General features: G+C 43.0%; 2 protein-coding genes across 11 annotated transcripts; one reads left to right on the top strand and one right to left on the bottom strand.

The window, feature by feature from the left end:
* Positions 1-12,086: 12,086 nt before the first annotated feature.
* inhbab (inhibin subunit beta Ab) lies at positions 12,087-16,065 on the bottom strand. Its single transcript, XM_004572457.3, has 2 exons — positions 15,249-16,065; positions 12,087-13,482 (listed from the first exon to the last, which is right to left on the bottom strand). The coding sequence occupies exons 1-2, from the start codon at positions 15,646-15,648 to the stop codon at positions 12,707-12,709; spliced, it is 1,176 nt and encodes a 391-aa protein (XP_004572514.2). The 5' UTR covers positions 15,649-16,065; the 3' UTR covers positions 12,087-12,706.
* Positions 16,066-23,143: 7,078 nt separating this feature from the next.
* amph (amphiphysin) lies at positions 23,144-68,292 on the top strand. 10 transcript variants are annotated; one of them, XM_024806041.2, is made up of 22 exons: positions 23,144-23,274; positions 23,710-23,790; positions 24,817-24,871; positions 27,928-28,022; positions 28,113-28,208; positions 28,286-28,393; positions 28,519-28,604; positions 37,718-37,793; positions 37,886-37,968; positions 43,348-43,486; positions 51,380-51,490; positions 51,572-51,655; positions 52,073-52,099; positions 52,221-52,244; positions 57,213-59,081; positions 60,217-60,249; positions 63,077-63,367; positions 63,924-63,968; positions 64,489-64,539; positions 66,564-66,752; positions 66,872-66,973; positions 67,081-68,292. In XM_024806041.2, exons 1-22 carry the CDS (start codon positions 23,206-23,208, stop codon positions 67,183-67,185), a joined length of 3,819 nt encoding a protein of 1,272 aa, XP_024661809.2. In that variant the 5' UTR covers positions 23,144-23,205; the 3' UTR covers positions 67,186-68,292. The 10 variants fall into 10 exon arrangements, with proteins under 10 accessions (XP_024661809.2, XP_004572521.1, XP_024661808.2 ...); XM_004572464.2 differs by having other exon boundaries at positions 51,371-51,490; positions 57,213-57,455; XM_024806040.2 differs by having other exon boundaries at positions 51,371-51,490.
* Positions 68,293-72,089: the final 3,797 nt, after the last annotated feature.

The raw sequence follows: 72,089 nt of genomic DNA, 5'->3' as shown, positions 1-72,089 counted from the left end.
GATTAAAGCTGGCACCGTGTAATCTGAGACGCGCTGCAGCCCACCTGCACACTTCACACACTCTTCACCAGAACTGGGAAGTAACAAAGTACAAATACTTACTGTACTTAAGTAGAATTCTCAGGTATCTGTTCTTCAGTAATTTTTCCTGACTACTTGTTACTTTTTTAAACTAGTAGCTGTACTTTCTACTCCTTACCAGAGGTGGGTCGAGTATCCAAAAATTGTACTCAAGAGTAGCGTCACTTTAAAATATTACTACTCAAGTAAAAGTGACAGGTAGTTGGTGAAAAGACTACTCAAGCACTGAGTAACTGGTTGTAATGTCTGATTTATTTTTTTTAAATAAACAAAAATAAATAAAAATACAAATTGTAGTATTTTCAAAAAGAACATACGTAAAAACATCCAGATTAAGTTTTTCACAACCTAAAGCTTTTATAACCAATAGCTACAGTAAATGACATACAGTAGCTTGCAAAAGTATTCGGCCCCCTTGAACTTTTCCACATGTTGTCACATTACAGCCACAAACATGAATCAATGTTATTGGAATTCCACGTGAAAGACCAACACAAAGTGGTGCACACGTGAGAAGTGGAACGAAAATCAGACATGATTCCAAACATTTTTTTACAAATAAATAACTGCAAAGTGGGGTGTGCGTAATTATTCACCCCCTGAGTCAATACTTTGTAGAACCACCTTTTGCTGCAGTTCCAGCTGCCAGTCTTTTAGGGTCTGTCTCTACCAGCTTTGCACATCTACAGACTGAAATCTTTGCACATTCTTCTTTGAAACAGCTCCAGCTCAGTCAGATTAGATGGACAGCGTTTGTGAACAGCAGTTTTCAGATCTTGCCACAGATTCTCGATTGGCCCACCTCCACCTTTCCATGGAACACCAGCTTCCTGATGGACAGGCAACAGCAGGTGAGACTGAGGAGTATCACATCCCACACCAGACCATCAGCTCTTCTCCCTCTACACCAGAGGTGGGCAACTCCAGGCCTCAAGGGCCGGTGTCCCTGCAGGTTTTAGATGTGTCCTTGAACCAACACAGCTTATTTAAATGGCCAAATTAGCTCCTCAACATGTCCTGAAGTTCTCCAGAGGCCTGGTAAGGAACTAATCATGTGATTCAGGTGTGTTGACCCAAGGTGAGATCTAAAACCTGCAGGACACCGGACTGAGATTGCCCACCTCTGGTCTAGCCTCCTAACGCAGGCTGTTTAAACCTAATAAGCTGCTGTTTGACATAATAAACCCTGTCAACCGCAGTATTGCCTTCTGTTTTAACAGTTAGAGCAGTAGAGACGAGCTGTGCTTACATGTGTGTGGAACTTTAGCTTCATTAACCAGGCTAGGTGTTAGCTTGTAGCTCATGCTAGCTAACCAGTGAGAGGTTAAAAGGACGGCCAAAGCTGCGGACACAACACCCAGAAACGTATCTCACCACAACGTAGCGCCGAAAATATGATGTGATTCTAGCTCAATCAAACTGATTGCAGGAGGAAAACCGCCTCCATATCCTCACAGTCATGTGACAGACCTCTCCACATGAGAGAGGTGGACAGGGTCCAATCCTCAAGGCCCAGTGTCCTGAAACTATTAAATGTCCTCACCACAACACACCAGAATAAAATTATTAGGTCATTAGTGGGACTCTATAGTACTTGACTGCATGCTGAGGTGGCAATTCAGCCATTTAATTCATGTGTGTTGGACTACGGCAACATGAAAACACAACATTAGACTGACATCCACCTAACCACAGTTAAAAAGAAATTTAGAGTAAACTTACCGTGACGCGGTTAGACGAGTTTTTTCATGCTGAAATGTCGGTTTGTTTTGGCTCACACTGAAGACGCGTTATATAGCTGTTCTTTTGTTCTACATTTAAGTGAAACATGCTTTGTATTTGAGGCCAAGGGTGTTCATCCTCTTCAGTTCTAGTGGAGACGGTTGCCTCTGCCATGTTTTTATGTGTTTCTTCTTTCTTGGGTCGCTCTGCCCGCCATAGTGTATAACTGGTCGTGTAACTGCATGGCTACATCTGATTCGTGAAACTGCACTGGTGGCATGATCTATTATTAGTAGCATTATCTAATGTGTGAAATTAATTATTTTAACAAGTTGAATATTGCCAAATATAGTGGAGTAAAAGTAATGTTTCTTCTTCACAAATGTACTCAAGTAAACGTAAAAAGTATGGTGCAATAAAAGTACTTTTAGAAGTACTTAAAAAAAACTTTTTATAGGAATTCATTCATATGAATTTTACATTTGCTCAAATCTGGATGAATCCAGGTGTGTACATCCACAGAGAGCAGCAGGTCAGCTGATCACAGCCTGCACGCTAAGAAACTACTGGAGCTCTCAGTGGAAATGACTTTCAGTCTTTCCCCCACACTGAGACATGACAGCTGATTTAAAGGTTCCTCCACCTGCTGAATCCACGTTAACCTCTGACTGTACACATATTCCTGTTTGGAGACAAAGTCCCCCTCTACAATGTAGGCAACAGGAAATAGAGACTTGTTTTTATTTCTATGCTTTTTATTCTGATTCAAGCTGAGAATAATTAGAATAAACAAAGATAGACTAAAGTTTGTATTCCCATCTATCTATCATTTAATAATTATGTTAATGTAGCACAAGGTTCAGTTAGCTTTGCACAGTAAGATCCTCCAGAGAACTACTTTTTACTTTGTTACTCTGAGTACATTTCAGAGCCAGTTCCTTTTTATTTTTACTGGAGTAAAGAAGTTGAATCAGTACTTCAGCCTTTATTGGAGTATTTTTCAACAGTAGTATTTCTGCTTCAAGTTAATTAGAAAGGTACTCTTTGTCTCAGCTGGAGCCCCCCACACATGTATGTACGTACGTACGTCTGGTGTTGCTTTGCTGCTTACCCTAACCATAAAAATGAATGCTTAAGCCTGAGCCTAACCACAGTCATAACCCAGCTGTAGCCCTGAAATCACATTTCATTGTGAAAAAGCCTTCAGCTCTCATGGGGACCTGGGTTATGGTCCCCGTGAGTAGAGTACATTTCAGATTTTGGTTCACACCATGACAGGGAAAACCAGTTCACAGATACAAACACACACACAGTATTTTCATGGCTCTGCTGTTTATATGCGCTCAGGCCAATTAAAGGCTCCTTCTGCAGAATTTCAAACATCTCTGAAATGCTAAAGTCAGACGGCTTCTCTCCTCCTCCTGACGCTCGTGAGTCATCTGTCACTCTGTTCTGTGGGCGTCTGAACAAACTGACTCGCTGCTGAGGCCAATTTGAGGCGAGAAGAAAGATTCTCGCCATCTGAATGAAAACACGGATCTGAGCGGAGTCGGTAGACCAATCAGTGAGTCTATGAGCGGGAGAGCCCGCACACCACACCTCCGACCTCTACAGCCAAGTCAGGTCACGTTAGTGGACTCGTGTAGCACGACTTAGAGGGCCAGGCTCGAGACCGTCACACATGTTCGTTTAAATCCTGCAGATGCGATCGTCACCTCAAACCCAGCATCAGAGCAGTGGGGAAATAGTCCCCTGTGACAGCTGTTTGACTCCACCCTGTAAGGACTCATCTTCAGACCATGTGAGAACACGCAACATTAAAAAGTTAAGAGGTCACAAACATGATTTATGGATAAACCTCTTCCATTAATAAAGTTCTGACGCTCCATTTAAATGAGAGTCTCAGGTGAGCTCAGGTGTTCAGGAAGTTTACTCTGTACAGGAACATGCTCGTTGATTTGGTAAAATCCCAGTTGCAGGTTTTTGTATCAGGTCTAAACTGCTCAAAAGAAACACATGAACAAGTAATGTAATGTAGACAGACATCCTTTTATTGTTGATGTATTTTTAATAGATATTCAGTCAAATTCAGTGTTATTTATGTAGCACTCGCCTCAAGGTGCTTTATATTATAAAAGAAGTGATCCACAGTGGGTACTGGTACTGTACTGTTGAGGATGGTGAGCCGGGGTTCTCCTAAAGTCAGCCGCCATCTCCACAGTCTTGAGTGGGTTCAGCTCCAGGTGGTTCTGACTGCACCAGTGGACCAGCTGCTCCACCTCCTGTCTGTATGCAGATTGCATCGTTCTGGACCAGACCAGTAACAGTGGTCTCCCTAACCTTCCACGAACTTCAGGTATTCTCAGATGGTTCTTCTGAGGTGCAGTCGTCAGTGTAGAGCAGGGGTGGGCAATTCCAGGCCTCGAGGGCCGGTGTCCTGCAGGTTTTAGATCTCACCTTGGATCAACACACCTGAATCACATGATTAGTTCCATACCAGGCCTCTGGAGAACTTCAGGACATGTTGAGGAGCTAATTCAGCCATTTAAATCAGCTGTGTTGGTTCAAGGACACTTCTAAAACCTGCAGGGACACCGGCCCTTGAGGCCTGGAGTTGCCCACCCCTGGTGTAGAGGGAGAAGAGCTGATGGTCTGGTGTGGGATGTGATACTCCTCAGTCTCACCTGCTGTTGCCTGTCCAGCAGGAAGCTGGTGTTCCATGGAAAGGTGGAGGTGGGCACAGTGAGATGGGTGAGCTTTCGATGGAGGATATCTGGGATTACGGTGTTGAAGGCCGAGCTGAAGTCCAGGAACAGTATCCCAGGTTGGTTGGGGCGATGCAGTTGTGTGTGTTGGAGTCCCAAACTGACTGCATACTCGGCCAACCACTGTGCCCAGTTTCTCCTCGGGGTTGGCTTCCAGCTTCCTGGTTGGGTTGTTATTCCTGAATGTGGAAACAGTCTTGATCTGCACACACAAGTCCTCAAAAACATGGTTTCATGATGTCACAGTTCTATACCTCCACCCTGTACGCTGTCTCATCCCCATCAGAGATGAGCCCAAACATGGCGGTGTCATCGGCATACTTGACGATGAAGTTGGTTGGGTGGGTAGGTGTACAGGGTGTACATCAGGGGCTGAGAACGCAGCCCTGTGGGGATCCGGTGCTGACAGTGGGGGGAGGTGGGGGCCAAGTACTTACAAATAATTAGTAATGCATATTAATATCATCATTATCAACATGATGACTAGGATAATGAAAGACACCAGGTACAGCGATTGTCTGAATCCACTGTTATTTGTACAATCTCATCATCAAGTTTGCTGATGACACCACAGACTCATCTCCCTTTGAGATGAGGCAGCCTACAGAGAAGAAGTCCTGAAGTTGGCAGCCTGGTGTTCAGAGAACAACCTGGCACTGAACACCAAGAAAACCAAAGAGGTCATTGTCAACTTCAGGAGGTACAGCACTGACTTAACCCCCTTTACATCAACAGGGAGTGTGTGGAGAGGCTCCACAGCTTCCGGTTCCTTGGTGTCCTCATCTCCACTGACATCTCCTGGACAGACAACATCTCAGTGGTCGTTAAAAAGGCACAACAGTGGCTGCACTTCCTGAGGGTCCTCAGGAAGTAGAAGCTGGACTCAGACCTACCTTTTACCGCTCATTCGTGGAGAGCCTGCTTACACACTGCATCACAGTATGGTACAGCAACTGCACTAAGGCGGACAGAGTGAGGCTTCAGCTGCCCTCTCCCCTCCTTGATGTACATTTATTCCTCCCGCTGCCTCAGCAGAGCAGCAAACATTATCAAGAACAGCTCCCACCCTGGTTTCAACATGTTCAGCCTGCTTTCCTCAGGGCAGCACTACAGGTGCATCAACACAAAACCCCACAGACTCAAAAACTGTTTCTTTGCAAGAGCCATAACCACCCTGAACTCACACATGCACTGACAACACAGCTCCAGCCCCCAATCCAAGGACTACTATACACAGACAACACAGCTACCATCAGCACTGTGCAATACTGAGTTACGTGCAAAAACCCACACTGTAAATACATAACATTATGTATTTTTTCCCCCAATATTTGTATATTTGTACTTGTTATATGTTTGAATACTGTTCATATGTATGTAGTGCTGCAGAACTTTTGCCTCATGTCTGCACTGAGCAGGAGATGCTCTGAATCTCATTGTACATGTGTGTGTAGTGACAAAAAAGGCATTCTATTCTATTCTATTCTATTCTATTCTATTCTATTCTAATAAAAGATTTTTCCTCTCTGTCTGTTTCTGTAGTATACAGTGAGCATGTATACATGGGGATTAAACAGGCTTAGGTTTCTTCCAGCTCCTTTTTGATTATGTTATTTATTGTGATTGTTGTTTGTATAGTTTATGTTTTAACATGTTTGAAATAAGCCCTCACAGACAGAAAACACTGTCTGCTTCTTGGGGATAACAGGAAAACCTGAACTCTGGGTCTCACATACGATCATGTAGGTCATCCTGTCATCATCATGAATAAATAAAAAGTGAAATTTTCTGATTCTTTTCACCTGCTGACACAAAGCGACTCTTCCGCCAGAGGACTCATCTTTCTCACATCTAAATAAAAGAAGAGTCCCTGAGCTATGAGTTACAGATGACAAATGAAGTCAGGTTTAATTTAGCTGCAGCGGAGTGTGAGTGAGTGAATCTGTGGGGGTGAATGCCTTTGAATAGCAGCAGTGAGTCTGCGTTCAGTGATAGAGTAGCAGTTTGTAGTGGAGGTGGTGTCGAGGTTATTGGGGCTTCTAACAACACTGACGTGTCCTGCAGCCTGCCCACACAGAAAAAATAGATCTTTCAGTTTGACTCACACGATGATCCTCCACCTCTCATCACGTTTCTCTGGACGTCTTCCCTCCTCGCAGCCCGTCTGCACGTTCATGTCGTCATTGCCTCCGTCAGACTGTATGCACGTTTGATCAAAAACACCTCACCTGTAAAAATAAACTAACAGTCCTGATGGAAGGAGAAGGTCCTCACCAAGAGTTTAGCAGGGATAAATTTAGCCAGCGCGGACAGAACAAGCTTCATTAGATTACATCATGAATAAACCCATGAGGGCACCATCTGCGTCATTTTGGTCTAACTTCATCCGCACTACTGGCACTGCAAACTTATGCAGCACAGAAACTCTGAGGAGCTGCTCTTTCACCAAAAAGTGACCCTTGATGAGTTGCTCGTTACACCTGGTCAGGAGAGTTTTGTGTTGGAGGGCATCATAGAGGATCTAAGGTTTCATATTGTCCTCCTGCTCACTGCATCTAGGTTTCAAACCTGTGCAGCATTTCCTGTTGTGGACAACGGATACTCCACTGGCTTGACCTTTGGAGTCCACCTCCTGTGGACTTATCAAACACAGAATAGTCAACCTCATTGGGGGTGAGACTGGGGAGCTTTTCGTTTGAGTTTAATTATTTCAGCATTGTGCAGAATACTTTGAGGAGTTCCACAAAAGACAGCGTTTTCTTTGGATTAGTGGGTTTCATTACTTTTGTTTGGTTAGCTTTAGTGGATGTCCAAATCCATGTATTGAAGACATAAAAAGTCCTTTGGGTCAAGTTTGCATGACCTCTGCATCCCTTAGGTATGGCTGATCTGCCAGGTTTCCTCCTAAGTGCAGTGGAGAATGTGGGTGATGCCTCAGGAACATTTTCCTGATTTATAGGGTGTAACCGGTTTCTGCTTATCGTCTGGTGCAAGTCTAATCAAGTACCTACCACAAGTATCTGTCTAGACGAGCGGGCGATCGTGGCTCAAGAGTTGGGAGTTCGCCTTGTAATCGGAAGGTTGCCGGTTCGAGCCCCGGCTTGGACAGTCTCGGTCGTTGTGTCCTTGGGCAAGACACTTCACCCGTTGCCTACTGGTGGTGGTCAGAGGGCCCGATGGCGCCAGTGTCCGGCAGCCTCGCCTCTGTCAGTGCGCCCCAGGGTGGCTGTGGCTACAATGTAGCTTGCCATCACCAGTGTGTGAATGGGTGGATGACTGGATATGTAAAGCGCTTTGGGGTCCTTAGGGACTAGTAAAGCGCTATATAAATACAGGCCATTTACCATTTAGACTAGGATTGAGATTTATTCTGGATATACTGGCACAGACTCTGTGGCATTATCGTTACTGCTGCACTTGTTCTGGTGCAGATGTCTATGGATTTGTGGCCTAACAAAGTACCTGGTTGGAATAATGAAATGCTTGTTTGGTTAACATGGCTAACATGACAGGAGAGATTACAAGGAGGCACAAGAAGGTCCATAGACCGTGACAGGAAGTTTTATTCTGGCAGCTTCTCTGTAGGCACCTTAGCTGTGTTCGGAGTTTTTATGAGAGCTTTGTTGAAGCTTGGTTCCTTCTTTCTTGGCATCTTGGGGATGTTTTGCTGGACTAGAGAATCTGGAGGAACCTTTAGGTATGCCACTTTGGTTGGCGCTTATACATTAATTCTAGATTTGTTATTGGTTGCTGGGCTTTTGATAAAACATTGTGGTGATTTTTTATTTTTGTTGCTGCAGACCATGTGATGTTAGACATTTGTGATGACCTCTGGCAGTCACTCTGCGACCAACGTTTTGATTTGGTCGCAGGGCTTAACAACTTCTTACTGAAACTAGCTGCAAGGATAGATCTGCCAGATGGGGCAAGACACTCCTTGCACTCTTCTGCATCAGTTATACAGTTGGAAACATCTTGTAACATGCACCAGATGTGCCATAGCAAAAACCATATCTGCCAGTCGTGTACTTCCCTTTACCAGTGGGTCCCTCGTTCTCAATGTGATCCTTTTCTTTAAGGCTCCTGGGTGTGGGACCTGGACCTGCTGAGATCGGTGGGGCTGCTTGGTAGAACAGACTCTGCGTGGTATGAAGTTTCATGTAATGGGACATTTACCATGTATTATGTCATCATAACCCCTGCTTTGTGAATAAATCTGCCTTCTTTTACCTGACAAATAATGACAGAGCTCATTTTTTAGTGTCCTAAGCCAATACTGAAAGAGCAGGTGGGGATGACTGAAACATGTGAACCAGGCTCTGTGACCATCTGTCCTCCAGTCAACCCAGTGTAGTGATGCTTCAGTTTCTGACTGCAGTGACTGCCTGTCACCCACTTAAACCAGTAAACCCAGTTAAACCAGTGTGTGGGTCCAAACATTGCTCAGTTAACATTTCCGGCTGCAGAGATGCAGTGAATGAACTCTGACTATTTGCTCAGTCTCTTCCTCTCCAACTGATTTTATCTCTCCGAACAAACTGAGCTAGTTTGAGGTCAGCCCTGCAGTGAACTCCAGCTGATCTGTACTTGGTTCACGTCCGGTCACCCAGGGCCTCCCCTTGCTAATGCTCATCCTGATGTAACAGCTGATGGTGGAGATTGTGTGCTTTGCTGTGATACTGGGAGATGCTGCTCAGTGTGTACTTCACTGTGTGGTTTACTGTGCCAAGGGCTGAAGATGAATGTGGGAATAAAGAAACATCATTGACTAACTTTTTGTTTATATTGTGCCACCAACACATAATCCATCCACTTCACTGTGCTGTCATCAGCTTAAAGTCTGGACATGGAACCGAGGAGAGACTAACGGACATGCATTACTGAAAGAAAAAACACTGAAGACAAGAAAAGACTCATACATCAGGACATGTGCTAGACTCAAGTACTCCCTCAACTTAACCTATTTCCAATATAACATAAGAAATCAAAAATACAAAATAAACTCAAACTGCTGGTGCACAGAGCCAGCGCCTGACAACGGGAAACTGAAAAGATAACACAGGAAGTACGAGAGACACACTGAGGCTCAGACTGACCACATACAGAGGGCACGAGCACAGATAGACATCAATAACACAGGAAACTAGACCCAAGATGACAAGGAAACAGAGGAGGAATGATAACAAACTAAGAATACAAATATTAAACAGGGATCACAACTATTGCATCGAAATCAGGGAAAGAATCGGAATCGAAACACCCTGAGTCACAGACAGAGTTTCAGTAGTTTACAGTGTAATTAATCAGATCTGCCATTCAGATATTCCAGAGTACATGTGGCCTTTAGCCTTTAATACTTGTAAAATACATTTACAGTGTGTATTATCGTAGGGTCTTTACCTTACAATAAGGCTCATCAAACACAGTGAGGCAACTGTCGTCATGATATAAATTCAATTCCTTTTTTCAGTTCAATAAAAATGAATTGAACTGATGCCCGATGTAGACCTGTGGAAACCAAACATGAATTCTCACTAACGTTATATATAATGTCATTAATTATAAACAAAACCTTTAGGAATGATTTCTGTTTTACAGGCAATACATCTATCTGTTATCTGTCCCGTCAACTCTTTCATACAGCACAGCTTTAGTAACCAAAGGGTATCCCACTCATTTCTAATGGTAATAATGTATTGTTTTATACAGAGGAAACATGCTACACATTTCACAAGAACACACATTTTAACCAAGTGTTAATAGAAATATAAAGGCTCAGAGCAGCGTTGACTCCTGTTTTTTTTTTACAGTATATGTTCTGCCTGTTCATGATGGTTTGTGTTATTGGGGATCTAACCCGTCAGTTGTAAGGATCTCACTTTGTTTAGAACAAAGACAATGGACTGATGTTATTGGTGGTTTTCTCATGTAATTGCCATCTAAACCATATCTCTGTTTGTGTGAATTTAAACAATTTAAGCTAAAAGTTAAACTCTCACAAATTCCACAAGTTCAAACCTTCCAAATAGTACCTCTCTGAGCTGAAGCTGGTCATTGTCCAAAGAGTTTCATCAGTGCCCAGAGTGCTGATAAGCCTGATAACCTCAGTAACTGCTGGAGTCTCTCCCAGGATTCAATGGGTGAGGGTACTGGCCCTGTTTCCAGCCAATCACAGGCATCTTAGCTTAAATGTTTCTGCATTCTGTTTGGTTTTTTTCTGTACTTTTGTCTACAACCCTTTTTCTCAGCCTGCAGCTCTGTGGGCACGTTTGAAACTGACTCCTGATGTTGTGTTTCAGGCTCTTTTCATCAAGTGTTTCTGTGCTCCAGTACCCAGAATTCTTTGGGTTTGCCTCAACAGTCTTTGTGGTTCTTAAACCAACTTGTTAACTCAGCGATGAGTTTGTAGGTCAGTGAACAAACAGAGCGCCACCATGCCAGCTGGCTGCTCCGCTGCTTTCAGCCTGCGAAAGGTTTAACTTTACCACTGTCAACAGCCAATCAGGGGGCAGAACAGACAGAGGTGAACGTGAAGGAGCCTCTCAGTCTGCCAGCCATCGCTCCCATTTTTACCTGAAGACAAAGAGCTGGCTCTCAGATTTCTCCATCGCTCTGAATGGCTTTGTGAATGTGTGAAAACAGAGTTCAGCTCAGAGCTGAGGGGCTGGGTGTCTTTGAACACATGCGTCAGGAGTCCAGCCTGCATGTCCAGGCCAAGATACTGAACCCATCAGGGTGTCAGTGTGTTTGTGGATGTTTGAAAGGTGCTTGAGTATAGAAGAAAAGTATCTGTATGAATGAAGCTTAGAGGAAATGTGCTTAGAGGAGAAAAGAGCTATTTAAGAACAAGTCTGTTTACCATTTACAGCATGAATACCATCAGAGAGTAGCTGCCTGAAAGTTTCCCATAAGCACGTCTTCCTCTGAAAAGAGTTAGGGTTCGAGAATCAAATAAAGGCTGGTTGCAAAAAAAACCCCACTTTGAAACCTGAAAACCGAGCGGCTGGGTGCCAGCAATCACACCAAATCTGAAATAAAATGACTGATCTGCAGTAAATGAAATCACTTCCTGCTTTTCAGATCTTCATTTTGCTTTAGTTAGGATACACTTTAGTGATGTTTGAGCCAGCCCAAATCTGTGATATTAACTCATGATTGACCTTAATAAACCTTTTAAAACGGGTGGGGAACTCCAGGCCTCGAGGGCCGATGTCCTGCAGGTTCTAGATCTCACCCTGGGTCAACAGAGCTGAATTACATGATTAGTTCATTACCAGGCCTCTGGAGCACTTCAGGACATGTTGAGGAATCAGCTGACACATCTAAAATCTGCAGGACAGCGGCCCTCGAGGCCTGGAGTTCCCCACCCCTGTTTGAAAGAGTTCATAATGGCTGAGCTGTTCTCATATTTGCAGTGCAAGGTTTGTCCTGAGGGTGGCACGAACTCTCAGAGAGTCATTGAAATGCAAAGACTTGTGTTATTTAGAGTTTTCCAAAGACAGAGACAAAATGTGGATTGGTAGTCCGTTTAATGAGAAAACAATCAATGGAAATAAATTACAGAAACAACATATATTACAATTAAAGATTGATGTGAAGAGAAATGTCTTCAGTTTGTTTTTGTTTCAGCAGATTAAAGGTTTAATCTGACACAGGTGGATTTCAGCCGTTTGTCTCTCAGGAAAATAAACCAAACGTTTGTCTTTGGCTTTCATCTGAATCCAAACTGCGGCAATGCATCTAGAAATACCTATTACTGTGCAAATATCTACATTCAGTGTGTTTCATAACAATAACGAAAATAACGTTTGGCTTCAGCAACCAGATTAACTACTTTCAGCTGGAACATGCTAATAATGTGGAAATGTTCTCTGAGCAGCAGAAAACCAACACTGATGAAGCACACAGAGACATCCACGTTGCATAGTATCCTCAGCACATTCCAATGTGGAAAAGTCTCTCCCAGTATGAAACACAAAAATTCACTGAACACAGGAGACTGTCTTTCCTGGGAAAGAGCATATCAGATGTTTCTTCCTGCAGGTTGCAGGTTTCATAGAATATTTCTCAGAGGTTCTCTGACAGTTTCCAGAGTCTTTTCCACGTCTGGTAGAAGCAGCAGAGCAAAAGCCAGCTGTTCACGAGCAGCCGCACTCCTCCACGATCATATTCTGGATGTCCTTCTTGATAATCTTCTGCTCTTCGTTGTAGTAGAGCATTGACATTGCTCGCAGCCTCGTTGGCACGCAGCACGACTTGATGTTTTGAAATGGGCTGTAGCCTCTCATGCGATAATGGTTGATGACCGTTGAATGGAAAGACAGCGGTGAGCTTTCAATGCTTGCCATGTGGTTTGGACAGTCGCCTTCGCAGTAGTTGGCGTGGTAACCAGCCGGAGCGATGATCCAGTCACTCCAGCCGATGTCTTTAAAGTTCACGTAAAACTCTCGCTTGCAGCAGATGCGTATTTTCCCATCGCACTGCAGAGCTCGTTTAGCTCGCCGCTTAGCCACCTCCTCTTGAGCTCGAAGCGCCACCATGAGGAACGGCCGGTGTGACTGATCTCGTCCCGTGGCCGGTTCACCGTTTGCAGGCGTCAGGACGGGAGCGGCACCTGCTTCGAGACACAGAGGACAGGAAACCCGTAACCTAAGAGGACTGTTGCCGCCGTCCAGTAGATTCTGAACAGTGCGAGGAATGGCGAGGGTGTGCCAGCCACTACGACGGGTGTCCGCCATCTTCTCTGAAACACAGTCCTCGTCATCATCGTCACGATAAAGCCGCAGCATCACTTTGCTTCTCAGGCGGTTCATCTTTGACATTTTCAGGAAGATCCAAACGTTTGCCTGCTCCACCACAGACGAGCCACTGCCCTCCCTCGAAATGTCAAAGGTCACCGCGTTTGGCCCGTCGCCTGTGAAAGAGAATAGTTAGGACATTAGCGCTGTGTCCCATTTACTACACAGAGTCAGAAAATTTCAGTCTAAAACAGTGCGATCTCTGACCCTTGACAATGACAGAGGGGCGTTCAGAATTCAGTCTGATAGTCTTTGACCTTTGACCTCTCAGATTGTATTTTAAGTGGAAACTGGATGGGTTAATGTGGATTAGGGTTGGTGTGTCTGAGTTTGGGAAGATATCAAATGAAACGTGCTGAAGACGCCTTAGGAAAGACCAACTTCATCTGGCAGTTTGTTTTTCCCTGAAGGGAAGGGAACAAACGAGGAACTTGAAACCATGACCCCGCTGACGCCCCCAGATAGAAATTTTAATGAGTGAACAAAGTCGATGTTCTTAACAGTGAAAGCTTGAATGGAGCTTCAGCCTCTAAATATATTCAATATGAGGAAAGGCACTAAAAAAAGACCAGGCCTGATTTCAGGGAATGATGTTAATGATGTTAACAAGCCTGGTCATATAGGACACTAACCCCGCCCCCACCCACCCGACACCACCCCAACAAAAAAAAGGCCCGTCCTGTCTCAGCGCTTCCTTCTTTGTCTCCTGTTAGAGAATAATTAGTGAGGCCCAGATTTATCTGAATGAACAGATTATTTACGCGCTAAGATCACTTGGTATGCTCGCCCAAATTACTGTGCACTAATTTGGGCGAGCATCCTTTGAGGGGCCTTTTGATAGAGACAACTATTTATAGAACAAAGCAAAGCAGCAATGTAACGGGTCCGTATTCACAGGAGATTTTAAAGGCTTTGCAACCATCATCATCTTCAGTAAGTCACAGTGGATTGAGAGCAGGTTAATGACAAGCAGCAAAGGTTCTGCCAGCAAAGATCTACTGCTGTTCAGACCAATGTTTCCCTCATCTTTCATCTGTTGAGACTTTCTCCAGCTGTTGTTCTCAGTGAAAATACTCTGTGGATTTAAGATGTTCTCATATTGATTGTTACTCTGAGTCTTTGTGAGCCAAACCAGCAGATCATTCGAACATTCCTGTTTGAAGTAAAGTTTGTCCGCTAATTGGTCACCAGTCTGTCTGATGGACATTGTCAGTGACTGTTTGAACTTTGATGAGAAGTTGATTTGTTAGTTTACATTTTGGGGTTCAGAAATGAAAGAAACAAGGCTGTCGTTCCATCAGAGAACCCTTCCTTGTTTCTGTCAACAGAACAAACACGTTTATTTCACTCGGAGACAAACTGGAAGTTTCAGCACTGCAGTCAAACACATGAATGTGAGCTGAATGTTCTGACCTGAACATGAAAACCTGTGGCTGAAATCTGTAAACACACTTTGACCTCTTTGGATTATTGTGAATGAGCTAAAAGAGCAAACGGACAGTCTGACATCACTGACGGTCAGTGAACCTCTGAAGAGTCTGACTCTACAGACTCCACTGAGTCTGGATCTGCTGACGTTAATAACCGAACCCTAACCCAGCCAAGAGAAAATGTTCCCTACAGACACTCTTTAATCCATCCTGAATGTCAAAGGCTCATCGTGTCTTCAGTTCTTACATTAAAGGGTTTTTTTCTGCCAGACGCCTCCTCGCAGAATTAGCTTTAACCAGTCAGAGGGCTCAGTGGTGAGCCTGAAAACTTTCTACGGCTGTATTTAACCAGAGCTAATAACACTAATAACACTGACCCTGAACTCAGAAACTGGATGTGTTCTCTGTCAGGACAAGAAGATAAACCACGCCTGACGTGCCGTGGGACTCACCTGGCTCTCCAAAGGTGATTATTTCAGATGGCGGTTCGGGTGGTGCTGAATTGCCTGTGCCCTGGCCCTCCTCCTGGATCTCCACACTGCCGTCTTCAGCCACATGGGCCACGTGAAGTTTCTTGATGGCGTTGAGCAGAGCGGCACGAGGAACTGGCTGTGTCAGGTTGGGCCGGGCGCTCAGGTGCAGCATGTTGAGAATGTGACGCTTCACTGCCTCCACCATGTCACTCTGAGCTCCGGACGAAGATGAGTTCCTCCTCAGCTGAGGCAAAGAGCACGAAGGACAGTCAGAGGACACCGCCGAGTCCTGCAGCCGTGGTGCCGGAGAGATGGTCGGAGAGGCATCGATGAGAAGCCATGCTGAGATGGAAAAGACCACGGCAGAAAGAGAACACATAATGGTTGGCGGTCTGATGCAGAGTAAAAGACAGTAGAGTTTTTATTTGAAACAGGTTTGAGATTCTTCAGATGAAATCCTCTGAAATTCAAAAGACTTCAGGGCGGAAACTAGAAACTCTGACGTGAAGTTGCTGCAGGTCTGATGCGCTGTGAGGGATGTTCTGGTGTTGCTAGTCCTCCTGGTGCTGGCCCGGTGGTCCTGAACTGAACGAACAGTGTGCAGGGTCACTCTACTCTTCCTCTCTGCTCTGTTACAGTAATTATACCTCTCAGCCTGTTTAATCCCTCCCTCCATCCACAGAGGTATTTCCCTGTGAGTCACACACACACACACACACACACACACACACACACACACACACACACACACACACAAACACACACACACACACACACACAGTGAGCAAAGTCTCTCAGAATACCTCAGGACTGTTTGTGGAGTTTCCTCCTGAATGAACGTCACGACATAAGAGGAGGAGGAAGGAGGAAAGAGGAGGTAGTGTCCCTGATTCATTCACCACACATACACACACACACACACACACACACACACACACACACACACACACACACACACACAGATGAGTCAGCGCAGCGTCATCATCACCTCACGTGGAGGAGAGACTGTCGGTGTGAAATAAATTTTTAGAATGGAGAGAGTTTGTTCTAAAGACCAGTCCTGCACAGAGCAGATGGAGCGTGCTCAAAACAGACTACCACACACGCACACACAGTGACATCAGCACGCCCTCTGCTGGTGGGAGTCAGGACCTACAGCGTCCTCTTCACCTGAGAGGGACCCTCTGAGTCAGTGGCTCCTATAAGTTCACACAGGTCTGTCAGGTCTGCGGCAGGAAGGAGAAACATCGGGAATATCCATGTGTGGATGTCAGTGAACTGACCGCAGATGTCTGACCTGAACGGCTGTAAAGCCTACAAATGTGACGCCGTCATAACACAGGTCAAGCGTCAGCTGAAAATGTCACACAGTCACTCGTTTGTTTGATCAATTCAAGATGTCAACTGGCAAGAAGTGCTTTTTTTTGACAAAATTCAAGTGGATGTGAATTTTTGATTGATCTCACTTTTAAATGACGTAATGCTGTTACGTCATTTAAAGCAGAAGCTGTTTGAAGCATCCTGTATAAAGATGAGATCAGCAGATGATTGGACTAAAGCAGGGTTGGGGAACTCCAGGCCTCCTGCAGGTTCTAGATCTGACCCTGGGTCAACACACCTGAATCACATGAGTAGTTCAACACTAGGCCTCTGGAGAACTTCAAGAGGAGGTCATTTAACTGTTTAAATCAGCTGTGTTGGATCATGGACACATGTAAAACCTGCAGGACACCGGCCCTTGAGGCCTGGAGTTCCCCACCCCCTGGACTAGAGCAATGATGTCAGTGCTGAGACTGACAGTGCGGAAAAGCGATGAAAAAGAACAGAAGCAGCAGTTGAGCGATTACAGATTATTAAACTTACACATAAGCTTCATTTCACTTGCTGGCCCACGTCCTCATTTTAGGTTTGACAGTGTTTTAGTCGATAAAGGTGAATGGCTTGAACATGAATTGAGCTGCGGTTTGGGGAAGGCCTTGATGGGGACTGGCGCCGGCTCCCAGGCCTGGCAGTTCCCCATGCACTAAATAGAAGAGAAGAAGTTAAAGAAAAGGGAAGGGAGGGTGGGGCACATAGACGAGAACGAAAAGCATGTAGAACTGAGGTAACATACAGTGGGGCAAAAAAGTATTTAGTCAGCCACCGATTGTGCAAGTTCCCCCACCTAAAATGATGACAGAGGTCAGTAATTTGCACCAGAGGTACACTTCAACTGTGAGAGACAGAATGTGAAAAAAAAATCCATGAATCCACATGGTAGGATTTGTAAAGAATTTATTCGTAAATCAGGGTGGAAAATAAGTATTTGGTCAATAACAAAAATACAACTCAATACTTTGTAACATAACCTTTGTTGGCAATAACAGAGGTCAAACGTTTACTATAGGTCTTTACCAGGTTTGCACACACAGTAGCTGGTATTTTGGCCCATTCCTCCATGCAGATCTTCTCGAGAGCAGTGATGTTTTGGGGCTGTCGCCGAGCAACACGGACTTTCAACTCCCGCCACAGATTTTCTATGGGGTTGAGGTCTGGAGACTGGCTAGGCCACTCCAGGACTTTCAAATGCTTCTTACGGAGCCACTCCTTTGTTGCCCGGGCGGTGTGTTTTGGATCATTGTCATGTTGGAAGACCCAGCCTCGTTTCATCTTCAAAGTTCTCACTGATGGAAGGAGGTTTTGGCTCAAAATCTCACGATACATGGCCCCATTCATTCTGTCCTTAACACGGATCAGTCGTCCTGTCCCCTTGGCAGAAAAACAGCCCCATAGCATGATGTTTCCACCCCCATGCTTCACAGTAGGTATGGTGTTCTTGGGATGCAACTCAGTATTCTTCTTCCTCCAAACACGACGAGTTGAGTTTATACCAAAAAGTTCTACTTTGGTTTCATCTGACCACATGACATTCTCCCAATCCTCTGCTGTATCATCCATGTGCTCTCTGGCAAACTTCAGACGGGCCTGGACATGCACTGGCTTCAGCAGCGGAACACGTCTGGCACTGCGGGATTTGATTCCCTGCCGTTGTAGTGTGTTACTGATGGTGACCTTTGTTACTTTGGTCCCAGCTCTCTGCAGGTCATTCACCAGGTCCCCCCGTGTGGTTCTGGGATCTTTGCTCACCGTTCTCATGATCATTTTGACCCCACGGGATGAGATCTTGCGTGGAGCCCCAGATCGAGGGAGATTATCAGTGGTCTTGTATGTCTTCCATTTTCTGATGATTGCTCCCACAGTTGATTTTTTCACACCAAGCTGCTTGCCTATTGTAGATTCACTCTTCCCAGTCTGGTGCAGGTCTACAATACTTTTCCTGGTGTCCTTCGAAAGCTCTTTGGTCTTGGCCATGGCAGAGTTTGGAGTCTGACTGTTTGAGGCTGTGGACAGGTGTCTTTTATACAGATGATGAGTTCAAACAGGTGCCATTCATACAGGTAACAAGTGGAGGACAGAAAAGCTTCTTACAGAAGACGTTACAGGTCTGTGAGAGCCAGAGATTTTCCTTGTTTGAGGTGACCAAATACTTATTTTCCACCCTGATTTACGAATAAATTCTTTACAAATCCTACCATGTGGATTCATGGATTTTTTTTTTCACATTCTGTCTTTCACAGTTGAAGTGTACCTCTGGTGCAAATTACTGACCTCTGTCATCATTTTAGGTGGGGGAACTTGCACAATCAGTGGCTGACTAAATACTTTTTTGCCCCACTGTATATAGATAACAACTGGAAGGAGCGTGTTTGGAGATGTGGTCCCGCTCCAGAAATTCAGATACTTTATCTCCAGTTCAACATGGCTGTTGAGTGACTGGCAGAGTCATCAGCTGCACACCTGCAGAAACATTAGGACCCGCACGGCACAGAAAATAAATCTTACTGGACAGAAATGATCATGTGACTTCTTTGTAAGTGACTCATTTCCCCACTGACACTCTACATCTGAACTTCAGGTTTCCCCCACCAGACACACTGACCTGTGGAAAACAGCACTCAGGAGGTAGTGGGGTTTTGTGGTGTTTGGAAGGTTGGTGGTTAGAATCCAATCTGCATGTTGAAAGTGGTCAAAGTGCCCCAGGTGCACCCATCGAATTTACACGTCTGCATGAAAACTGAATGAGGGTAAATGTGCGAATACAGACTGCAGGGTTTAACATGCTGTGAGTGTTCACTGTGGAGAAGCGCAACATGAAACCCACTGATGTCTGAACACGGTTGGCGTGGAACGAATAATTAGCAGCTAACTAACCCTATGAACTACATAACTGTACTCAGTATTCTTACAGTGTCACAACAAATGTAACCTTTATAAGACAGAACTGAAGAGAAGGGGCTCTGAAACAGAGCCTGATGATCAAGAGTAAATTTAAATAACGTTCTAAGCTGGAAACGATCTTTTACTTCAACAACACACAAACAGAACCGTGACAAAAGCAAGACTCATGGAAACAATCCGGTCATTAAGTCTGATGTCATCAGCCGTGCCTGAGCCCAAACTCCGCTGCAGGTCAAATGAACACTGCAGCATCACTGAGAGTTAAAAGCTGTCTAAATTTTTCATCTTTAATAAAACGATCAGCGTTGCTGCTTTACCAGGTGTAACAATTAAGTTTAACATCCAGGCTTCCATGAAAATAAAAATTATTAAATTTAACAGAGTTAGAAGTTAGCAGGAAGTTAGCTCGCTAGCTTCCATCTAAACATGATATAGCATGTTCTGACTGAGAGATTTATGAAACAATTCAAACGTACAGCTCTGCTATCACTTCCAACATAAATGAAGACAGAAAACTAAACGGCAGTGATGTTTGTAGGGTTACTGAAGTTGGGCTAGCTGGTATATAATGATGTGCTACGTGATCGCTAGCGACACAGCTATGTTAGCATAACATTAGCACAGTGAAGCTGGAGGATGAACGCTAACTTTTTTCCACTCGATAAAAGTTAACGTGAGGGTTCAGAATAGTTAGGGACAAATGCAATAGCATGGCAGGATGCTGTAAACGGACCAAACTTCAGTCAGGAGAACAACCGAGATAATCCATCCACAATACGAGGTTAGTCATTAATATACTGCTGCATGGGCTGTAGTTACATCGGAAGTTTTTAAAAACTGAGCTTTAAAATGAACAGTGGTAATAAAAACTGAGAAAAGCTGACAGTGATCACTGACTGTTTTTAGGGGCTTGTTGAGATTAAATAGAACAAGATACAAAACATTAAAACATGTTAAAAACACAAAAGCCTTATTAAGCGTAGAGTAGTTTGGGCCCGGAAGCAGGATTCATCTCGTCATCACTTAAAGACAAGATAGTCTTCTCCAACATGTAGTTTGAGGCTCTGCTGCCCTCTGCTGGTTTTTTCTGGACATTAAATTCAATCAGTTCAGCTTTAGTAATACAGCACCAAGCGATAATCAATCGATAGGGGCCTCAAGGTGCTTCATGGTGCCCTGACAGGTGTTACAGGCCTGGACAGGGGCAGACATTGTTGGCGACACATTGACAAACTGGTCTATAAAGCAGCGGCCCCCAACTCCCCGGCCACGGACTGGTACTGGTCTGTGAGTTGTTTGGTACCGGGCCTCAAGAGTTGAGGCTCGGGTGTGAAATGGATGGTTTTCGGGGTTTTATCGTTAACTCGGCTTCCCTGGGTCTTTTCCCGTGTGTTATGAATAAATTTTCTAAACAATTTAGTGAACTTTATATTTCTTTTGTAGTTGTGTGTCTTTACTTGAAAGAAATATTTACGCGTTACCATAGCAACCAGAGAGCATTAAGGGGCAGAGAGGAGGATGTTACTCTCAATGTTTTTTCAGGAGCACGCTGCTAATAAAGTAAAACATTTACACAGTGAATTCACATTTATTATTATATTTACAAAATACCACAGTTTTTGTTTTGGTCGTATCATTTTATTTTGTTGTATTTATCTCCCACACCTTAAAGGCCGGTCCATGAAAATATTGTCTGAATATTAAACCAGTCTGTGGTGCAAAAAAAGGGTTGGGGACCGCTGCTCTTAAACACAAGCCAGAAAACAAAGTGAGGCAGAAATGATGTCAGCAGGATCACAGACATTTACCTCAAAGAGATCAAAGTCAGCAAATACAGGTATACATTTCCCAGCATGCTGTCTTTTTTTGACTTATTAAATCAAAAAATCTATCTAAATTGTGGTAGACCATTGTTTCATCTGCCTCCACAATAGCATCTCTCACCTTTTCAACAAAATCCAATGTGCTCTGGATGTTCAGGTGTTCAGAGCTGCCTACCAACGGGCTGAGGATCGAAGCCAGAAGGAAGAACTCCCTTTAAACACAAAGTGGCCCATACCTGCTTCATACCCTGGAGGACGGGGCTGTGGCTCCCCACACTCCCTAGCAGATCGTTACATGGAGAAACCTTTGGAATACAAGCATGCTGATCCACACAGGTGTGCACACAGGTGTACACACGGGTATTCACAGACGCGGACTACAGCTTTCTTGGCTGCTGCCTCAAAGCACATTGTGCGCTGTCTATCTTGCGTGCTGCACAATATCGTTTATTATTTAGTATCTACTGATATCTATTGCTAGCTAGTTTATTGTGATGGTGCTGTTTTTTTTATTATGTTGCTCTTTGTTGTTTGCTTTCTCTTCTGTTTTTTTTCTCCATACAGGTGACCCAGGTGTTTTGTTTGTTTGTTTGTTTTTTTCCTTTCTTCCCCCCCTTCTTACCGTCTCTTCTCCCCTCTGTTTTTCTTTCTCTCCCTCTCTTTCTTTCATTCTTTCTCCCTGTCCTATCCCCCAGTCATGTCTGTCTCATTTGTAGCAACTGAAAATAAAATAAATTCATAATTATAATAAAGGTCAATCAAATGGACCAATATGGCAAGGCCATGATGATCCACTTGGTAAAATAAATCCGCTTGGCATCTTTCTTGGCCTTAAGACAACAATTCTGATGGCTAAAGATCCAAACGGGACACAAAAAACCCCCCCAAAAAACAAAAACCACAAAGTGGCCCCACACAGGTTAGGGTTTGAGTGCCACTCAGATGTAATTATACACACAAACACACACACAGGGGATTGAATAAAATAAAATAAAATATTCATTAAAGGTGTTTTTTAGCTTTGATTATTCTATTAACTTTGTGGTGAACATTGTGTGTGTGTGTGTGTGTGTGTGTGTGTGTGTGTGTGTGTGTGTGTGTGTGTGTGTGTGTGTGCGTGGGGGGGGGGGGGGGGTCAAGATCTCTGTCTAAATAAATAATTAATGTGGGTAAATACCCAGATGACGAAACATGCAACTATTTTCCTGGTAATAACTGAAATGAGTAAAGAAAATCAACAGCCTATTTATGCAAGATCATTCATAATTTTATTGTGGGGGTTATATTGGCTGGGTCGGATTATTGGGGGGGTCATAACCCACCTGGAAATTACGCCCCTGGATCACTCTGCTGCTACACAACCAATCACTCCTCATTGATTATTGATCAGAGATCATGACCCATTAGTCCAGACCTGGTTGTTAGGGTTAGCTGTCACACCTGTCACAGCTGAAGGAGCTTCTATGTGAGGGTCAGGAGTTTAGCCCATATGCGCTGTCAGGCCTTAACGTTTGTTCACCTAGAAAAAGAACGTTTTGTTGCTTAATGACGTCAGGACAGGCTTTAGATCACTTCCTGTTTACTGTAGATTTGAGTTAAAACCTGAAATAGCTCGTGAGTAAGCTGCTCCACCTGCAGATTAACCCGTGACAGTCTGAAAGCTTCGCGGACACACACACACACACACACACACACACACACACACACACACACACACACACACACACCGTCCAATCAGAGGAGCAAAGAGTCCTCGGCCCCGCCCCACTACACTTACACACCCCTCCCCCTCCCGTGTCTCCGGTAATCCTCCGCTCTCTCTCGGTGCGGTCGTCATGGCGGAAATTAAAACGGGAATCTTCGCTAAGAACGTGCAGAAGCGCCTGAACCGAGCCCAGGAGAAGGTGAGAGGGGGAGGAGAGGAGGAGCAGGTGATGGAGGTGATGCGGAGGGCGGATGGAGAAGCGGTGCTGGAGGCTGCAGGAGGCCCAGTCACCGCCGCTCTCTAATCCGATCGCTCACACATGAGGATCGATGTATTACTGATCATCCGCTATTGAGCCGCTCGGAGGTCACGTGATTAGCTACGGGCTGAGGAGAAAAATCATCAGAAACGGAGAAATCATCAAAAACAAATAGAGCACGTTCTGATTGGCTGAAGCAGATCGTGATGTCACGTGTGCGGTAAAACGCGTCACGCACGTTTTCCTCTTGAAAATTAAAGACGTTAGTGACGTATTTCCCAGGTCCAAGGTCGACAATGTTGTCCACGACGTGATGACGTCATTGTGCTACCTTAGTTTTATTTATCAGGCGCTTTGATGTGATTTCTCTTTCAGGTTCTGCAGAAGTTGGGAAAAGCAGACGAGACCAAAGATGAGCAGTTTGAACAGGTGGTCATCAACTTCCGGAGGCAGGAGGTAAGACGATACCTGGGATAACTAAGTGAAGTGCTTTACAAATACAGGCCATTTACCAGGTCAACTTGGCTTAGTTTACTTACAGATTTTATACAGAGCTGGAAGGTCGAAGACTTCAATGCTCTGCTCTGGATGTACAGCTCTCACTGACACTTGAAGACAAAGGCCGGATAATTACTGACAAATTGGTTAATAAGCTGAACTTGACTGTCTCCATATTTGACCTCATTATAAACCACTGCTGGTGGGAGCAGGTGTCACAGTCAGACAGTGTATATGTAAAAACACCAATGTTTGATCACTGTTTAATCAGCATTCACATTAATTTCAAAAATTCAAAGACTTTCAATTTTATACAGATGTAAATGTGTAAAATAAGAGTTGCTTTCAAAATAAAAGCAACAAAATTACATTGTGATTTTCTGGTAAACGGTAAGCCATTCTCTGATGGGGAGAAACTGCATGATATATGTTTTAACAAATTTCCCTTTGACCTGAAAGGGGCCAGGCAGCCACGTGACCAGGTGTTTTTAATGCCCAGGCGTGCTGTAGATGAGATCTCAGCCATTCTAACAGATCTGCAGTGGCCTTATTTTCCAGAGATCTGATTCGTTAGTTGGCAGTTAACAGAATATGTGAGGCGAGTACAGCACCACTTACCATGGCAATGTAACCTGGTAAGACGTAAACACTCTGTGTAACCTTGAAAACACAGAGTTAAACTTTAAGTTACCTGGATTCCAAATCCTGTGTCGTAGAGAGCTCAGTTCATGCCTTTAGTGTGAAAAACCTCAGTTTATGTTTGATTTGATTGATATTGTGCATAATCACAACAACGGTTGCCTCAAGGCACTTTATATTGTAAGATAAAGACCCTATAATATAAAGAGAAAACTCAGACAAGAAACTGGTGACAGTGGGAACGAAAAACTCCCTTTGAACAGGAGGAAACCTCTGCAAAATGTGGAAACCAAATTCCTCCAGTGTAAAATAACTGATATCACATGTTTGTGTGTGCTTTGCCAGACTGAAGGTTCTCGGCTGCAGAGGGAGATGAAGGCCTACATGTCTGCCATTAAAGGTCTGTATGGTTCATTATCTACGTGATACAAACCTCAAATGAAAGAAACGTCTTCAGTGACACTTTGCATGATTCACAGTTTATAATGATCTTTCATTATCTAATGCTGCAACCTACTTGGAAAGTCAGAGCAACCACAGAAGTAAACAGTCCAAGATGGCGGCAGTCAACTTTGAATCTGTACTGCCACTGTGGTGTATTTGTGACTCACTAAATAAGACATAGAGAGTACTGACCAGGCTCTATCCATGAATGTGCTGCAGGGGAGTTTTTAAGTACAAAAAATATTATTATGCTGTATTGTCAGTAATAACTGAAGGACTCTATCTTGCTAAGAACCAAAACAAATCCTGTTTTGTTTTCTCACATTGCAAACTTTCTTACTGAAACATATGAACTCAGGAGTGATGCCACTGCTGAATTACGAGGTACCTGGAATGTGGCATCAGTTCATCCTCTGTCTTAAAAAAGCTTTTTTAGTTTCTTCCCCTTCAAGACTACTTTGTTATGATTGGCTGCCCCTCACTAGGATTCTATTCAATATTCAATTCAACTCATCCATCCATCCATCCATCCATCCATCTTCATCCGCTTTATCCGAGACCGGGTCGCGGGGGCAGCAGCCTAAGCAAAGAGGCCCAGACCTCTCTCTCCCCAGCCACCTCCTCCAGCTTATCCAGGGGAACACCAAGGCGTTCCCAGGCCAGCCGAGAGATATAATCTCTCCAGCGTGTCCTGGGTCTGCCCCGGGGCCTCCTCCCGGTGGGACATGCCTGGAACACCTCACCCAGGAGGCGCCCAGTTCAGTTTTATTTATACAGCACCAAATCACAACAACAGTCGCTTTAGGGTGCTTTATAACTAGGGCTGGGTATCGTCACTGATTTCTAGAATTGATTTGATTCCGATTCACAAGGTCCTGAATCGATTCGATCCACGATTTGATTCAATTCGATTTGAATCTGGGAAATTTTGCCTCAGACAGCCAGAAATATTATAATTCAGATCAGTACATTTACATATTTTTGTATCTATAAAAAGGAAGCTGACACTTGCGAGACTTTATCACAGGTGTGAGCATCACAGCAGAGGCCTTTGTGTCAAAGCAGCTGAAGATAAAACACAGAAAACATGGAGGTGATTTTCCTGGCCTGAGATTTTATAAAAATATTCTGCAGTAGATCAAAAACGAAAGAAAATCATTAATCAACTTATGAACATCACCTCTGAAGTTACAGCGGTTTTATTAGAGACACAGCTGAGCGTTTTGCATTTTGCATAATTTAAAAAAGTTTAAATTTGTTCAGAAGCCTGTTGAACGGCAGAAATTAGGTTTTCTTTTTGGAAGTAAGTAAAAGGAAAAAAAAAACAGCGGCCGACAGCGCTGTAAACAACGGTAGACGGTGCGTAACAAGCAAGCGAATAATGCAGAAAACAGATTTCAGGGATAGACGGGAAACTGTTCTTGAAGTATACAGAGAGAGAGAGAGAGAGAGCTGTGCATGAAGTGTGATTTTATTGTGGTGGAAGCAAAACAGCAAAAGTCAGAGGGAGTCCATGACGATGTTTATGTGAAGCGTAGTTTGGATCTTCTTTTGCTGCTGGTTCAGTCAATATTGTCTGGAGAGAGATCAAACTAACAGCTTTAGAATCAGCGCAAAAAGGGCGTAAACACAAAGCGCGGACCCGCCAACACATCAGAATCAGCGAGCTGTCGGCTTTCAGCCCCGACCGTGTCCGTGCCGTCAGGTAAGAAAGGCGACATCTCACTGATTCTGATCCGCAGGTCCGCGCTTTGTGTTTACGTCTTTGTGCAGAATCCGTGTTCCTGCTCTCATTTACTGTTTTAAATGTTTGGTGGTTGTTGAAATTTTGTGACGTTCTACCTGAGATTCTGGAATTTTGGGCAAAATACATTTATATAAAAAAATCGATTCAGGATTTTAATGAATCGATATTACATTATCCAAGCCAGCATCCATTTTAATCGATGAATCGATTATTAAAACCCACCCCTATTTATAACGCCTATGAGCAAGCACTTTGGTGACAGTGGGAAGGAAAAACTCCCTTTTAACAGGAAGAAACCTCCAGCAGAACCAGGCTCAGGGAGGGGCGGGGCCATCTGCTGTGACAGGTTGGGGTGAGAGAAGGAAGACAGGATAAAGACATGCTGTGGAAGAGAGACAGAGATTAATAACAGATATGATTCAATGCAGAGACGTCTGTTAACACATAGTGAGTGAGAAAGGTGACTGGAAAGGAAAAACTCAATGCATCATGGGAATCCCCCGGCAGCCTACGTCTATTGCAGCATAACTAAGGGAGGATTCAGGGTCACCTGGTCCAGCCCTAACTATATGCTTTAGCAAAAAGGAAAGTTTGAAGCCTAATCTTGAAAGTAGAGATAGTGTCTGTCTCCTGAATCCAAACTGGAAGCTGGTTCCACAGAAGAGGGGCCTGAAAACTGAAGGCTCTGCCTCCCATTCTACTTTTAAATACTCTAGGAACAACAAGTAGGCCTGCAGAGCGAGAGCGAAGTGCTCTAATAGGGTGATATGGTACTACAAGGTCATTAAGATAAGATGGGGCCTGATTATTTGAGACCTTGTATGTGAGGAGCAGGATTTTGAATTCAATTCAGGATTTAACAGGAAGCCAAAACAGGAGAAATCTGCTCTCTCTTTCTAGTCCCTGTCAGGACTCTTGCTGCAGCATTTTGGATTAACTGAAGGCTTTTCAGGGAGTTTTTAGGACTTCCTGATAATAATGAATTACAGTCGTCCAGCCTGGAAGTAATAATTGGTGACTGTTACGATTTGGTGCTGTATAATTAAAATGGAACTGAATTAAATTGAACTACAACTCCTGAGTAAACTAACATAGCCTCACAGAAAAGGTTTCAGTTAGATGGCGCAGGTGGGCAGAGCTCTGACCTCACTATTTAAAATTTCCGGACAGGACGATAGAGAAAAGCTTATCTTCTTTACGCAGTGAGTAGCAAAGTTAAATGTTGCCATTGTGACCACCAGCTGAAATTGTACTGTCATTGGCAGGGATGCAGCAAGCATCCATCAACCTGACTCAGTCTCTGCACGAAGTCTATGAACCTGACTGGCATGGAAAGGATGACGTCCTGACCATCGGGAAGGTCAGAGTCATAAAAACATCCCAGAGTACAGAAGAACACCAAAATCCACCTGAAATATGTACCATAAACCTAGGTTTCTATTTTCTGCAGGACTGTGATGCATTGTGGGAAGACTTCCACAACAAGCTGGTGGACTCGACACTGCTAAATCTGGATGCATACCTGCAGCAGTTTCCAGATCTCAAGGCAATCAACAGTTTGGTTAGGGAATGATTTTCTGAAATGGATGCATGTCATGAAAGCTCAACTTCTTTTCGTTTCAGACCCGTGTCGCCAAAAGAAGCCGCAAACTCATTGACTATGACAGTGCCCGACACCACATGGAAACCATGCAGACATCTGGGATGAAGAATGACCGCAAGATGATCAAAGTGAGTCATTTCATGTGTAGACGGACATTCACAAGATAAAGGATCAGCTGTTTCCTGTTACCTGTGCAGCTGTTGTATCTGTGCAGGTGTTTTGTAGTTGATTTAATCATGAACTTTGTCTGTAGGCAGAGGAGGAGCTCAAAAAGGCACAGAAGGTGTTTGATGAGTTGAATACTGGTCTACAGGAAGAACTGCCAACTCTTTGGGATCGGTGAGTTTTGACATAGCATGCTAGGTTTGAGTGGGCAACTAAAATTTCAGGGTGAGTAACTTATAAGAAAAAAGGTTAAAGCTCCTGAACAACGAGCTCCTGGTTTGAGTCTGGATTTTAATACTGACATCTTAGAGAAGTCTGCTTTTGTACATGATCCCTGATAGATTGAACAAGTTATTATTAAAACACTGATTAGTTCCAGGCCATATGTAGCAACCTGCGATGGTTTCTACAGCTACTCTTAGTACCATTGATGTTAAGTTAGACTCTTTTTCTCCAATTGATCTTTCTGAGTTAACTTCAATAATTACTTCCTCCAAACCATCAACGTGTCTTTTAGACCCCATTCCTAGAAAAACTGCTCAAAGAAGTCCTGCCATTAATTAATGCTTCGATCTTAAATATGATCAAGCTATCTCTAATAATCAGCTATGTACCACAGGCCTTCAAGCTGGCTGTAGCCCTTGTGATGTCCTCCCGATTTGCATACAATGCAGTTCATCAGGGGTCAAAAATGTCCCCACTTCATTTGACTGTTTTTTAAAGTATAAAGTATAAATTGTCAATCAATTCAGTGTTACACCTTAGTTTTACTTAAGACCAACACATTAACACAAAATTTACTCAACATTTTACATTTTAGGGCCACCAGACCTTGTTTACAAAAAATACACCCTGTTTTTTAGCGAAAACAAATTGAGAAAATAAAATATTTAATTGTTTAGATAATTTTGACTATCTGAATAACTAGAGAGTGCTGTATGTTGAACTTTAGTGAGAAAGTTTTTTTTCAAGCGTTTATAAATTTTTAATGGCAGCACATAATCACACTTGTGGTCCTCAGGGGTCAAAAATGACCCCACTTCATTTGACTGTTTTTTTAAAGTAAAAAGTATAAATTGTCAATCAATTCAGTGTTACACCTTAGTTTTACTTAAGACCAACACATTAACACATAATTTACCCAACATTTTACATTTTAGGGCCACCAGACCTTGTTTACAAAAAATACACCCTGTTTTTTAGCGAAAATAAAACAAGAAAATTAAATATTTAATTAAATTAAATATTTAAAAAAAAATTAAAAAAGAAAAAAATTAAAAAAATAATTCTCACTAAAGTTCAACATACAGAGTGCTGTATGTTGAACTTTAGTGAGAATTCTTTTTTTGAACCATTTATAAATTTTAAATGGCAGCACATAATCACACCTGTGGTCCTCAGGGCTCAAAAATGACCCCGTTTGCTTTGACTGTTTATAAAGCAACAAGTATAAAATATCATCCATCTCTGTGTTTCAAGGTTTTATTCAACTTTATTCCAACTCATTGCCTGACAGTTTTCTATATTTTGGCATGGTAGGAACACCAGGGCATGAGTCTGAGTGAAGGCAAACTTTCATGAGGACAAAGGCGTGTCCATATTTGACCCAAGTGCAGGAGGAAGCTCAGGTTTATTCCTCTGCACTGGTCCCATCATGGACAGCATTCTTTCTGCAGTTGCAGGCCAAGGGTCATATACAGTAAACAAGCTGTTACAGGTGATTGTTTTCTTTTGGAAACCTGCAATGTTAGGGACAACTCACGTGTCCTGACTGCAGGACAGACGGTTTGCCATCGCACAAGAGCATGTTCCATGTACAGCTGGACCTGCATCACATGCTGCCCATGTTTTTGTCTCAAAGTTCCCTGGTTTACTTGGATGTTCTGTTGGAGGGGACAGAGTCCTTTGAAGGGGACTTGGTGCTCATACAGTCACATCAGTACCAGGATCTTACATCACAGCAGGAGGAACACCCACTTGTGTTTCAAGTCAAGTCAACACCAACACACACCATACACCTCAAATGGGAGCACGTTTGTGTCATGAACGATGATCATCTATTGTGTCTTTATCAAGAAATTATGTCCTTTTTGTGCTTCTATGATTAATCTTGTGTCAGCATGAAAACTTCTCTACCAGACTCAGGATGTCATAAACTGGCCGTAGCGACTCTACTGGATGCACGGCAGTAAGAATCAACACACCCACATATGCCTACAGCTGCATTCGGTCCATTTTTCTTCCTCTCTCGTTGTCCCTCCTTGTTCGTCATCGAGTTGGCTGTAGAGCAGGTCATCTGCTAATTGGATGGTTGTTGGTTCAATCTCTGTGTGCTCTAGTCTGGAGTTCTTACCAAGGTGTCCTTGGGCAAGTTACTGAACCCCAACTTGGTCTCTGATGCATCCATTGGCATGTGAACGTTAAAAAGCAGAATACAAGCAGAATACACTGTGTATAATGCTTTCAGTACTCGAGTAGAAAAGCCACTGAAGGAGTATGGGACCTGGCACATGTGCTTGGACTGTGGTAGATCATCTTTCTCTGAGGCACATGAGAGAGTCAGGCATCGTCTGTCACTGGGAAGGTTAGAAGACCAGATCAGTGTTTCCTCACGTTACTGCAAATATTCCTCTGTCTCAGCTGATTCCTCTTTCCTGCTTGATTCTTTGTCTTCATCATAATTGAAATGGATGATGTGTAGTCCTCTGACACATCTTCTATTTCAGTTTCACATTCTGAAAATTCAAGAAACTTCAAGAAGCCCAGTCACTTTCTCTCCAAGCTCCTCAGACTACCATGTCCTGGATGCCTGAGAACCTACTTGAACATAGTTCAGATTCTTCATCACTTTTCTTCACTTCATAGCCTTCTTCCACTTCTGCAGGTGGCTGATGTGCTTTTTCAGAGAAAGGGTAGCATGTGCTCTAAATATTGACAATATTTTCTATATCTTCTAACCCTGGATCTTCCTGAACATTGATTCTCCCTCCTCATTATACTAGAGGACAATATGTGCTTTGTCCTACTGGTCATTGCTTTGCACAACATGGTAAAAAAAAAGTATGCTCATCAAAGTATGCAAATCTCCAGTGCAATGGAGGCTTTTGAGGATACTTTCTGTGTATGTATTATTGTAGAGTCTACCTTACAATACGAAACACTTTGATGCGGCTGTTGTTGTGATTTGGCGCTGTATAAATAAAATTTCATTGAATATAGAGCACCTGCCTCCTCATTGTGCTGCCTGTTGTGGTTGTTATGACCAGTGCTTGACCCCACACATCAGTGATCCAAGATCAAAGATGTTTGAAAGCAGTATGGTGTGAAAATACGGCTCTTTGCAACACTTTGTACTTTGGGGTCACTTTTGTCCTACGAGGACCACCAATGTTATAAAATTCAATAAAAACCACATAAATAAATCAAATTACTTAAAACTTATTCCAATCATTCATAGTATAGTAATGAATAACTTCTGTTATTTTCAGACCATTTGATGAATAAAAAACACATTTTTGATAGCAAAAGATTTCTTTAGAGGACAAAAATGACCCGTGGACATCACAAGGGGTAGTTAAACCTTTACTCAAAAAGCATCTCTAGACCCAGCAGTCTTAGCTAATTATAGGCCAATCTCCAACCTTCCTTTCATATCAAACATCCTTGAAAGAGTAGTTGTCAAACAGCTAACAGATCATCTGCAGAGGAATGGTTTATTTGAAGAGTTTCAGTCAGGTTTCAGAGCTCATCACAGCACAGAAACAGCTTTAGTGAAGATTACAAATGATCTTCTTATGGCCTCTGACAGTGGACTCGTCTCTGTGCTTGTCCTGCTAGACCTCAGTGCAGCGTTCGATACTGTCGACCATAATATCCTATTAGAGCGATTAGAACATGCTGTAGGTATTACAGGTAATGTCCACAAGGCTGCAGGTCCTGATGGCATCCTCGGGCGTGTTCTCAGAGCGTGTTCTGGGGAGCTTGCAGGAGTGCTGACAGACATATTCAACCTGTCCTTGGCCCACGCTGTGGTACCGGCCTGCTTCAAATCCACCTCCATTGTCCCGATACCCAAAAACTCCAACCCATCTAGCCTCAATGACTACCGCCCAGTAGCACTCACCCCCATCATCACTAAGTGCTTAGAGCAGCTGGCCCTAGCACACTACAAATCCTGTCTCCCCCCACCCTGGACCCCCACCAATTCGCATACCGCCAGAACAGGAGCACAGAGGATGCAGTCTCCATCGCACTGCACTCTGTCCTCTCACACCTGGACAACAACAACACCTACGCCAGAATGCTGTTTATAGGGCTTTGGAGTTGACGTCACGCCGCAATGCATTGTGGGAGCGCAGCTCCATTTTCGGGGTCTACGAATCAAAACAAACACACTGTGTTGGAACGACGACGACAAGAAACATGCTTAAAAGCAGCTCAAAAGAAAACGGACGGTATAGAGACCGATTGCGTCCAGAGGCGAAGCAGCGGTACTTGAAAAAAAATAGAGTGCATCGCAAATCTGGACCCATTTGAAATACGGCAGTGGAGTAAAGACCCAGACGACTTACCGCCACTGTCCTACCCCGATATCTTCACGTATCTTGTTTGTGGAGTAAGCGCTTACACAGCGAACCAGTTTCGTAATTACAAGTCACTGGAGGCGCACATCCAATTTACAAATGGCTGGGTGCAAGATTTGGCTATTTTCAAGCCGCCAAACTCTGAGTACGTCGTCAAAGTAAGTCAGCTGGAGTGCATCGAGTGAAATAGCCATTTTCCACCCCCCACCATAATTAATGTTACACATTTATCATTTAACTGCTAAAATATCGTTATCATATTATATGCCCATAATTGTAAAGTACATGCAAATTAACACATTGATAATCGGGTAAATTATTAACGCCAATTTGTGTCCTTCCTGTCTCATTTCATTTATTGTCTTTACATCAACCAATCAAGTCACTCCATTCTATGTTTGATCGCAATTTCTATAAGTTCCGAGACGATGATATTATTCAGCTATAAAGTGTGATGTGAACATATTTAGAACTTACCGGAATGAAAATGTCTTGAGCACACCAGCTGATATCTGGAGACGTAACAGAACATGATATCAGCTCGTCTCATGGCTGCTATCCAGGCTAGACGCCTTCGTTTGGTAATATCCGATACATGAGCTCCTTCATGTTGCTTCCAGGTTGGGAAAGCATAAAAAGACAATCCAAACTTATTCCCGTGCCGGTCGTAAGATCGAACATTGCAGCCGACCACACAGCAAGTACGAACCATGGCTATGATTTCGCTCCTTACTTAGACCCCCAAAATGGCGGATCGGGCCAAAATCCTTTCCACGCCCACCCCCGTGACATCACGCTCCAAAGCCCTATAGACTTCAGTTCAGCATTCAATACAATCCACCCCTCACAACTCATCAGGAAACTGACAGACCTGGGCATCAGTTCCCTCATGTGCAAATGGTTACTGGACTTCCTGACCAACCGCCCCCAACATGTCCGGCTGGATAACCGCTGCTCATCTACAATCACAATGAACACCGGTGTACCACAAGGCTGTGTGATGAGCCCTTTCCTCTACTCCCTCTTCACCCACGACTGCAGACCTGCTGATGGTTCCAACACCATCATTAAGTTTGCAGATGACACCGCGGTGATTGGCCTCATCAGTGACAACGATGAGGCCGCCTACAGGGAGGAGGTGGATCGTCTGGCTGAGTGGTGCGACACAAACAACCTGCTGCTTAACACCGAGAAGACCAAGGAGCTCATCGTGGACTACAGGAGGAATGCTGACCCACATCCACCCATCCACATTAAGGGGACGGCTGTGGAGCGTGTGAGCAGCTTCAAGTTCCTGGGAGTCCACATCTCCGAGGATCTCACCTGGACGACCAACTGCTCCAAGCTGGTCAAGAAGGCTCACCAGCGCCTCTTCTTCTTGAGGACTCTGAGGAAGAACCACCTGTCCTCAGACATCCTGGTGAACTTCTATCGTTGCACCATCGAGAGCATCCTGACCAACTGTATAACAGTCTGGTACGGGAACTGCTCTGCCTCGGACCGGAAGGCGTTGCAGAGTGTCGTGAAAACTGCCCAGCGCATCGCCGGAGCACCACTTCCTGCCTTAAAGGACATCTACAGGAAGCGGTGTCTGAAAAGGGCTGGGAAAATCATCAAAGACCCCAGTCACCCATCACATGGACTCTTCACCCTCCTGCCCTCTGGGAGGCGCTACAGGAGCCTCCGGACTAAGACCACCAGGTACCAGAACAGCTTCTTCCCCACAGCTGTCAGACTCCTGAACTCTGCCTCCTGACATCTGACCCACGTTAAACTCATGGACTGGACATATACACACACCCACAACCACCTACACACACAATGGACAACTGTACCGTCAAACACACAATAATAACATGGACTGAACCACCACTCACAACCACTAGCACTTTACATACCTCTGTAGAAATTATCCACATATCTCACTTATTTTAACTGCACTACTGTATAGCTCTGTGTAAATAATCATTCTGTACAATATGATAATTTTAATTCTACAACTGTTTACAACTTGCATAGTTCCCATTTCTGTATAGCTGTATATCTCAGATTTCTGTATAGTTTTTCATATTTATATCCTGTTCATAGCCTGTACATAGCTTGTACTCACTACAGCCTGTACATACTTATAGTTATAGAATATTCACAACATACTTCATACCGTGTACATTATAACATACCATAATAGACCCATTTCTGTAATATACTCACATATCTATATTATTGCTAATATATATTGTAATATATCTATATCACTAAAGCACTTCTGGATGGATGCACACTGCATTTCGTTGCCCTGTACATGTGCATGTGCAATGACAACAAAGTTGAATTCTATTCTATTCTATTCTATTCTATTCTATTCTATTCTATTCTATTCTACTGTGCTGCAGTGGTTTGTATCATATCTATCTAATAGACTCCAGTTTGTGCATGTAAATGGAGAGTCCTCTTCACACACTGAGGTTAATTATGGAGTTCCACAGGGTTCAGTGCTAGGACCAATTCTGTTTACATTATACATGCTTCCCTTAGGCAGCATCATTAGAAGACATAGCATACATTTACACTGCTATGCAGATGGCACCCAGCTCTATCTGTCCATGACGCCAGATAACACACACCAATGAGTTAAACTGCAGGAATGTCTTAAAGACATAAAGACCTGGATGGCCGCTAACTTTCTGCTTCTTAATTCAGATCAAACTGAGGTTATTGTACTCGGCCCTGAATATCTTAGAAATATGGTATCTAACCAGATTCTTCCTCTGGATGGCATTACCTTGGCCTCCAGTAACGCTGTGAGGAACCTTGGAGTCATTTTTGACCAGGACATGTCCTTCACCGCACATATTGAACAAATATGTTTAATTGAATTGGTAATTGATCAGACTATGGATCAGTGACTCATTCCTGCAGTTCCTCTATTCAATTCAATTTTATTTACACAGCGCCAAACCACAACAACAGTCGCCTCAAGGTGCTTTATATTGTAAGGTAGACCCTACAATAATGGATACAGAGAAAAACCCAACAATCATATGACCCCCTATGAGCAGCACTTTGGCAACAGTAGGAAGGAAAAACTCCCTTTTAACAGGAAGAAACCTCCGGAAGAACCGGCTCAGGGAGGGGCGGGGCCATCTGCTGCGACCGGTTGGGGTGAGAGAAGGAAGACAAGATAAAGACATGCTGTGGAAGAGAGACAGAGGTTAATAACAAGTACAGTGCAGTGTCTCCATTTGAATAATAAAAGTAGATTTTTAAAACACAGCAGTTTTACATGTGCACCTTTTTGGGGGGGGGAATTGTAGTCCATACAGACAATACTGATTTGTAAATGATTAACTAACAATCTTGTGCTTGTGCTTAAAGTGTTTGGCACTCTTTGGCAATATTGTAGTAAATGTTAAACTTAATCATCACATTGGCCTCCTCTGACGACCTGTTTGCTACCGCCTGCTGCTGAAAGGCAGTGGGGAGAGGGGCCACTTGGGCAATGCATTTATCACGATTTGAGATGGGGAAACTGTTCTTGAAGTACACAGAGAGAGAGAGAGAGCTGTGCATGAAGTGTGATTGTTATCGTGGTGGAGGCAAAATAGCAAAAGTAAGAGATGATGATGATGTTTATCAAATGTGAAGCGTAGTTTGTTGCTTCTTTTGCTGCTGGTTCAGTGAACTTTGGTTGGAGACAAAACCTGCAGCTCAGAATCGAGCGCAAAAAAAGACGTAAACACAGCGCCGACCCGACACATCAGGATCAGTGAGCTGTCGGCTTTTCAGCCCCGATGCCGTGTGAGGGCCGTTGGGTGAGAAAGCCGAGGAAGAGAAAGCTGATTCGGATGTGTCGGGTCCGCGTTTACGTCTTTGTGTGGCATCTGTTTACGTGCTCTCATTTGCTGTTTGTTGAAATAGTTTTGTGAGCTTTAACCTGAGATTCTGTCATTTCTGGCAAAATCCATTTATATTTAAAAGTTGATTCAGGATGTGAATATGAATCGATATCGCTTTATTCAAGCTACTCACCTCTGTCTGTCTGCCCGCCCTGGACTTTCAAACATATACACGGATTACATGAATATCTGGACCACGACCAATTAGAGAGGTCCCGCCCCTGACTATCTTTGATTGGTTTAGACCATGATAGGGGCACAATGTGTGTCTGCTGTTGACCACGGAGACTTTCAGAGTTGCGGAGTATTTTTTATTTATTTTTTTTGTTACTCGAACAGTTGGTCGCACCAGTATTGCTCTCGTTTTCTTGTTTTCTTTTTTCTTTCTCAACAGGTAATCCAGGTGATTGATAGATGTATTTTTTGTCTGCTTATTTAGTTGGTTTTTGTTTTTTGCCCTTTATCCCCGTCCCTCTTCTCCGCTGTTTTTTCCCCCTCTTCCTTTCTCCCTTTTCTTTTCCTCATTCAAGTCTGTCCCGTATTTAGCAAGTGAAAATAAAAAATAAAATAAACAATAAAAGGTGAATCAAATAGACCATTACGGCAAGGCTGGGATGGTCCATTTGGTAAAGTAAATCCGTTGGGCATCTTTCCTCGCCTTTAGACAATAATTCTGATGGCAAAAGAGCCAAACGGGACAGGCAAAAAAAAAAAAAAAAGAGAAGAGAAGAGAAGAGAACCTTCACAGCCCCAAATTGTAGTATTTATAAAAACAACAACAACCAAGTTTTACTTTTGTGTTCTGCAGCCGAGTTGGCTTCTACATCAGCACCTTCAAGAGTGTAACGAATCTTGAAGCAAAGTTTCATCGTGAGATCTCACTGGTGAGTTTTTCATTTCCTAAACCAACAGGGTTGCTTTTCTTTTTTTCTTCGAAATCATTTGAACTGAAAAATGTCTCTTTTAAACCATCCAGGTGTGCAGAGAACTGTACGAAGTGATGACCAAACTGGGAGAGCAGCACTCTGACAAGATATTCACCATCCAAGGGGCTCCGAGGTCAGTACAAGCTTTTTCCATAACTGAGGAAAACGAAGGTAGATCAGCGTTTGGTTTCAGTGTCTTAAACTGATTGTACAATGTGATGGCAGCAATGGGTTTAGAAAAAATCAATTTTATTATTCTGTTTTTAGTTATTCTTTCAACATAAACCAATCAAACTAGAGTTTGGGTGGCTGGGATTTAAAGATAATAGTCCAGTTTCCTTCCACAGTTCAAACACATGCATTTTAACTGGTCATCTAAGGAGCTTGGAAAGAAAAGCATCTGGACTACGATAACCTGGATGACTGAGAACCTTCACAGATTTATTAACTGGTCATTGTAAAGTACCCATAGAGTTTTAATCCACTCATCATGGACATGGATGTCATGGTAATTTGGGGCTTTTAATGATTTCTTTGAACTGTTCTTTTTCCAGAAAGTTCTTCAGAATTTATTTAGGATTAAGACAGTGTTTCCCAAACCTTTTTTGCTATGCCCCCCTTTGTTTTACAAGAAAAATGTTCGCACACGCACGCACAAACACATCCTCCAACCTCACACACCCTTATTTTGCTCCATCGTGGTTTATTTCACACTTCAAACATTTAGTAAACAATTAAACAAATACAAGTAATCTGCAATAAATTACAGGTATTAAGGAAATAAACTACTAACTCTTTTACGCTGTGTCCGCACCTACACGGGTATTTTTGAACACGCAGCTGTTTCGTCCACATAAACGGCGTTTCGAATCACAGAAAACTGAGATTTTTTTAAACTCCTTTTTTGCGTTTACGTGTGGACGAGGAATACAGAGTTCGTCACGCAACGTCAAAGGTATGTGCCTTTTTCCACGTCACGCTGTGGCCACGTTATTGTTTACATGAGATGAATTGCAGAATAGCAGATAGAGACAAAATACTGTTAATCTGACTGTCTGCAGGTTTTACACGCAGTTACTGTCCCTCCATTTACAAAGGCAGAGGCGTCACGGTGTCATTATTTTACGTGTAGTTGTTTTTTCCTGTGTAATAATGTTCAACATTGCTGTCAATACATTTTTCAAAAAAAGGCTCTCTGTGAAAAATGGGTTCAAAAACATAAACAGCTGTGGGATCCTGTTTGCCTGTGATTTGAACTGGGGGAACAAATCGTGTCAGGATCAGCCTGATGTTATTTGTATCCCGCTGTAACTTTACTGTATAAAGAGCAAACATCTCCAACATGTCAGGCGTAGTTAGTCATTACAACAAGTGTTTGTGAACTAAAAATCAAGAATGTGGGATCCTGTTTGTCCGTGATTTGGAGAGCTCAGCGCTGCTCCCGACGAACGGAAAATTAATCCTGCAGGACACTGGTGCAGGTGAAGCCAAAGGGAAGATTTGCTTCACCATATTTTCTAGTCTTTGGCTTAGAATGAAGTTGGTTTGGAAACATATTCAGCGATGCTTCATTTCCTACTTTGCGTTTGTGGGCGCCCCGTGCTAGCAGTGTCCAAGCGTTCAGGTTTTTTTTTTCCCTTTTCATACCGCAACCCGCTGCAATGGCGCTGCGCCCCCCCCCCAGGGGGCGGGCCCCACACTTTGGGAAGGTCTGGATTAAGAGATGGAATGGCTTCTGACACTTCTTACTTGCATAAGTCCTTTCTTTGTGGCTCAGACAGCAAAAATATATATATATATTTTTTCCCCAGGAATTTTGCTCTGTCCTCAGGAGAAGACGTGTCTTCTGAATATAAACTAGCAATATAAAACTAGAAAGTTTCAGAAGAAATTTTAAGTGTGCCTATGCTGCTGCCAATGAGTGTTGTTTGCCATTGCCGGCTACAGGGAGCAAAACTCAGCAGAGTAGCCCTTCTCCACCATGAACTACGGTAAAAACAAACACTGCTCGCGCCTTACAGATGACAGCTTACAGTCTTGCGTAAAGATGAAGTGACTTCGTACAGCCCCGATTTGCAGACGCTGTGCGCAGAAGTTCAGGAGCAAAAGTCCCATTGTACCACGGCAGACATGATGATGTTTGCATGAACACGCTTTCTTAAAGCCTTTGAATGAAAACAAAAGGCTTTAAGTCAGCTTACATCACTGTCATACATATTCCTGTTGGTATATGTATGATTTCTATACATTTTACGTCAGATAAAAATGTTGTTCGTAAGATTCAGATAATTATTAAATAAAAGCCAGATATTTTAAATGAGAATAAGAAAGAAAAGTATTTCTTTGTGTCCCCCTTTACCTGTTAATGCCCTGCCTGGCCCCCTGGCAAAACTTTGCTAGATTCGTCCCTGCACAGTTACCAGCTGTCAGCTACTTAGAAAAGGATCCTGGTGTTATTTGTCTCTCAGAAACAGCTCATAACTTCCCTTCAACTCATTCATGTCACCTAAAAGGTAAACCTGTTTCTCCATCACCTGTTCAGCTCTGATGATTCAGTAAGGACATCTCCTGGTTTCATCTTCATGTTTCCCTCTCACCAGATATACAAACCAATATCATGACCAGCAGCTTTTATAGCTGTGGCTCCAGCAAACATCAGCTGATACTAGAAATTAATATAAAAAAAAATTCTAACAACAGCCGATCAAACTTAAACGTGCTGCTGTTGTTTAGCGCGACACCCGCCGATTTCCCCGTTCTGGCGCAAAGTGGGCCAGATGTAAAGGTGATGACTGAAATTAGTCAATTAGTCTGTATCTGCTCAGTTTGAATCCAACAATAAGATGCTGTGCCCCAAAAGCTAAAAATAGTCTCTATCTCTTACTCTCTCTCTCTCACACACACACACACACACACACACACACACACACACACGGTGTCATAGTCTATTAATTGGTAGCTTAAAAAAGAAGCTGAGGTCCATATTAGAAAAGCTGCTAAAATCATAAAACTTTACAGAATTGTAATAAATTAGCAATATAAATTGCTGGTCTGTGGTAGTGTATTAATTCGTAATGGAAAACAATAAGGTTGAACCAGGTGGAATCAAACCCACAATATTTGGTCTGCAGACCCGTGTCATTACCAATTGCGCCACTGACAAGAGCAAGGGGTGCCTGGAAACCAGAGTGATGAGCAGTCAGAATTAGATTGCACTGAGAGGCGAAAAACGCCGTTTTTTTTGGTGTTACAAAACGTCGTGTAACTCAAAAAGTAGTTGGGATAGAAGAATAACTCTTGTACTGGGTCTTGGCATAGGCACACTTATGCACACTAACCCTAACCCTAATAAGAAGAATAAATCTGACGAATAGTAATAAGTATAAATCTGACGAATAGTAATAAGTGTGCCACTCGGCATAGGCACACTTAATAATGAAATTATCAATGTACTAAACATGGTGCATTCAGACTCAATGTCCCCAGCCACCCTTAGAATGCTTGTCCAAGCTCTACAACAGGTGGGAGTTGAAGCTCTGACGTACCAGGGCATCTCCCACTGCTACTGCACCATCACTGAATGTTTAGGTGAAGCCGGTCTGTCCAGCGTACTACCCCACCACCTGATCCAACTCGCCACCAGGTGGTGATCCGCTCCTCTCTTCACCCGAGTTCCCAGAACATATGGCTGCATAGCTGATGATATGATTACAAAATTGATCATCGAACTGTGACCTAGGGTGTCCTAGTGCCACCTGCACTTACGGGCATCCTTATGTTCGAATGTGGTGTTCACTTTGGACAAACTGTAGTTTGCACAGAAGTCCAGTGTGGGCAGTTGCAAGTTGAGTTTAAAGGTGTTGATTATGGAGCAGGGGCTTCTTTCTTGGATGGCACCCTCTTAGTTCCTGAGATGTTTCCAGTTCATGGCAAGCTTGAGCCTTGGTGGTTCCTGGGTATTCTTGAACCAACCAATTTCCTCTGAACCTGAGGGGGACAGTTTGGGTCTTCCAGACCTAACAAAGTGTTGACTGATCCAAATAACTTCTACTTAGTAATGTAAAGTTAAAATACCTTACCTTTTAATGTTAAAAGACATTCAGCACCACTTATTAAAAATGTAAGCGGGTGTATGTATACTTTTTTCCTATGTGGATTGTAGAGAATAAAATTCCTGGTTCTTTTTTTTTTTTTTTATAGGTTACATCCTGGAAAAAGAACAGTTCAGAGAAATGATGAATAGCACAAAATTACCCTAACATTCATGGCCATGATTAGTGGATGAAAACTTCTGACTGCAGCTGTTGTCGTGTTCAAATTTTTCAGAAGGGATTCAGGAGAAATTTCTGTCGGTTAAAAAGATTTAATTTGCTTCAGTAGTTGAAATTACAAGTTGAAGCATTGAACCTCTGTGTGAACCACTGGTCTGCTACTCAGAAAGGATGACTGTCACAAATCACTGAGGACTCACACGCAGGACGCTCCAACTTGAGAAGGACACAGTGGAATTTTTTACACGTTCCACCAAGTGTATGTACAGACAGCGTAGGGAATAGTGCCATATACAAAGGTGACAGGGGTGTGGGCTCCAGGGAATCCAAGGTGGGGAGGATGGGGGGAAAACACTCGCTCCTCTTCGATCACTCACTGCTTGCCACCGGCCACTCTACAATCACTCGCTACAAGGAATCCTCTCAGGGAACACAGGGACGGGTCCGGGAATTTATATACAGAACATACACGTTAGCACAAAGGCACAGAAGTAACAAAGGCTTTATACTTTGAGAGCCCGGCTACACTGACGCGAGTCACACAATGATCCAGCGATGAATAGCCGCCATCCCTCGGCTTAAATGCTAACAGCGTAAGGGTTCAGCTGTTTCCTCTTCACGGGTGCGTAGCCGAGGGCATGAACCCACATTGAGTTCCGCCCCGGCGAGAGAGAGACAACAGTGCTACTGATCAGCTACCTGCTGATCCAAAGGGCCCTGACAATAACGGTGAAACGGGCTGTCCAGCTTATATACTGTGACAATAACAAAAGATTATTATGGCCATCTTCTCCCAACACAAATGCGGCAGTGTGCTCCTCCCATCCATTCACTTCCGACCTCCCATCTGCTCTGATTCCTGGAAGACACAGACACATAAATACACCCTACGTATCCTTGGCTATCTGCTCTTATTGTTATGCTGATTTCAGTTCAGGACATCTTTTTCGGACTTCCTGACCCAGAGACTATTCTAACCATTATCATGTATGTAAGCATGCTGCAAAAACCCTCTGCACTCTACGTGTGCAAATTTTCAAATCCAGACAACAGCGCTGAATGAAGCTCTCAACCCTCAAACACGCGCCAACACACTTATGAGCACATTTGCATTGTTTATATATTAACATAATAAAATGGCTTCATTTAATTATTTTATAAACAATTTAACAAATTTTCAACACTAAGTTTGAATGTGAGTGTGACAGAAGTCTTTGCTTAGTTCCTGTCCTGTTCATCAGTGATTCAGGACCTCTACGACTCGCGAGAACCCCATCACCACCAGAAGATGAGAGTCCACCTGATAGTCCAGATCTCAGCACCAATCATATGCTCCGTCCCATCTCACCTGGACCGCCTCGACCCAAATCTCCAATGCAGGTAAGTGTCAGGTCCCATGTAGATGTTAGTCACTGGATCTAGTTGTGTATCTGGACAAAATAATAATTTTCATTGTTTGTAAAAATGTAAATGTAGTAATTAGTTTTGCACTTGAATATTTGACCGAAGTTAATTTCATAGGTGCAGGTGTCAAACTCCAGTCCTCGAGGGCTGTGGTCCTAAACTTTTCCATGTGTCCCTGCTGCAGCACACCTGAATAACATTAGCAAGACTTTATAGGACTTGACTGCAAGCTGAGGAGGCAGTTCAGCCCTTTGATTCGTGTAACAGCAGCTCATGAGTGAATGAACATGGTGCAATAAAAGTACTTTTAGAAGTACATTTTTCAAAACCCTTTACTTCACTCTAAGTTACTTGAGTAGGGTTAGGGGTTGCAGTCAAGCTTTATAGAGTCTTGCTAATTAGCCACTAACATTATTCAGGTGTGTTGCACCATGGACAAGCTTCAGGACAGCGGCCCTCAGTGACTGGAGTTTGACAGCCCTGGATTTGGATTGTGTTTTTAAAAACATGAAAATTTTAATAATTTTAAACACCCGACCTCACTCACAGCAGTGATCGATCACATGGCCTCATTACCAAAGCATTCAGGTGTTTCCTTTAAAAACAGAACTCTGTGGCAGTGCTGCTAACCAACTTTTGTCCTCCGCTGTTGACGGCGGAAATCTCTTTGCTGTTCCAACCTCAAAGGCTGCGAATAGGAATTTCTGTCAGTGATCAATAATGTCAAAGTCACAGCTCACCATTGTCTTTAACTGCAAAACTCGACCTGATCAGACTGAACAATAATAACAAGCGATCGATGGGTATGCATGACTGATAGTGGTGTGTTTGTTTGAACTTCACGGTAACTTTCTGGGACTGTTTTTTCTTTGCTGCACACTTTTGTCTGTTGATTTGGTGAGTGAACAAGAGCTGTCTGTCCTGTGTCTGTGCCTCTGTCTGTAGATCACTACAGCAGTGTTATATACAGTCTGCAGATCATATATAACACAGTAGAGCCCGAGAGTAGAACATCACCTAGTTTCTACTGATGTTCATGAGATCTGACCTTTCCTAACATTTAACGTTCTGTACATGTCAGTGTATGTTGGTGTGTCTGTAATGTCATGGCAAGTTTCTACAACACTGGTTGAGTTTGCTAAGGTGCAGTGCAAGAGCTGATATCTTAACCAGGAAATAGTGTAAAAACACCAAGACACGGAGGATCTCAATTGTCAGCCAGCCCATATGAGCTGCTGCTGATACTGAAATGTCATCAGACACCTTAAGACAAAATACAGGAATATCTGAGCATTGGTTCATTGACTCAAATAAAGACGCTGGCTGTGTAATGTGCAGATTCTTATGTATGATGTACAATAATAATTAAGTTTGTTGGTGTACAAATGATCAAAAACATTTTTACAAAAACGAAATACAACCAAAATTAAAGAAAGGAGATTTATCATTTCTAAAAAACATTTGTTGTCTAATTTTAAAATAGAGCCACGGCAGACTAGAGCCCACTCTGACCATACTAATGAATGAAAACAAGTCATCACATCTCAGTGATGACTGAAAGAAAAGGAGCACTCTGCTGTTTTTTCTTACTTACAGAACTTTGAAGGAGGGTTAAGATCCACACATGAGTCAGGGTCGGGTCTGAATCCTCCTTGTCAGTCTGACATGGTGGGGGTTCACATTGTAATCATGTCATAGAGATGGTAAATGGACTGTTTCTTCAATTCAATTCTTTATTTATTTGTCACATGTAGTTATAACTAGTACAACACACAGTGAAATGTTTTTTCCGGCTAAAAAGTACTCCCCCCCCCGACTGTGCATCTTACTAAACTTATAATAAAAAAATATCTATATAAAAGTATAAAAATGTATAATATCGTGCAAAATATTACGCTGTAATAGTTAAGAGCTATAGTGTACGTATTTACATAAATACAGATGTATATGATAAAATACAAATAAAAATAAGGATAAAACTCAAAAGAAAATTATATACTGTGTATGGAATTGTCCATCATGTTGTCCGATTTGTGTTTTGATTGAGGAGTCTCACTGTTTGTGGGTAAAAACTCCTCCTGAACCTTTCAGTTCTTGTTTTCAGGCTACAGAGGCGTTTCCCTGACCTCAGTGGCCTGAACAGTTTGTAAGCGGGATGGCTGGAGTCGTTAGTGATCCTGATGGCCCGGGATCTGCACCTTTCAGCGTAGATGTCCTGCAGTGTTGGTAAAGATGTTCCCATAGTGCGTTCAGCTGTGCGCACGACCCTCTGCAGGGCTTTCTGTTGCTGTACTGTGCAGTTCCCATTCTTATAGTTCTTATATACAACCATTCAGTAAAGCACTGTTTTTTGTTTTAAGTGCATTCTGACATTCACACACTGCTTCAGAGAGCAACATGGGGTGGTATCTTGCCCAAAGATTTGGTATGCAGACTGGGATCAAACCACCAACCTTCCGGTAAGTAGGTGACCTGCCCTACCACTCACCCTGTGGGTGGGTGCAGAACTAACTGAAAATACCAAACAGTTAAATCTAAACAGGCTGAAAGGTGAAACTAAAAAAACTAACCCAAAAATGCTACCACATAATCAGCAACATTCATTGTACACTAACCATTAACTAAGGTACCCAGCACACACACTTAAAAGTTAAGAACAAGTGTCCCGTCCAATCCCCCACATAGTTTCAAAGGAGCCCAGTCTATCAGTCAGAGAATAAAAAGCATGCTCTACTCTCAGACGGGATGCCAACAGGCCCTTTAGACTTTGCACAACATCAGTCCAACCCTGACCTAGCATCTGGTTCTTCCTAGTCTTCCATATTGCCAGCTTAGCTGTGCCAGACAAAAAATTAATCAGAACCAAGGTCCGTCTTTTCTGCACTGAATACTTAGGGCCAAAGACAAACAAAGGTACGGAGAAAGTCTCCCCTAAAGATTCCACCCACTCCTGCAACAAAGAAAATAAACCCACTAGCCGCGGACAACAGACCACTAAGTGCTCCAGCGTCTCCCTTTCTGAACAAAAAGGACAACCCTCCCCAGTGGTTGGGTCCAGGTGGGCTCTGTGTCTGTTCGTGGCTATTGCTCCATGTATAATCCTCCACTGGAGGTCAGCCATCCGTTTCTCAACAGGAGGCTTATACAGGACACTCCACCTGCCTTTAGGGGTAGAAACCGAAGCAAAAAACCCAGTCCATTTTGACTCCCGGATTCCAACCAGAGAGTGGAAATTCAGCACCTTAACACAGCAGAAATAAAGCTGCTTCTTGCCACAAGAGTTGAAACTATCCAGCACTGGTGTCCCCAGGGAGAGAAGCATGCCACTCCCCTCAGGCTGCTCCTCAAAGGCAGGACTGACCATCAATGAAGGGAAAACATTCGCTGTCATCAGCCCATTGATCAGCTAGGACACGATCACCAGCAAAGTCTCTCAGTGATGGCGACAGAGATTGCCAAACTTCCTCCATAATTCTCTCCGGCACTCTGTAGGACTTAATGCCTGTGACACCACCAAGTGCACCCAGAGACATCCTTGTAAGATGACCCAGTTTGACAACGCCAGCCTCCACAAACTTGGTCCGTATTGTAGCAGAAGAAAATACAGTGCTGGGAAAAAAGTCATTAAAAAACAGTGGCTCCTCGAAAAGCCACATCCCAGGTCTGGGGTCAGGAGTACGTGCAACCTTCAGCGTCCGCCAGGCGTTCACCACCTAGCTGTAAAATGGCACAAGTCCAGACAGATCCACCTGATCCAACTTCAGAAGAAAGAGGTGTTTATCCAATCCAAGCCGGCCCGCTCTCCTAAGCAGCAACTGAGCAGAAGTCATCCAGCTGTGACCACAGCCATACAGCAGCCTCTGTGCCGTCTGCAGTCTAAAGGTTGCTGTTCTGCACAAAACATTTATCAGGCCCTGTCCCCCCTCCGCCACAGGAAGATACAGGCCCACCGCACGAAGCCAATGCTGACCCGACCAGACAAACTTCACCAGAAGCCGCTGCACCTCTTCCAGAAGACCGCGTGGTGGCACTAAAACAAGCAATCTGTGCCATAAAAATGAGGCAACTAGATTGTTAGCTACTAGAACTCTACCCCTGTAGGACAGGTAGGGGAGCAACCGGTTCCATTTAGACAGCTTAGCCTCCACCTTTTCCCGCACTCCCTCCCAGTTCTGCTGCACAAAGTCATCACTCCCCAAGTAAACCCCAAGAGTTTTAATGCCCCTTCGACCCCAGCGAAGGTTCCCAGGAAGCTTGGGAATACTCGAGAAGTTCCACTGCCCCACCAAGCAGGCCTCACTCTTATCCCAATTAACCCTAGCTGAGGAAGCGTTTCCATACAAAACCAGACATTCCTGCAATTCCTGCACATCCCTTTGATCCGTAATAAAAACATTAACATCATCAGCATATGCTGACATAACGACAGGAGGGCTCTGAACCAGATCTGGCAAAGAGAAACCCTTCAACTTGCTTCTCAGTCTACAGAGAAAAGGCTCAATAGCAATGCTATAAAGCTGTCCAGAGATAGGGCAACCTTGTCTAATCCCTCTCCAAACCGGCACAGGACAACTCAACCCTCCTCCCACCTTCACAACACAGCTGTCATGGTCCTGGGTCATTTTGGCCCAGCGTTTTGTGTTTCCTTGAAGTTCATTTTTGTGCTTTGTGTTTATTCTGATTTTGTATTGGTTTGGGGTTGAACCTGTAGTTTGGTGTGTGTATTCAGCCCTACCTGTGTCTGTCCTTGGTGCTCTGTTCATGTCCCCGTGTTGTGTTGTAAATCAGTCTGTGTGTTCCTGCTTTACTTTGAAGGCTCATGTTCTGGATTTCCTATTCTATTTTGAAGGTCTGTGTCTGTTGTCATTGTGTTCAGCTTGTGTCCTCCGGCCCTCATGTGTATTAGGTTCAGCTGTTCTTCCCTCCTGTGTGTGATTACCTGATTACCTTGTGTGTGTATATTTAGTGGGTGTCGGTCTGTGTTCATTGTCGGCTCGTCTGCGTTCTATGGTGTTCCTGTCTCTGCGTCTCTCTGCCCCGCACCCCTTTTGTATGGTCTCAGGTTTGTCATTTAGTTCTCCCAGTTTAGGTTTCTTCAGTTGTTTTGTCATGCCTCACTGCCTGTTTCTGCCATTGTCACTTTGTAAATAAACATCACTCGTATCATCAGTCACTGCTGCATTTTGGGTCCTCCCTTTCCTCCACACCACACGGCTCATTCCGCCAGCCGTGACAACAGCAAGCATCGCTATACAACAGCTTCACCCAAGTCAGAAACCCCCACCCAACACCAAAGGTCTTCAAGGTGGAAAAAAGAAAACCATGGTCCACACGGTTAAATGCCTTCTCCTGATCAATAGAAACGATGCCAACTTTAGCATTGTACACTTTGCAAATATCAAACACATCTCTCATTAAAAATAACTTATCAATCACAGACTGATCCAGAATACAGTAAGATTGATCCAAACCAATCAGTAGTTGAATGACCATTTTCAGTCTGTTCGATAAAACCCTGGAAAGAATCTTGTAGTCCGCACATAAAAGGGCCACTGGTCTCCAGTTTTTAAGAAGGGTTAAATCTCCCTTCTTTGGTATGAGAGAGATAACTGCATGTCTGCAGGAAGCTGGAAGTATCCCTTCTATAAAACATTCCTTAAACACGTCCAGTAGGTCCCGACCCAGAAGACTCCAGAAGTGCTTAAAAAAGTCTGATGGTAAACCATCTATTCCTGGAGCTTTGCCTAAAGCCATCTGAGACACCGCCGCAGACAGCTCATCCAAGGTCATATCCCTGTTCAAAACGTCCCGATCCCCTGGGCACAGCTGAGGAAGCCTCTGCAGAAGATCCGAAGCAGAGTCCACATCGCAGCTATCCGCACTAAACAAGTCCATGTAAAAGGCCACTGCATGCCTTCTCATCTCAGCTGGATCCGTGGTCACCTTTCCATCCGAAAGCTGAAGACACACCATTTGCTTTCTGTGAACCACAGACTTCCCCAAATTAAAGAAAAATGTGGTTGGAGCATCCATGTCCTGGAGCCTGGCGAAACGTGCTCGAACCAAAGCTCCTTTAGCTCCCTCATGTAAAAAATGGTTAAGCTCTGGCCTTTTAGAATGTAGACAATCATTATTCTGCTGACCTAACTGTGAACCAGACACATTCTCCATATGTGTTATCTCTTTTTCAAGTTCCTGCACAGTTCTCATGATATTGGCTGTTAAAAAGAAAACTAGATCGCTGACAAAATCATGAATTTGGGACTTTTCTACCTCCCACCATTGAGTAAGGGAATCAAAATCAGCCTTTCTTGATCTCCAGTAATCCCAAAAAACTAAAATTGTCACAGAATATCGATCATGCAAAATTTTTATATTAAACCGCCAAAAAGATTTGGAATTGCTGGTGGTAGATAGAAACGGGTCCATTAAAGCTAAGCGATGATCTGTAAAAACAACAGGAAAACACTGATGGTTAAAAATTCGAGCAGTAAATGAAACAGACACATAAAACCTGTCTAATCTCGCTGCACTAATCCTGCCATCAGTCACTTTCACCCAGGTATACTGCCTGGATGAGGGATGCTTCATCCGCCACGCATCAACCAAATTAATTTTCCGTAGGACATCTGATAAAGCAGAAGATGACTTAAGATGCGGCTCCACCCCAGTCCTGTCCAAAGTAAAGTCAAGACAACAATTCCAGTCCCCACCCAACACAATACAGTCCCCTTGAGCAGCACCACTTAATTTTCCTTTTAATGTTTTAAACAAAATCTCACGTTTAGACCCTAAGGTTGGTGCATAGACAATAACAAAAGTAAAACTAAAACCTTCAATTTCAGCCTTCACCAAAAGGACTCTGCCCTTTACCATCTCTATGCTGAAAATATTTCCATTTAGAGAAGGAGAAAATAAAACAGCAACTCCTGCGCTAAAATTTGTCCCATGGCTAAGAAACTTCTGCCCTCCCCACCACAGATCCCAGTCTATTTCATTTAAACTGTCAGTATGTGTTTCTTGGAGAAAGACTATATCTAGTCTCTTCTGTTTGATCACCTCAGCTAATAAGGCTCTTTGATTTGCATCCCTGCACCCATTCACATTCCAGGAGGCCGCCCTCACTAAGAACTGAGTGAAGTATGCGAGTTAATCTAAAGGATGATGTTGTTTCTCCATAGCAGAGCCACATCAGCTACGTCTGCCACCAAATGTTTAATCAGTGATGCACCAGTCAAACTTTCTAAACACCAGACAGAGCCCTTCTCAGGTCTCTTTCACTTCACCTCATCGTGCTTTCCATCAGGGCCGAGGCAAATGGTAGAGTGCGTCTCCAATTCCTGGAAAGCACAACAGTTCTGAAGATGTCACAGGAACCAGTGTTGTAGAATCTGCCGTCTGCCATCAGAACAGTTGAAGGTTTTCTTCAGACTGGTTTATTTTGTACTTGTGTGATAAAGGTCTCAGATCTCAGACATAAACTCTGTGTGATCTGTACGCACGTAGCAGCTATCACTGTCTAACCAATGAACAAATTCAAAAACGGTATCAAAATTAAAATAAGTATTAATCATCTATTGAAGTAAATTTGGCTTCATACTTTTACAATTTAGCTGAAAAGTAAACATGTTATGGTGGAGGAAAGTTCCCCAGCCCTGTTTTAAAGGTTGGTTTAGTGCTTCAGCCTCTATCCATTTTCTGTGGGATTCTTGTGTTTTATGTCCAGTGGCAGTGATTAGACACATAATGCTGGTGCAGACATTGAAACAGTTTGTCAGAAGGTGTCTGTCTTTGGCAGCATGTTTTTATTTATTTATTTTTTTCACAATGATCGTTAACAGCTCGCTGTGTTCGTTGTAGCTTAAAAAGGGGCCACCGGTGCCTCCTCCACCAAAGGTCACACCAACCAAGGAGGTGGCAGAGGAACAGATCATCGACCTCTTTGGTGGAGAATTTTTACCTGCTCCTTCGCCATCACAGGTATGAGTCCATGTGAATAATGACGGCAGATGTCGTGTGGGTGACAGACTTGCTTACTTGTTTTTGCACTGTCATCTGCAGCCCAATGAACGGCCCGGCGAATCTCTTCTTGATCTGGACTTTGATGCTTTTCAACCAGATGAAAGCGTTTCACCAGTACCACAGGTTCCCTTTATTACCCGAAAGCATCCACACATACACCTGAAAACCATAGCAGTGCACAGGTCTTATTTCTGACATCTCGGCAGGAGCGATTGAGAGCTGAGTCTTCACTTACTGTAATGATGACAATGGGAAGCAAACTGATAAATAATTCACCTGCTATCAGCTAACAGACTAGAAGACAGGTGGCGTTTCAGCTGCTGACACACCTGTTAGTAGCTCTTCGGTCCTTAATTCTCAGATTAGATTTTTATATTTCTTCTTGTTGTAGTAAAAATTACTTCTGAAGATAAGCAGTTTTATATGGATTTTCTTAAACTGTAATATATTTGACAAATCAAACAGTCCAAACATTGTTCCTTTCTTCTTGCCAGTACCTCACAAACTGTGTTAGTTATTCAGTATTTTTGCTCCTTTCAGACTGCTGTACCATGGGACATGTGGTCGGTGAGTAACTAACTCTAACCCAACTACTTCTTATTCTACAGCTTGATTTAATGAGAAAACGATCAAGTAAATCTATAAATCCAGATTGCAGTGGTAAATTCAGTTTTATCCCCTTTTTAAGGCAAATACTCAAGCTGCTCAGCCTGTAAGTAAACTCGCATAGTTCACTCTGTAATACATCATTTATTAATAAAGTTATTCACTCCATCAGATGGTCTTGTTAATCCAGTATAGTCTGCACAAAGTCAACGCCGGTCAACAAATGGATCTTTCTGGGTCAGTTTTTCTTTCTTTGGAAATTTAAATCATTATTTTACTCAGTCGTGTTATCGCTGAAGAGCTGTTGCCACATATTTACAATTTCCACAGTTTAAAAAAACATTATCAAAAAGAGGAGATGGAGCAGTTAGTTAAATTCAGGAAGCCCCACAAAATTTTTTCTGTACATCTGGATGCATCGTTCCAAAATACCGTGTCCAGAAGAACAGAATACATTTTCTGGGCTTTCCTGACATAGATAATTGAGCATTTATCAAGACCAAGACTTATGGGAGATTTCCCCAAGGCTGGTTGTCTTACCCCTGTTTAGTTTAAGACAAAAATATATTAACCACTTATACACCAAAACACAGCATAGGTTCTCGGAAGCTGTAATCTTATAGTGTTTATATGTGTAGTGGTACTAGTAGTATAACCTTTTTAAAATTAGTTTGGGGGAAAAAATCATATAACTGGTTTAAATTAAAACCCCATCATCTCATATTTAACTTTCTCTAAAATGGATTCATTCATGTTGTGAATTTTAGGTGTGTGGATTAAAAAAGAAACAACACAAACAAACACATACCTAGAACCACCGACTAATTCATTTTGACCCCAAAGAAATTAATGCACAACAGTTGCAGCATGCCTGGTTGCCAAGCAACACTATTTGCACATGAAGACTGTTTGACATGAAGACTGCTGTATCAGAACAGCTGAGACATGGTGTCTCTTTCAGACCCAAATTGTAGACACCAGAGATGAAGGGAGCCACCAGGCTGCAAAAGGAATCCTATCGGGCTCAGTTAGCCGGGGCGATCGTGGCTCAAGAGTTGGGAGTTCGCCTTGTAATCGGAAGGTTGCCGGTTCGAGCCCCGGCTTGGACAGTCTTGGTTGTTGTGTCCTTGGGCAAGACACTTCACCCGTTGCCTACTGGTGGTGGTCAGAGGGCCCGGTGGCGCCAGTGTCCGGCAGCCTCGCCTCTGTCAGTGCGCCCCAGGGTGGCTGTGGCTACAATGTAGCTTGCCATCACCAGTGTGTGAATGTGTGCGTGAATGGGTGGATGACTGGATATGTAAAGCGCTTTGGGGTCCTTAGGGACTAGTAAAGCGCTATATAAATACAGGCCAGGCCATTTACCCCAAAATATGCCACTCCAAAAATTGGTCCACCCCAGGGATTGGGTCCCCTGACACAAACAGAGTAACATAGTGTATGCTGTTAAGTACCAGGAGGATTGCCAGGATTTATACATCGGGGAAACCAAACAACCTCTGGCGAATCGGATGGCACAACACAGAAGAGCTACCTTGTCAGGCCAGGACTCTGCAGTCTATTTACGCCTACAGGCCAGTGGACACTCTTTCAATGATGAGGATGTAACATCCTGGACAGGGAGGAATGCTGGCTTGAGGGTGGAGTCAAGGAGGCTATTTACGTGAAAAGGGAAAGACCATCTCTGAATTGAGGAAGTGAATGGCATGTCATGGCCATTGACCAAAGGTCATGACAATTTGTATGTTGTTAACGCCATAACCACATTAACGTGGCAAATCCCTGTTAGCGAGTTATCGCGGATCGGCCCGTGCGTGGGGCTGCACGGCGTCAACGCGTTATTGTGGTTAGATCATTAATGTGTTGATAGTGACTATACACAGTGCAGGTAGAACACAGTTTCCCCCTCCTGAGTCACCTGACGATTTGCCAGAATCTCTCTGAAAGTCTTTTTCCATGGCCTCTCCAAACTCCTGCTACACAAGTTTTTGCTTCATCCACTGCCTGAGCTGCATTACGCTTGGCCTGGTACGTATCAGCTGCCACAAATTCCACAGGCTAACTGAGCCCGATAGGATTCCTTTTGCAGCCTGGTGGCTCCCTTCATCTCTGGTGTCTACAATTTGGTTTGGGGGTTACCACCATGACAGGCACCAACCACGTTGTGGCCACAGCTCAGTGCAGTGGCTTTGGCAATGGAGGTGCTGAACATGGTCCATTCAGACTCAATGTCCCCAGTCTCCTTCAGAATACTGCCGGAGGTATATGTCGAAGATCTCACGGGCCTGGGCCTCTGCAAGGCGTTCACTCACTATGTGAGTTTGTCTAGCGTCCTCCCCTGCCACCCGATTGAACTCACTACCAGGTGGTGATCAGTTGATGGCTCAGCAGCTCTCTTTACCAAAGTGTCCAGAACATATGGCCTTAGGTCTAATAATACGATTACAAAATTGATCATCGACCTGCAGCCAAGAGTGTCCTGGTGCCTGGTGCACTTATGGATACCTTCACTTTGTTTGTTATGGACAAGCTGTGATTTGCACAGAAGTTCAACATCAAAAATACCACTCAGGTTCAGATCCAGGAGGCCGTTTCTCCCGATCTAGAGTCATTTCTTTATCCAGAGTTGCACTAACTCAGGCTTCTTTCAAGACAGATGTGACATGTCCCAACTGCTAGTCTTGGTAGCTGAGGATTGGTCAGACAGGGCCTCCGCTACTGGCTGCAGCCTGACACCCAGCTCCTACGGCACTTCCTGCAGTTGGTGGGCCTACAAGAGGACGGGCCCATGTCCCTTTTGCCGGGTTGTGCCCCGCCAGGCCCCATGAACTAAGGCCCAGCCACCAGACCCTTGCCCTCAGGCACCATCCCTAGGCCTGCCTTCAGGGTGAGACCCCAGTAACCCTATCCAGGGCAGGGTAAACTGTTCCCTTAATGGTATACTACCATTGGGGCCCTGCAAGGGGACATAAGCCCACCTGATAAAATAACCCCTAGGATCCCTGGGACACACAAACCCTTCCACCATGATAAGGTAGCGATTCATGGAGGGGAAACAAATTAGGCATAATATCAGAAAGTATATTTAAAAAGAAAGCTCTTGAAAGAGCCATGTTGGGTGTTTTGAAGCTTTTCCTAATGGCATGTAAATCAATTCCAGGAATCAGATACATTTCTAAAAGGTATATAAAAGGAAAGATGGGAAAAGGGAGGATATTCTAAAGTTAACCAGAAACTTAGGAAAAAATATCAGTACCAGTGGAAAAGTACCTCCTCTTTTTCCTTCAGAGAGTTTGGATGGGAGAACTTTTCAGAGCTTCAGTGCAATGTAGGTTTCTCCACGGGGAACTAACTTGCTGGAGATCCTGAGGTGAAAAGCATAGAAACCACTTCCATATTTTCTGGTCTTGCCCACAAATCAGCACATACACAAGACATTAGAAAAAAACATTTAAAGTAACAATTCTGTTATCATTTGATACCCTGTACTTAGTTTCCAAATTTCCAACTCTGGAGGGTGATAAGAAGTATTTGTTAGTAGCCGGTAAGAAAGCACTCAACAGGAAGTAACTAATTAAATCTCCCCTTCAACTGAAGTCTGGGTTGATGTGATTTACAATATTTATGTGATGTGAGAAGCTGACTCTTATTTTGAGACAGGAGTTGGAAAAAAAATCACACTCATCTGGAAACCCTGAACTCACTACACCAGATCCTCTAAGATTTGAATTTTAATAAATAAATAAATTTATTAAAATGAACAGATAATTTTCTTATCTCGAGTAAAATACTAGTCACTATTCTCCACTGGTTTATTAGTTTTGTTTTCGTCTTTCCTTCTCTGTTTTGTTACGCTAATGATAATTATGGACCAAAAGTGCATTCAACTCAATTGTAACACTTATATTTTCTGAAAGAAAACTTGAATAACACACATCTATCTATCTCCTAGACTTCAGGAAACACAGCCTGCCTCTCCATATCAATGTCACTGGGGTGAAAAGAGCTTATGGCCACACATTCCTTGACATTCACATGTCATGGACCCCTGAGGTGGATTGTAAATGCCACAGTGACAATGGGCCAAGCAGTGGCTTTATTTCATCAGGGTGTTTAGGAAGGAACCGGCTGCTTCATCACTAAAGCCTACAGAGGACTGGTGGAGAGCGTTGTCATTACTAGCGCCATTGTATGTTGTGAAAAACACCACTCAGGCATAGAAGGCTCTCAAGAGAGTCATAAAGGCTACAGAGAGAATTATAAGAGCTAATCCTCCATCAATTGACTCAACATACACACAACTCTGCAAGAAAAGAGCCCAAAACATCATCAGAGACAGTTATCATCAGGGGTCACACGTCCTCAGACCAAAACAATCATGGATCGCATGCAGCTCGAGATGCAGGAGAGTGGACGTGCTGATCACGAGACGCTCTCACAACTGCTTCTTTCCTACTACAGTCAGACTGATGGCAAAAACTAAATAAGGACTAACTAAATCACACACAAAATCTAATTTACTCAGTGTGATATATATTTCAATGTGCAAACCCTGTGAAAATGGTCAGGTACAAGGCACTAGAATAAAAATGCAGCAGCTAATGTCTAATGGGACTATGGGTCAGAGTCCCATTGAAATTAAAGTTATGGCTATATCTGCATTCATTAAAAAAATAATCATCTACTTTACATCTAAGATGACTGCTGAGTTGTACACGTTGCTTCTTCAGGGACCTGACCGATTCTATAGACTACAGTCAAATGAAGGCAAAATGCCCCCCAAAAGTCCAACAGTTTGACTAGAAGGCTTCTAATCTAGTGGGTTTTTTTTCTTTGATTGTTTATTTTAAAACTTCCCCTTGAAGTTACATTGAAGCAGTGCAGGTGCTTCAATCAGAAAACTGAAACAGTTTGATCAGCTGTGACTGGTCATCTTTGTGCAGACGACACTGTATTCTCATTTCCTTCCATGAAACCACATGTCTGCCTGATAACATGCTGTGTTGCACAACCTTGTACTGAGGTTAGAGTGGGGAGGGGCAAACTTTAATTCATCATTCGCTATCTGTCCAAGCAGGCTGCAGATACCGGCTTTGTCGCTGACTGGTCTGCTGATTTTGGTTCAGTGTCAGCCAACGGAGAAGATGCTTCAGGAGCTGAGGAACCTGCTATCCCTGGAGGTCCGACTGTGGGGCAGGAAGGGGCACAAGAAGGGGTGCAGGGTGAGACTCGGGGCTGGCCCCAGGGAGAAGGGATTCAGCCAGGTGGAGAATCAACAGCAATCACCCGGGACAGTGAAATCACACCAGCTGAAGATGAGGTTAGCTGCTGGGAATCTCAACCTAACTCCAACCTTCATTCCTCCCTGTGCTGTGGAGAGGATGATAGTACAGGGCAGGCAGATTCAGGGGCAGATGAATTAAGGAAGGAAGATCGCAGAAAGTCTACCCCGGGACTTATATTCACCAATGAGTACGGTGAACAAATTGAGGAAATTGCAGAGGACAGAGGAGACAAATGGTCCAGGTCTCCTGAAGGGTCAGGATCTGAATATGAAACTGCTGAGGAGTGGGGTGATGGTGGTCAGGGAGGAGGCTGGGCAAGTGCTGATGATGAGCTTTCATATGATGATCGAACCCAAGAGAAGAGCCAGAAGGTTCAGGCAGGTGGAGCTGTCCCAGGAGATTGTCCTCAAACAAGAGAAGTTGTTTCCGATTGTTCTAGTATTGCAGCCAAAAGAAACAGAAATAATTCATCCGAAGCAGTGCCAGAGAGACCAGATGTTTATCAAGATCACTGTGAAACTGAAGGAGAAACAGATGAAAGAGTTTATTTCTCTGAAACACAGGGAGGTGCGTTTGATTTTGATCTTATCTCAGAAAAACAGGGAGGAGGTGTGTTTGATTCCGATCTACTTGCAGAAACTTGTGGAGGAGGTGCGTTTGATTCCGATCCTTTTGCAGAAACACAGGGAGGAGGTGCATTTGATTCCGATCCTTTTGCAGAAACACACGGAGGAGGTGCGTTTGATTCTGATCCTTTTGCAGAAACAAAGGGAGGGGGTGCGTGTGATTCAGATCTTATTGCGGAAACAAAGGGAGGAGGTGCGTTTGATTCCGATCCTTTTGCAATAACTCAGGGAGGAGGTGCGTTTGATTCTGATCCTTTTGAAGAAAAACTGGGAGGAGGTGCGTTTGATTCTGATCCTTTTGCAGAAACACAGGGAGGAGGTGCGTGTGATTCAGATCTTATTGTGGAAACAAAGGGAGGAGGTGCATTTGATTCTGATCCTTTTGCAATAACTCAGGGAGGAGGTGCGTTTGATTCTGATCCTTTTGAAGAAAAACTGGGAGGAGGTGCGTTTGATTCTGATCCTTTTGCAGAAACACAGGGAGGAGGTGCGTTTGATTCCGATCCTTTTGCAGAAACTTGTGGAGGAGGTGCGTTTGATTCCGATCCTTTTGCAAAAACACAGGGAGGAGGTGCGTTTGATTCCGATCTTATTGCAGAAACACAGGGAGGGGGTGCGTTTGATTCCGATCCTTTTGAAGAAACACAGGGAGGAGGTGTGTTTGATTCAGATCCTTTTGCACAATCACATTGTGGAGACAAAATGGGTGGTTTTGAATTTGATCCATTTGCTGAGACTTCAAAGAAAGCTGAGGCTGTGTTAACTGGGGATAGAAAGAGTGGGTGGGATTTTTCCAACAGTTTCTCAGCCATCTCTTCAGGGACCGGGGCTCCTGCTTCCAGCAATACCTCCTGGCAGGAAGGTAGTGGCAGCAAAAATTCTGCATCCATCTGTGGAACAGCAGCAGCAGGAAATAAAGAAGTAAACAATCCCCGAATTCACAAAGAACCAGAAAATTCAGACATGTCCGAAGATGAGGCGGCAAACCGGAGATTTGGAAAGTTGTACCAAGAGCTAGATACAGAAAAGGAAGAGGTACTTGACTCCCTTCCTTTTGTAGTTGAATGGTAGATTAGAAAAGAATAGAAACAAATTTCAAACAGACCTTTCCTGTCTACCACCCTCCCAGAGACTGAGAAACAGTGAAAGTCCTAAAACCTGGACCTCAGCCTGAGCTCCTTCTGCCTCTCCTTTTGCTTGCCTCCATCTCTTACTATCCTCTGCTTGTTAATTCCATGTTTACACCCATTTCAAAACGAGTCCATCTTGTTATTAGATTGGTCTTACTTGAAGGCTTCTAATATTATTAATACTAACATATATCTCTGGAATTCAATTTAGGTGACCAATACATTTAATGGATTTTCACAGGTAATTTTATTCTAAGCTTAAAGTAATTGGATCCAAAACACTGAAATGAATCGAGTTGTTGTGATTAGTGTCTGGGTTTTGGTAGAAGATCGTTCTTACTAAGTCAACTGAAAGTTTGGGTTTCACCAATGATTCGCTCTAATTCATTGTCATTTTTACTATTTTCTCTAGTTTCTACAAACAATTTTCAGACTTAGAGTAGAACAACGTAAAAAGATTAGAAGCAGGAAGGGGTCAATGCAGAGTTCAGAGATCACTGCCAGAGACTAGTGACTTTGAAAGTAGATGGCGAACCCAACAGCTTACTTCCCCAAAGCCAAGAAGCCTTTATTGTCCAAGTAATGTTAGTCTCCTCTCCAAGTGTCTCTGTTCTATGTCACAACAATGTTTGATGAGAGTGTTCTGCAGATGTACTGAAAGTAAAGCAACAGCACTCCTGCTACATTTGAATTTTTCAAACGTAGCTCCTTAAACCTGCATTTGAGTTAAATCTGGAGATGGTTGCTTTCTCCAAAGATTCTAACCATAGCATGTTAGAGAAGAAATCTGAGAAAACTTTCACGGGGGGGAATTCTCTATGTATGATAACTCTGTTGAAATCATGGATCTCACACTTTAAGTGGCCTCATAGGACCATAATTTTTGAAGGTGCAGTTGCAGAACTTTGATTGCATCTTATCCTACATCCCCATCTCTTAAATATTTCCCTTTTATTTGTGAATGCTAAAAAATGATGCAATTCTCAGTCAGTCAGTTGTGACTTGTTTTTCTCTTTTTATTAAACACATGCACTCTTAAGGATCCATCATTTTTCGCAGATTTTGATAAGATGGTGAGTTTTATAAACATTTGTGTAAACCCCCCCCCATCTTCCATCTAACTAAGTATCTACACACCTATTTACAGTTCTGTGAAAAACTGAATCCACCTCATTTTTCAGCAGCAGTAACCTGCTGTGATGCTTTCTGTGGGACTTTCTCTGTCACTGTGAAGGAGTTTATGTCCACTCACTTATGCACAGCCTTCTGAAGGTCCAACCACAGCATCTCACTCAGGTTGAGCTCTGGACTCTGACCAAACCATCGTAGTTGCTCCATTCGTTCCTGTTTCAGCCGTTCTGTTGGATGTTTGTGCTGCTGCTGATGGTCCGAGCTTCAGCTATGGGACAGACGGCCTCACACTGACTCTAGAACGCTTAGACAATAGTTCACGGTGCACTAAGATCATCGTCCCTCCTCCACCGTGCTGACAGCTGCTCTCAGGTGTTTTTGCTGATATGCTGGGTTTGATTTTGTGCGTTATGGACAAACATCTCCACTTTGGTCTTGTCTGTCTGAAGGATACTGCTCCAGGAGGCTTTCTTTTTAGACAGAAGAAGCCTTCCCCTGCAGTCCTGCATGCTCAGGCTTTTTTTTAGTCATACTGTCATGAAGTTTAAGTTTAAACCTGCAAACTGAAGAGTCTGAGATGGAGCTCTTGTATTTTTTTGGAGTTTCCCACAGTAAATGATAAATGGACTTGTAGTTGCATACTGCTTTTGTGCTTTAGCTGACCACTGCAGGCTTTTTGCTTACAAGCCGTATTCACCATAGCTGGACTGGCCATCGGGCATACCGGGCATTTGCCTGGTGGGCCGATGTTTTTTTTTTTAAGTTTTTTTTATGCTGGCCGATGTGTAAAAATAAGTCGGTTGTTTGGTGGTGGCTATGGCGGAGCTTCCACAGAGTCAGCAGGTGGATGAGAGAAAGGGGAGGCAGGAGGAGGAGAGACCCGAGGCGGCTGCCGGTCCGAGTGTCAGGTGAACTGAACTTCAGGTAAGAAGTTATCACTGCAGTGTATCTGGGTCAGATATAAACCAAGTTTAGGTGGAGTTTTTTTGCGCTGTGCTGACTTTTTACAGTCAGTTACAATAACTCGTACTGCGTACTAGCTAGCATGGCGGAGTTTATATACAGCTGGGTGGGTGCTATGATGTTACTGATAAGGAATTGTATTTTACTCATAAGGTTAGTTAGTAGAGTTGCCAACCATCCCGTAAAAACGGAATCATCTCGTATTCAGAGAAAATATTACGTGTTTCGTGTTGAGCTGAAAAGGAACAGTTTGTCCCGGACTTCAGCTAGAATGGAAAAATGACACAAAGCTGGAGTTATTCTGTGTCTTCACGCTGTCAGCTGTTTCTTCTCTCATTCTCTCCCCTCCCTCTCCTGTTGCTACTTCAATCATGAAACTGATCACTGATCAGCTGATCGTCTCTCTTGTTTGTTTATTGCCCACTTTGCGCCAGAAAGAGGAAACCAGCGGATGTCACGCTAAACAACAGCAGCACGTTTAAGCTTGATCAGCTGTTGTTAGAATTTATTTAATATTAGTTTCTAGTATCAGCTGATGTTTGCTGGAGCCACAGCTGTAAAGCTGCTGGTCATGATGTCGGTTTGGATATGTGGTGAGAGGGAAACATGAAGATGAAACCAGGAGATGTCCTTACTGGATCATCAGAGCTGAACAGGTGATGGAGAAACAGGTTTACCTTTTAGGTGACATGAATGAGTTGAAGGGAAGTTATGAACTGTTTCTGAGAGACAAATAACACCAGGATCCTTTTTTAAGTAGCTGACAGCTGGTAACTGTGCAGGGGCGGATCTAGCAAAGCTTTGCCAGGGGGCCAGGTAGGGCATTAACAGGGAGAGGAGGACACAAAGAAGCACTTTCTTATTCTCATTTAAAATGTCTCACTTTAATATATAATGATCAGAATCTTAAAGACCAAAGTTTTTATCTGATCTAAAATGTATAGAAATCATACATATACCAACAAGACTGTACATCACTGTCACAACAGTGTTTGTTTTCATTCAAAGGCTTTATGGCTTTAATACCCGGTGGGCCGGTCTCTAGTCAAAATGCTCGGGCTGATTTTTTTTGTCCCAGTCCAGCCCTGTTATTCACCCACTCACACACACATTCATTAAAGTGGGTTTTTTGTTTGTTTGTTTGTTTGTTTTAAAAGCCAAAATCCCTTGTTAAACACTGTAATGCATGCATTGGAGGAAAATTCAGTATCTTGGCCAGGGATACTTTGACATTAAGGCTGAAATAGCTGTGGAATCGTCCATTGACCTCCAGACTGCTAGACAACCCACTGAACCACAGCCATCCTATGATCTAACGTTGGGGTGGGGTAAATTTGCTGTGATGTCCACGCCAGGGAAGATTGTGTCATTGTGTTAACATACACCAGAATGGTGCAAACCAGCAAATTTCCAGAAGATCTGCTCTTACAGAGGTGCTCACACTTGATAAGCAACCATAACTGGTGCATTTTCTTCAGCATCTGGCTGCTATGGAACCTCCTAATTCCTTAATTAAGGGTGTACTTAGTTTTTCACAGAGCTGCATATGTATGTACTTATCACCAACATAGGTAACTACGTACTTTTTTTTTTACATCATGTAAATATATGATATCAGTCCTGAGATGTATTTATTTCTGCCAGTGAAAAGTGTTAGACTGACCTAAAGCTTAACTTGTAATCATATAACTGTTTAAATGCTGGGAGCTCATATTATGAATTCTGTGGCGTTTAATGAACATCATACTAAATATTGTGAAATGAAGTGGGACATTTAAAGTTAAATGCCATCTTTCTCTGAAAAAGAATGAAGGAAACAGTGAATCAAATGACGCTCTGGAAGCTGCAGAGGCCCAAGCTGCAGGCTCAAGAGAGCCTGCAGCAGAAGACAAACCTCCATCTCTCACTACTGGAGGAGAGCAAGATGAGTGCCCACCTCTTTTTGCTGGAGAGGAACCTGTATCTTCAACTGCAGGAGCAGAGATGGAGGAACCTCCAGCTCCCCCTGCTGGTGAGGTGGAAGAATCTGGAGCTGCTCCAGCTGGTCAGGACGATACAGACACACATTCAGACAGCCTGAAGGAGGAAAAGCCTGCTGTGAGTGGATAACCTTGTAAAAATGCTGCCTTTTGTGATAACCTAATCATCATCTCATCAATATCATCACTGTGACCTCCATCTCATCGTATCATCATCATCACTGAATGAGAAAATCATTGAACTCCACACTGGAGATGTGTCAGTGTGGAAATCATTCTTCTGTTTCCAGCCTGTATCCAGTGCGCATGAAATGTCTTTTTGTGTAAGGATTTTAACCCTTTGCCCTTCTCATTTCATGCCAACAAACCCATACCCCAATCTTTACCCTACCCCATCCACTTTATGACACAAAATGAACTCAATCTCATAAAACACTGCTGCTTTTTGAAACAAAACAAAAACAAAAGCCTTTTCAATTAGCATCACTGAGTTTAAATCGTTATATTCTACTGTTTTCCCAAAAAGTTGACTATGTCCATAGCGTTTCCAGTGGGATGACAATAAAATGTTTCTCCCACTGAAAACGTCCAGATGAACAGAATCAACTTTTTGGATTTTCTTACCTGGATGATTGAGCAGGTATCAACGCAAAATCTATTTTATTTTCCCAAAGTCAACAGTGGTATCTCCAGGCTCAGAACAGGCAGAGGTCAGTGAGGTAGGATACTCCACTTCTTCTGTTTGTTTGCTTTCACTGTCATTTTTACTGTTTATCGGCAACAATTATTGAACAACATAGGTGTGAATGTGAGTGCGAATGCTTGTCTGCATCTGTGTGTTAGCCCTGGGACAGACTGGCGACCTGTGCAGGGTGTACCCTGCCTCTCACTTGAAGACAGCTGGAATAGGCTCCAGCCCCCCCATGACCCTGAAGAGGATGGATGAAGTGTTGAAATGAAATGATGAGAATGAATGCAGCTCTCTGAAAGAGACCTTGAAGAATAATGGTTTGACCCCTACGTTGGTCATTTTTTGAAACAAAATTCATTTTTTTTCTGTGATTTTACACATGCTGAATTCAGGGTGGTGGTCACTGTTTCATATCTCTTTTCTCACATGTGAACAGGGAGGTCAAAGTTCTAATTTTACAAGAGCAAAAGTTATTATTAAATGTTTGTTCAAACATTCAATGGCCACACAAATGTTCTCAAATGGAAATGATTTCTGTCTGTATACAGATTCCTTCTGCTGAACAGGCCAAAACTTCTCCCAGTGAAGCAGCTTCATCGGTGAGTCTAGCATCATCACTTTAGATTCAGAAGAAATCATGAAACTTAACTCAATGCCCGTGTGTGTGTGTGAGAGAGAGTGGCTGAAATTGTCATATCAGCATGTTCTACAAACATACAAATTGTTCCTTAATCAAACATCAGTGGATTTTAGATTGGACAATAAGATCTGATTGAAGTGCAGACTTTCAGCTTTCATTCAAGGGGTTTAACAAAAGTAATGCATTAACTGTTACACAACTTCCCATTTTCACCGGAGGAATTTGTCTAAACCAGGGGTCGGCAACCCACGGCTCTTTAGTCCTTATTTTGCGGCTCCGGGTGGTTTGGGAAAATAAATTAGAAGTATTTAGCTGAAGTGTATTTTATTTGTGTTTAGTTCTTTTTAACTTGTAGTTCTAAATTGGAAGATTACTGTGATTTTGAAATATAAAAATAAAATTATATCGTATTATTTGTTCGTCGCTCAAAATAAGCGTCACACTCGCGGAAGCCGGTGTACCCGCCGAAACGCTGTGCATTTATCAAGACTTTCAACCCCAGGTGGGCCAGTTATGGATCTTCGGATCCACATTATGTCAGCAGCTGTTCTCCACCGTGAACTACGTTAAAAACAAACACCGCTCACGCCTCACAGATGACAGCTTACAGTCCTGCGTAAAGATGAAAGCCTCGTTTTGCAGATGCTGTGCGCAGAGGTTCAGGACCACAAGTCTCATTGTAAACATATCACAGCAGACCCGACGATGCTTGCATGAACAAGCTGTTCAGCATCTCTTTATTGGCCGCTTTTCACACACGGTTGCTGTACACATACAGCCGGCTGTAGCTTTGCAGCTCACAGCCCGACACACACCAACACAACAGCAGAGAGAGCACAGACTTTAAGGCGGCGAGGCGTGATTGCGGGTGCCGCTCAGGTGCGTCCGACTTCCATGCAGCGGCACTGCAGACCACGCCCCGCCACACACATTAACCAGGTAAAATACATATTTAGGCAGAATTTTGCAAATATCCATTTTTCATTTTTAGCAGCATAGTACTTTTTTCCAGTTATTTTTTAAAAGTCAGGTCAAGGCTCCAAAAGCACAAAGGCGATATGAGGGTGGCTCACAGCAGCTTTTGTCTGCTGGATCATTTTAGTTCAGCGTCTTTCCTTTGGTTATATTTCTTTAAGAGTTCAAAATGTGTTAATTACATAAATAAAAGGTAATTTTCTCTGTAGCACTTCATGGATTTAAGCAACACACCTTAGTTGCTCCGTGGATTCTTTTAAAAAACAGTTAAAAACTTTTCTTTTCAAACAAGCCTTTTGTTGTACGTATTTTATATTCTTTACATTATTTACATTTGATCTTTTACATTGTGTATAATGTCTATTGATTGTATTGTTTATTTTAATATTTGTGTGCAGCGCTTTGTGACTGCCTGTCTGTGAAAAGCGCTTAATGAATAAACTTTGCTTACTTACTTTAGTTGTTCACACAAAGCATAAAGGTAAAAATAACAACATATACAGTGTTATCTTCACTTCAGATTTCAAAAAGTATTTGCGGCTCCCAGTGTTTTCTTTTGCGTGGAAACCGGGTCCAAGTGGCTCTTTGGGTGTTAAAGGTTGCAGACCCCTGGTCTAAACCAAGGCTCAAAACTGAAAAACTGACATAATTTCAGATATAAGAATTGTTTTTAATACTTGAAAGCAAATCATTTGCAGTTGGTAACGGCCTGTAGAATCATTACACTAGAATGTTGTTTGCTTTTTGAGATGCTCTGCGGGTCTTTACTGCAGCACAATCAGCTGCTGCTTGTTTGTGGCTCTCTGCCTTCTGTTTTGAATTTATTAACTGTAAAAGTGCCCTGCTGGGCTGAGATCAGCTAAGTCTTTCAGCCATAGAAAAATATTGCGAAATTAAGTGAGACATTTCATTTTGCAAGATGCTCTGCAGCAGTAACCTGCTGTGATGCTGTAAATATGAAATGAAAGTTTTTAGATGTGGTCACTAAATGCTCAATGTCCTCTGCAGGAAAATATGCCAATCCCTTCTGTTGTGATTGAGCCTGCCTCAAGTAACGAAGGTGATGATGACCGAGATGCTGACATCATCTCTCCCACTGCAATCAGTGACAATGGGGTGACAACTGAAAACCAGAACATCAAGCATATCAGTCCTTCTGGGGGAGCGTCTGGACTTCCTGATGATTTCCTTTACAAGGTGAGGCTTCTTAGTAAAAGCAAATATTTTATGCTATCAATTGAGGAGGAAAAAGACTTTTCTAATGAACTGTTAAAATGTGGAGTCTAATGTCTGTAAACTATGATGGATACCTGCAGGTGGAGACCATACACGACTTTGAGGCTGCAAATTCAGATGAACTTGACCTGAAGAGAGGCGATGTGGTTTTGGTGGTTCCCACTGCCTCAGTGGAAGATCAGGTGATAATAGCTGGTCACACAGAAATGTAATAAATAAAAGTTCTTCACCAACATGACAAACAACATCTTAACAGGATTGTTCTGATGTTTTTGTGTGTTTGCTGCAGGATGCTGGCTGGCTCACAGGGATCAAGGAAAGCGACTGGTTAACATTTGGAGCTGGTGCTCAAAAAGGACTTTTCCCAGAAAACTTTACTCAACATTTGGAGTAAGATGTTCCCTGACATGGCAAAATGATAAGTAGAAACATGAGTAATCTGTGTCCCAGCCATTGAATCAGCATGTAGCCATTCCTTTTCTTGTACGTTGTACCTGCTGCAGCTGTCTGCTGGACAAACAATAAAGTTTCTCTGGCAGGTGAAACTGTACTAAAATGAAATGTTATTGTTAAAAAAAAAAAGGAAAAAAAAGAAGAGAGAGAGTAGTACTCTTCCGAGTTCCCCTGATGATTTAAGCATGGTGTGGTAGTATGTTCCACCCTCCTGTGGAAGTAAGATATGCCTTTTGTTTAAATAGAAATTATATATAAAACAATAATAACTCAACAACAAAAAGCTTGAAGTGACCAGGTGAAAACAAAGGAAAAAGATAAAACTGTCTTTGCACTGTGTGGTAATCATTTTGTTTTGCTATGAAAGACTACAGAAACTTTAATGCTGTGATTTGTTTGTGAGTGCAACATGAAACTTGGGTTTCTTTTTTCTGACACGTTGTAACTGTAACTCTTGAATCACTGTTGATGTTTTCTGTGTTATCATTACTGGGTGTGTGGTGATTGATCTTTCATTTGTAATATGTGTTGATGAACTAACTCACTGACCCGTGTTGCTTTGGTTCTGCTAAGGGGAAACTGATGTTTATTGTCTGGGTTTTGGCACACAAAGTAGTGCAAATGCTGCATGAAAATCCTAAATATTCAAAGTACATATACTAAAGATGACAAATAAAGAATTTCTTGTGTGTTACGCATAGATTTGTGTATGGCATATCATCTGAAAATTTGGTTACAAGAAAAAAAAAAGCAAATAAGGAAATTTTTTGTCAGCGGTTTAAGTGTTTCATCAAATAGAAGGTATTAACAAACCAGTCTGCAATTATTTTTTTAGGCTTCAGAAAAATTACTCTTATACTCTAGAAAATGTAAACCTTCATCAAACTGGTTTTGATAGCCAGGTGAAGCCTCCCAGTAGACCTTTATGTGATGCACACAGCCTTGAGATAATATTGGTGTAATGAATTAAATAGTAAATTCCATGTTTGATATTGTATATGGTTCTATGCTAATAAAATAAATAATAAAATATTAATGTTTCAGTCAAGTAATTGGACCAAATGGTATCTTTAATGTTTAGAAATCAGTCAAAAGATAAAAAAGGGTATGCTATTAGAATTATGTTTTAATTATTCTTTAAAGATTTAAATGGTTTACATTAGGCTATAGCCAGCTCTAAAACAGGGTTCACTGGAAATGACTGAATAACCCTAACGCCTAGAATCCACAAATTCTGTGACATCCTGGTAGCAGCATGCACCTGCCTGCCAAGTTTGGGCCAAAATGTGAGTTTTTAGGGGTTAAGTATTGTCATGTCTAGGGTTCCCTGGTGGACTCAAAATGCAGACTTGCAGTTCTCACCTTAGTGTGTTTAATTGCAATGAATGATTCAGAAACAAATTACGCTGGGGTTAGGGGTGAAGAAAAAGGGGAAATCAAAGTTGGGAGCACGGTCCCCGAAGGGTTAGGGGTTAGGGGGTTAGGGAGAGGAACAGTGTTCCGGTTCCTGAAGGGACGCGGAGGTGCACGGTCCTTCCCTTGGGCCCTCCCGCTACTCCACTGCCTGTTACGGCTGAAGAAAAAGAACCTGTCCCTCCCGAAGGAGGAACAGGGCGTGCACGGGCCATCAACCCCGATGGTCCACAGCCTCACATCCCTCTACCTCCATAAATATTTTTGATTTTCAAGGTAAGTATTTCTTTTACAGGTTTTTTCTTTCCAGGTAAGTACGGTTTTTGTTTTAAATTTCAAAAGGTAAGTATTTGTTTTTTACAGGTTCTCATTGTCCGTGTCCGTTACTTTGGCTCGTTTCCAATAAAGTATTTTCAATCCCAATTTGTTTTCTGTGTGGTTTTTTCATTTAGTTTTGATGTATCTCTGATTTGAGTTTTTAAGGAAAATCAATAAAACATGAATCAAAACATGAAATAAAATCCCCCAAAATAACAAACTAAAACAACAAACTAACATAAAATTGAAAAAATTAAATGAGTATGCCCTTGTCGCGACGTTTCGAAGGTGTTTCTTCTTCCTCAGGCGAGGGCATACTGAAGAGCTCTGTGTTTGAGGCTCCTATTTATACTCTCCCCTCTGATCCCGCCTCCTTGGCTTTCTTTGGCTTTCTTGTAAAATCTTTTACTGCTTTTCGCTTTTTTCCAATTCTGCCAGACTTTTTGGCTCTCATTTTTCCTTTTTTCTTTCTTTCTTCTTTTCCAGTCTTCTCCTCTTTCCCCTTTGACTTTTCCCTTTTCATCATCCTTTTCTTCCCTTCTCTTGACCTCTGCCCTTTACCCTTCCTTTTGGCCTACATCTGTCCTCTTTCTCTTCCAATTTTAGGTTCCTACTAATGCCGACTTGGCTTTTACTACAAAACTCTCAACCCTGCTTGGGGAGGACTCAACCCGACTTGGGGAGTAAATTTAGAAAGGAGATGTGACTTTGGGTTAGGCTTTAGGTTTCAGCTGGGATTAGGATTACTTGGGCTTCAGATCCAGTACTGGGGTAAGGTTTAAGATTTAATTTCCAGGAAAGAAGTAGAAGGGGTTAGGGGAAAACAAATTTGGGAGTCCGGTCCCCGAAGGGGGCCGGGCGTTGGTTACGGCCCCGTCCCCCCTGGGGGGGACCGAGGAATGCGCGGTCCTTCCCTCCTGGGCCCCTCCCTCCCCGGTCCCAAGAAGACCAGTCCTGGTCTCGAGATTGGGGTCGATAAGTATCGGGCCGCATACGGGAGCGACCCCTCCTCCCATAGCGGACCTGCTGCCACCCTTCATCAGCCATGATGGAGGGCTAAGTAAATTTTTTTCAATATTTTTTTGTTGTTTTTTGCGTTTTTTACGTTTTTTTTATTTTTTTATTTTTTATAAAAAACAAAAAAAAGAAAATAAAAATCAAAAAAGAGAATAAAACTCTTAAAAACTAAAAATGCCCCGAAAAGGGTTCAAAAAAAATCAATCGTGTGCCACTGTGGCGACGTTTCGACCAAATGTGGTCTTCTTCAGGCCTGGGCACACTCAAAACCAACTAAAATAAGTCTGCTGCAGAAAAAGCGACTGTCTCCGTCGAAGGGCAGCAAAAGAATGAGCCTGGCCTGCAGGCTCATCCCTTAAATAAGCTCTGGCTCCAAAAGGAAAAGAAAAAGAAAAAGAAAAAGAAAACCCCACAGTACAAATGATTTTAAACGTTTTTAAACCTTACCCACAGGATTTTAATGAATTAAACCTACACCATATGAACTGATATGAACTAAATGGTGCGCATATATATAAAATAAAAATACTATTTACAGAAAACTTTTTAACTCAATATTTACACATCCATGACAAGTATTATTTATTTATTTATTTTTTTGTTTTTTATCTTTTTATTTTTTTTACATATTTATGACCAAGTATTTAACAAAATTAGTGGGGATGGGGGAAGGGGATGGGACTAGGGATAGGAATAGGAGTAGGAGTAGGGAAGGGGATTAGGTAAGGGGAAAGAAACTCCTCCCTGCACGAGGAGGGCAGGAGTGGTGCACGGGCCATACCGTGACCCTTCCCGTGGCCCACCACGTTATCGCCACCCCGTCTTCCGTGTCCGTCACTCCCCAGGTCCAAATTCAGGTAAGTACCTTCCTAATTTTAGGCTTCCAGGTAAGTACCGTATTTTTATTATTGTTGTTTTTAATCAAATTGTATTATTGTTGTTTTTAATCAAATTGTATTAATTTTGCTTTTCTTACAGGTATTTTGAAATTGTTTTTAAATTGCATTTAAAGTTTTTTAATCAACTGTTTTTTAATTGTGCTTTTAATAAAGTTTATATTTTTCCAATGATTTTCGTCTCCGTGTTGTTTTTCATGAAATCCGAATTTTAGGTTTTAAATTTGTTTTTTAGGCCATAAACAAACATGAAAATGAATAAAATTTAAATAAACCTCCCCCAAAAATAACAAACTAAAATAACAAACTAAAATAACAAACAAAACATGTTTATTGGTGATGCATGGCTTGCGCTAGCTTTCGGCAGTGTTGTGCCTTCTTCAGGCTGTGCTCATGCATCAGTGGCCAAATTCAAATAAAGGAGACTTCTCTCTGCCCCTCCTTTTATAGGCTTTTTTGACTCCTCCCTACGGTGCTTTGTGTTTTTCCTTTTTTGGTTTTCTGTTTAGTTTTCTTACTCTACTTTCTTTGGCTTAACCCTATCCTTTTCCTTTCCTTTCTCCTTTCCTACCCTTGCTTTGCCTTCTGTTTCCTTTTACTCCTAATTCCTGCTTCCTTTCCTTTGGTTTACATACCCTCCTTTCCTAATGTCCTACATGGCCGTTATTTTTGTTTATTTCTTTGTCTCTTGGCCTTCATTTTGAATTTTACTTGGGGTTCTGTTCCTTGAGGTTAAGGTTAGGGCTGCACCATGGATCGGGCTAGGATTAGGGCCAGGATTGTGGCTGGTTAGGGTTAGGATAGGATCCTGGGGTGGGGATAGTGTAATTAGGGCCGAATTGGCATAGGGGTTAAATTTTGGGTCCAGATTTGGGGTCAGAGGTAATAGAGGGTGGGGGGCAACCAAGCAGGGCCCGTAGGTGGCTTCAGCAGTAGGCCTCGGTCAATCTGGAAAACCAGCGGGTACATGGCAGGCACTGGCCGGTTAGGTAAGGGGAAAGAAACTCCTCCCTGCACGAGGAGGGCAGGAGTGGTGCACGGGCCATACCGTGACCCTTCCCGTGGCCCACCACGTTATCGCCACCCCGTCTTCCGTGTCCGTCACTCCCCAGGTCCAAATTCAGGTAAGTACCTTCCTAATTTTAGGGTTAGGGAAGGGGAATGAAACTCCTCCCTGCACGAGGAGGGCAGGAGTGGTGCA

The sequence above is a fragment of the Maylandia zebra genome, linkage group LG18 (assembly GCF_041146795.1).
Source record: "Maylandia zebra isolate NMK-2024a linkage group LG18, Mzebra_GT3a, whole genome shotgun sequence".
Taxonomy (NCBI): Eukaryota; Metazoa; Chordata; class Actinopteri; order Cichliformes; family Cichlidae; genus Maylandia; species Maylandia zebra.
The sequence above is the reverse complement of the archived record's forward strand: the minus strand, read 5'-3'. Positions and strand labels throughout refer to the sequence as shown.

Bases quoted from the DNA above. Each gene is read 5' to 3' on its own strand.
- amph (XM_024806040.2), top strand. From the start codon at position 23,206: ATGGCGGAAATTAAAACGGGAATCTTCGCTAAGAACGTGCAGAAGCGC. The intron at 28,209-28,285 runs GCAATCAACAGT...TTTTCGTTTCAG, and splicing joins AGCAGTTTCCAGATCTCAAG to ACCCGTGTCGCCAAAAGAAG. The intron at 43,487-51,370 runs GTAAGTGTCAGG...TGTTCGTTGTAG, and splicing joins GACCCAAATCTCCAATGCAG to CTTAAAAAGGGGCCACCGGT.
- inhbab (XM_004572457.3), bottom strand. From the start codon at position 15,648: ATGTGTTCTCTTTCTGCCGTGGTCTTTTCCATCTCAGCATGGCTTCTC. The intron at 13,483-15,248 runs GTGAGTCCCACG...TCTCTTTCACAG, and splicing joins AATCACCTTTGGAGAGCCAG to GCGACGGGCCAAACGCGGTG.